Source organism: Coptis chinensis, chromosome 8 (genome assembly GCF_015680905.1).
Source record: "Coptis chinensis isolate HL-2020 chromosome 8, ASM1568090v1, whole genome shotgun sequence".
NCBI classification, from domain to species: Eukaryota; Viridiplantae; Streptophyta; class Magnoliopsida; order Ranunculales; family Ranunculaceae; genus Coptis; species Coptis chinensis.
The window spans coordinates 94,761,326-94,833,414 of NC_141463.1; the positions used below are offsets into that span (position 1 = coordinate 94,761,326).

General features: G+C 36.6%; 3 protein-coding genes across 18 annotated transcripts; all 3 read right to left on the reverse strand.

Annotated features, from left to right (window-relative positions):
• Window positions 1–2,101: 2,101 nt before the first annotated feature.
• LOC147484649 (uncharacterized) lies at window positions 2,102–46,220 on the reverse strand. 15 transcript variants are annotated; one of them, XR_015204309.1, is made up of 15 exons: window positions 45,423–45,508; window positions 45,248–45,368; window positions 44,180–44,752; window positions 43,284–43,334; window positions 42,975–43,200; window positions 42,722–42,864; window positions 40,945–41,001; window positions 40,773–40,864; window positions 40,525–40,610; window positions 40,320–40,441; window positions 39,936–40,227; window positions 39,782–39,833; window positions 38,345–39,678; window positions 30,951–31,076; window positions 2,102–2,784 (listed from the first exon to the last, which is right to left on the reverse strand). XR_015204309.1 is itself a non-coding variant. In XM_086577008.1 (7 exons), coding segments are annotated over exons 1-5 (336 nt in total). In that variant the 5' UTR covers window positions 41,194–41,629; the 3' UTR covers window positions 39,173–39,678; window positions 39,782–39,833; window positions 39,936–40,225. The 15 variants fall into 15 exon arrangements, 2 of the variants coding, with proteins under 2 accessions (XP_086433134.1, XP_086433135.1); XR_015204307.1 differs by lacking the exons at window positions 40,320–40,441; window positions 40,525–40,610; window positions 45,423–45,508 and adding an exon at window positions 45,587–46,220 and having other exon boundaries at window positions 44,180–44,373; window positions 44,465–44,752; XR_015204306.1 differs by lacking the exons at window positions 40,320–40,441; window positions 40,525–40,610 and having other exon boundaries at window positions 44,180–44,373; window positions 44,465–44,752.
• A 9,531-nt stretch (window positions 46,221–55,751) lies between these two features.
• On the reverse strand, window positions 55,752–71,638 carry LOC147484650 (rhomboid-like protein 20). Of its 2 annotated transcripts, XM_086577004.1 has the most exons (9): window positions 71,425–71,638; window positions 71,236–71,336; window positions 70,933–71,073; window positions 70,682–70,748; window positions 69,120–69,271; window positions 68,901–69,002; window position 68,535; window positions 68,132–68,256; window positions 66,783–67,399 (listed from the first exon to the last, which is right to left on the reverse strand). In XM_086577004.1, exons 1-9 carry the CDS (start codon window positions 71,447–71,449, stop codon window positions 67,226–67,228), a joined length of 888 nt encoding a protein of 295 aa, XP_086433130.1. In that variant the 5' UTR covers window positions 71,450–71,638; the 3' UTR covers window positions 66,783–67,225. The 2 variants fall into 2 exon arrangements, with proteins under 2 accessions (XP_086433128.1, XP_086433130.1); XM_086577002.1 differs by lacking the exons at window positions 66,783–67,399; window positions 68,132–68,256; window position 68,535 and adding exons at window positions 55,752–56,067; window positions 56,799–56,924.
• LOC147484651 (uncharacterized) lies at window positions 60,550–65,523 on the reverse strand. The gene is given in 4 exon segments (XM_086577001.1): window positions 60,550–60,705; window positions 61,885–62,316; window positions 62,873–65,069; window positions 65,071–65,523. Coding segments are annotated over 3 exon segments (2,961 nt in total). The 5' UTR covers window positions 65,449–65,523; the 3' UTR covers window positions 60,550–60,705; window positions 61,885–61,930.
• Window positions 71,639–72,089: the final 451 nt, after the last annotated feature.

Sequence of the window (72,089 nt, forward strand, 5' to 3'; positions counted from 1 at the left end):
GGGAGTCCTCAATCGCCTTAATAAATTGGTTGAAATATGTCGTGGCTGGATTGATTTGGGCGATTTTCGGGGACATCATCGATTGGTTCGGAATCTTTTCGCTATTGCTTTGCAAGCGATTGGAATACAATCTGCGGTTTGCTCGGATCTTGGGATTCTTGATGGAATAGATGAAGCGAGTATCATTGTTGTCTATCTATACTTGCTTCTCTTCATTTATTTGCTTCTACAAGTCAGCGTTATGCTCCTTTTCCCTTCTAAGTTTGTTCTGTGAGCATCGAGTCATTTTTCATCACGTGTCCTTATCATTTGGATCGCAACCATATTTGCATCGCATCACGGATGCGTATCACGGATGCATCTGTCGAATTAGTATCATTGGGAGGAGAAGATCTTTGGAGCCCTGTGACCTTGGAAATTTAGATCTTTTGTCTTGGTACAAGAAGCAACAAAGGTGGAGAACTGTTGGTTTGATGCAACTTGATCGACCACGAACCCGGCATTTGGTTGATTGTTTCCCTCGATGGTTGTGCTCTTTGCCGCTTGTTCGCTAGAGATCTTGTTATAGTAGCCATTAACAAAGATTGAGAGAGATCGTGGAAAGAGAGAGCGTTAGCAAGAACATGAGACGGCCAATTATGTTTGGGTAGGAATTCACCCGGACACACTATTGAATCTGCAAGGGGAGATGTTGTATAAAGAATGAGGCTGTGCCTATGTATCGAATATGTATCGAATCAAGTCTCTAAAAACCTAGTTCTTTGTTAAGTGAAGAGTCCTATTTATAGAAATAGAAAATAAGAGTCTGACAAAGACAAAGGACTTTTACTAGATAGGATTGGGTTAACTGAACATGTGACCGCTTCGGTGTGGCTGGGCGTCCGATGTCTCTACTTCATACGTGAGCCGTCCAAGTGGCTAACTAGAACTGTGAGCCGTCCAGGTGGCTAAGTGGACATGTGAGCCATCCAAGTGGCTAAGTGGACATGTGAGCCGTCCAGGTAGCCGAGGATCGGTCACTTAGACTTAATATAAAGACTAAGTCCCTAATGAGTTCGTTAGCCAGGGTACGAATGTGGAGGTACGTACAATAAGTATCTTTATTTGTGTTTCTTTTTTGAGTAATAGTAAATGATTTTCTTCATTTCTTGTAGTATAGGTGTGTATTACTATATATATTACGAAAAAAAACCACCTAGCGCCTAGTCCGTCTAGGCACTGCCTAGAAGGTCTAGGCTCTAGGCGCTCTCTCACCGCCCGAGCGTTTTTTAGAACACTGGTTGGATAGGCACAACTAGAGGTCCAGAGCTCTTGTATTCTTTTTTTTCTTTTTTCGATGATAGCTCTTGTATTTTTCTTTTCATCGTTAATATATTCTTTCTTGTAGTTAGGATCTACAAGCATGTTATCCTTCTGAATGTATTTAAAGTACTATAGTTCTCAAGTGTTTGTTTCTAAAGATTGTGTGATTGGTGAACTTTCACCGATACTTGATTAGTTAGAAACTTAGAACTGATACTCATATATACAGCAATAGAAAACAATAGCTGGTGTGTGAACAAATTCTCAGAGACAGATTGAAGGATTGGCAACAGACTACAATCATCATATCCAAAACTTCGTAAGAAAGTAGATTATAGACGTACCTGGAGAAATATAAATATAGCCAAAACTTCATTATTGGAACTTGCAGAATGAGAATTCAAGAAAAGATTATACGTACACAGCAACTAGAGTGGGAGTTCAGAGATCCTCCTGCAATCAGTAGCGGACCCACATTATTCCCAGGATAAAATTCGGGCATATTTTCAAATAGTAATTAGAGTGGGAGTTCAAATCAGCAACTAGAGTGGGAGTTCAAATACTAATTGTGGATTTTGGTGGTCCTAATTCCTAAACAATTGGAAGGCTATAAACGGAGAGTCTAAATTTGGACTTACTGTTACATAGTTCCATTACCTACAAATAAAACAGCAGCAAAGACCACGCTTTCTACAAATTCTAAGTAGAACATTTGATGTTACAGACTTAAGAGTATATGGTAATCGTCAACACTGCAGAGTGCCAAAAGCTGTTACTGATAAAAGTTAACAGATGAAGATTTTTGGTGTTATGGCAGAATGATAAATGAAAGCATCTAGACTGAAAAAAAATATGTCCTCATGAAAGAATTTGAATTTATACCAATTGACAATGGCTAATACAGGCCATGTTACAAACATGACTAAAAGAAAATAAAGAACCACATCGTTCAAATCTCTATACAAAATCAAATCTCTTCCAGTTGAAGAAATGACCGCCAAACTGATTACATAATTTCACCCTAAGCTCGGTAAATCATTAGTGTATGCCAAATGATGATCTAGCACCATGCATATATGCAGCGAAACAGCCAAACCAAAAAAGATACCCTTGACAGTTGCTGAGTAGATCAACACAGGTCGGAAGTGGATGACTATGCTTGTTTGATGGTTATTATCCCGGCAAACAGGATTCAGTTAGCATTGCGGATTTGAAAAACCATTTTTCTTTTTTATCCCCCTATTGACCAGGGTTTGAATTAGTGAGATTGTGCTTCAAGAAGGATGTTTGTAGCCACATTGACGTCGTTTCTGGCCTGTACAAGTGCCTGTCTTGCTGAGTTCCTGTCAAATCCCATTGAAACCAGTGTCCCGATGGAATTGTGAGATGGCTCCATGGTAGAAGCAAGAGGAGCAACGTCCCGATGGATTTGTCAGATGGCTCCACGGTAGAAGCAAGAGGAGCAACGGAAGGATAATTTCCCTGAACCAAGAAAATTAGTTAGTGAATCAGAAGGAGAGAATAAGAGATGAAGAAGTACAAAAAGAATGGAACCATTGCAATAACCAATTATTGTTTTCATAACAAACAAGGATCGATTACATAATTTAGGCAATCCAAAAGCGAAAACCACATTGCCCATCATCTATTATAAATATTGCATAAAACTATACTGCAGAAAGCCATTGACAAAGACTAGGAACATCATTTAAGTCAACACAAACACTGTTGCGCACAAACGCGGAAGCTAATAATAACAAGAAGATCAACTACAAAGGTGTGATCTTTCTTCTAAGACAAAGTTCCAACAAATACTCAAGCAACAACCCAAGCACCACACAAGCATAAACAAGTATAAACTAGTGTAGAGAATATGTAAAGAACTCTCACACATAAAACGAGGATATATCGTGGTTCGGCAAAGTGCCTATGTCCACACGGCGATTTCAATGATTTACTAGATGAAACAAGATAGAGGATTACAAAGATTACAAAGGGGAGCTCTCACTTTTTCACTAAGAATCAACTCTCACACTCACAAAGAATGTTCTCTCTCAAATCTCTCTTTTTAGTTCTAGGTTAAGTTCTCTAAACTTTCTCACAAAGAAAAATTGGTTTTAGTCGAAATCCAAACTCATCTTCTTTTATAGTGGTCAAAAATTTCAGTGTAAAATCAAAATCTCGATTTACTGGAGAAATTTCGAAACCGGTTGTGTAGAGGCAAGAGCGCGTGCGCCCCTTGGGCAAGGCATATTGGAGCACACACGCCCCCTTTTCTTGACCAACTTCCAATACTATTGTTTCGCGAAAAGAGGGAAAAAAAAATAACTTCTTTTCTTAGGCAAGGGTGTGTGCGCCGCTTGGGCAAGGCATATTGGAGCGCGCGAGCCCTCTATTCTTCACACGAACAATATTAAAATGGCCAAAATAACATTCTCCACTGAAGTTTTAACACATAAAATTGAGCCGAACACAAGATCCACAATGAATCACTAGTCTTCAAACCACATCGCGAGCTCGTCGTCAATCGCCCCGAAGGGCCATGCCCACAAAGGGCACTTATCAAACATGTAGGATTTGGAGTAAGTACAAACAATGTTGGAACTTAACTCCGGTGACAACCTTAGTCAACATATTAGGAGGGTTGTCTTTGGTGCCTACTTTCTCAAGTGATACATCACCATCCTCAGACATCTCGTACAAAGTGATAACGGACATCGATATGATTCGTTCGAGCATGGTGAACCTGGTTCTTTGCCAAATGAATAGCACTCTGACTATCACAATACAAAACAACACTGTCCTGCTCAAAACCCATATCATCTAGAAGACCTCGAAGCCATAAGGCCTCTTTCACTGCCTCTGCCACTGCCATATACTCTACTTCTGTAGTAGATAGAGTCACTGTAGCATGTAGCATAGACCTCCAACTAACCGGTACATCATGCATCATAAACACATAACTAGTAGTCGATCTTCGTCTGTCTAGATCACTTGCATAATCTGAGTCTACATAACCACTGACATGAGAGGTATCTCCACCATAAACTAATCCCACATCGAAAGTACCCTTCAAGTACCCCAATACCCATTCCACTGCCTCCCAATGCTGCTTCCCAGGATTTGTCATATACCTACTCACAACACTGACAGCTTGTGAAATGTTCGGGCATGTGCACACTATAGCATACATCAAACTGCCTACCACACTAGCATAAGGAACTCGAGCCATATGCTCTTGCTCCTCTACTGAGCTAGGAGAGAACCTAGCTGAAAGCCTAAAATGCCTAGCCAAAGGAGTATAAACCGACTTTGCATTCTCCGTACTGAATCTAGAAATCACTTTCTGAAGGTATTTCTTCTGAGATACAACTAGCCTTCGCTTCTTTCTATTTCTTTCAACCTCTATGCCCAATATCTTCTTGGCTTCACCCAAGTCCTTCATCTAAAACTCTGAGCTAAGTTGAGGTTTCAACTTTTCTATCTCCACCATGCTTTTAGAAGCAATAAACATGTCATCTACATAAAGTAAGAGATAAACAAAGTCATCACCACGAAGTCTACGAAAGTAAACACAACAATTATACTTACTTCGGGTATATTTCTGCTTCACCAGGAACGTGTCAAAGCGTTTATACCATTGCCTTGGCGATTACTTTAAACCATACAATAACCTGTTTAGCTTGCACACATGATCATCTTTTTCAGCAACAACAAAACCTTCCGGTTGTTTCATATAGATCTCTTCCTCTAAGTTGCCATGCAAGAACGCAGTTTTCACATCAAGTTGCTCCAACTCTAAGTCGAAGTGAGCTACCAAACTCAATAACACACGGATAGAAGTATGCTTGACCACTGGCTTGACCACCGGTGAGAAAGCTTTATTATAATTAACTCCTTCCTTTTGTGAGAAACTCTTTGCTACCACTCTTGCTTTGAACCCGGTGTCACCCGACTTCGGGGAAAGACCTCTCTTTTCTTTTGAGCGTCCATTTGCTACCGATAGCCGGCTTGCCTTTAGGCAACAAAACCAGGTCCCATGTGTGATTCTTATCAAGAGATTCAATCTCTTCTTGTATAGCTACCAACCAATTGTTGTAATGGGCATCTCTAACAACTTTTTGAAGCTATCGACTCATCACCTTCAATATTCGGTCGCATATGCTACTAGATCCATCAGACTGATGTTTCACTGGCTTATCGTGCCCATACTTGTACTAGCCAGATAAAGTTGTGGATGCTCATGCTCTTCTTCCAGTTGTTGTGTGGTTCCATGATCTTGGACATCATCATGAACCAACCAATATATCGTCTGCTACATCAAACAATTCAAGCTCAGTATCGTGAGTTTCTATAGAATCATCACTCTGTCCAGCTTTCTCCAGCTTGCTAAAAGATAGCACCGAAGTCTCGTCAAAAGTAACATCTCTACTGACCAGGAACTTTTTGTCTTCAAGACACCACAACCTATATCCCTTTACCCCATTTGCGAAACCCAAGAATATTTTCTTCTTAGCTCTAGGATCAAGCTTGCCCTCACATGGTAGTAAGCTGTAGATCCAAACACTCGCAAAATACTGTAATTAGCAGGTTTCCTCGACCACACCTTATAAAGTGTCTTGCAATTTATTGTCGGAACCGGTGACCTATTATACAAATAACACGCCATGGACACTGCATCTACCCAATACTTGTTGCCATGTCTAGCATTAAATAACAGACATCTCGCTCTTTCAAACAATGTTCTATTCATCCTCTCTGCTATCCCATTCTGCTGAAGCGTGCTCCTGACTGTCCAGTGTCTAGCAATACCATGTTGCGCACAAAACTCTTGGAAAGAACTGTTGGTATACTCAGTACCATTGTCAGACCTCAAAGTCTTCACCTTCCTTTCTGTGCAATTCTCAACCCTTGCATTTCACTTCTTAAATATCTCAAGGACTTCATCTTTGGTTTTCATCATATACACCCACACATAACGAGTATGATCATCAATGAATGAGACATAATAAACGGTTGTCTCCTTTATAAGCCACTCTGGAGGGTCCCCAAACATCCGTATGCACATAATCAAGGATGCCCATTGTCGTGTGCTTGCTTGAACTGAACTTGACTCTGCACTGCTTCCCATAGACGCAATGCACACAGAACCCCATCCTTGGCTTCTTCAAGAGCCCTCGCTTGCACAACTCAGACAAACCCCGTTCACTCATATGCCCTAAACGCATATGCCACATCTTAGTGCACTCGGAATCATCACTACATATACCAACTGTTACATTGTCTATTACCGTACTACTCATCAAAGTATACAAGGTTCTATATAGGGTGTGCATAAAACCAGCCAAACCGACAAAACCGACCATACCGAACTGAACCGGTCGGTTTCGAGTCGGTTATGTTTATTAGTCGGTTCGGTTCGGGTCAGTAAATGTGAAAACCAATAGGGTCGGTTCGGTCGTTGGTTTAGTCCCAAACCTGACCCAAACTGACCCACCCTATATAATATATACTAAAATATACATATTTAATTGATTTAATTTGAAAATATGTGAAAACCGGTTGGTTCGGGTCGGTTAATATTGGTTAAACCGTAACCCAATTGTTAATATCGGTTAATATCGGTTAAGCGTCCACACTGCGATTTCAACAATTTACTAGATGAAACAAGATAGAGGATTACAAAGATTACAAAGGGGAGCTCTCACTTTTTCACTAAGAATCAACTCTCACACTCACAAAGAATGTTCTCTCTCAAATCTCTCTTTTTAGTTCTAGGTTAAGTTCTCTAAACATTCTCACAAAAAAAAATTGGTTTTAGTCTAAATCCAAACTCATCTTCTTTTATAGTGGTCCAAAATTTGAGTGTAAAATCAAAATCTCGATTCTTGGAGAAATTTGAAACCGGTTTGTGTAGAGGCAAAGAGCGATGCCCTTTAGCAAAAGGCATATTAGACACACGCCCCCCTTTTCTTGACCAACTTCAATCTTGTTGTTTTAGCAAAAAGAGGAAAAAAAAACTAACTTCTTTTCTTAGGCAAGGGCGTGTGCGCCGCTTGGGCAAGGCATATTGGAGCGCGCGAGCCCTCTATTCTTCACACGAACAATATTAAAATGGCCAAAATAACATTCTCCACTGAAGTTTTAACACATAAAATCGAGCCGAACACAAGATCCAAAATGAATCACTAGTCTTCAAACCACATCGCGAACTCGCTGTCAATCGCCCTTAAGGGCCATGCCCACAAAGGGCACTCATCAAACATGTAGGATTTGGAGTAAGTACAAACAATGTTGGAACTTAACTCCGGTGACAACCTTAGTCAACATATCAGGAGGGTTGTCTTTGGTGCCTACTTTCTCAAGTGATACATCACCATCCTCAGACATCTCGTACAAAGTGATAACGGACATCGATATGATTCGTTCGAGCATGGTGAACCTGGTTCTTTGCCAAATGAATAGCACTCTGAGTATCACAATACAAAACAACACTGTCCTGCTCAAAACCCATATCATCTAGAAGACCTCGAAGCCATAAGGCCTCTTTCACTGCCTTTGCCATTGCCATATACTCTACCTCTGTAGTAGATAGAGCCACTGTAGCATGTAGCATAGACCTCCAACTAACCGGTACATCATGCATCATAAACACATAACTAGTAGTCGATCTTCGTCTGTCTATATCACTTGCATAATCTGAGTCTACATAACCACTGACATGAGAGGTATCTCCACCATAAACTAATCCCACATCGAAGGTACCCTTCAAGTACCTCAATACCCATTTCACTGCCTCCCAATGCTGCTTCCCAGGATTTGTCGTATACCTACTCACAACACTGATAGCTTGTGAAATGTTCGGGCATGTGCACACCATAGCATACATCAAACTACCTACCACACTAGCATAAGGAACTCGAGCCATATGCTCTTGCTCCTCTACCGAGCTAGGAGAGAACCTAGCTGAAAGCCTAAAATGCCTAGCCAAAGGAGTATAAACTGACTTTGCATTCTCCGTATTGAATCTAGAAATCATTTTTTGAAGGTATTTCTTCTGAGATACAACTAGCCTTCGCTTCTTTCTATTTCTTTCAACCTCCATGCCCAATATTTTCTTGGCTTCACCCAAGTCCTTCATCTAAAACTCTGAGCTAAGTTGAGGTTTCAACTTTTCTATCTCCACCATGCTTTTAGAAGCAATAAACATGTCATCTACATAAAGTAAGAGATAAACAAAGTCATCACCACGAAGTCTACGAAAGTAAACACAACAATTATACTTACTTTGGGTATATTTTTGCTTCATCATGAACGTGTCAAAGTGTTTGTACCATTGCCTTGGCAATTACTTTAAACTATACAATGACCTGGTTGGCTTGCACACATGATCATCTTTTTAAGCAACAACAAAACCTTCCGGTTGTTTCATATAGATCTCTTCCTCTAAGTCGCCATGCAAGAACGCAGTTTTCACATCAAGTTGCTCCAACTCTAAGTCGAAGTGAGCTACCAAACTCAATAACACACGGATAGAAGTATGCTTGACCACCGGTGAGAAAGCTTTATTATAATTAACTCCTTCCTTTTGTGAGAAACCCTTTGCTACCACTCTTGCTTTGAATCCGGTGTCACCCGACTCAGGAAAGACCTCTTTCTTTTTGAACATCCATTTGCTACCGATAGCCCGCTTGCCTTTAGGCAACAAAACCAGGTCCCATGTGTGATTCTTATCAAGAGATTCAATCTCTTCTTGTATAGCTACCAACCAATTGTTGTAATGGGCATCTCTAACAACTTTTTTGAAGCTATCTGACTCATCACCTTCAATATTCAGTGCATATGCTACTAGATCCATCAGACTGATGTTTCACTGGCTTATCGTGCCCATACTTGTACTAGCCAGATAAAGTTGTGGATGCTCATGCTCTTCTTCCAGTTGTTGTGTGGCTCCATGATCTTGGACATCATCATGAACCAACCAATATATCGTCTGCTGCATCAAACAATTCAAGCTCAGTATCGTGAGTTTCTATAGAATCATCACTCTGTCCAGCTTTCTCCAGCTTGCTAAAAGATAGCACCGAAGTCTCGTCAAAAGTAATCTATACTGACCAGGAACTTTTTGTCTTCAAGACACCACAACCTATATCCCTTTACCCCATTTGCGAAACCCAAGAATATTTCCTTCTTAGCTATAGGATCAAGCTTGCCCTCACATGGTAGTAAGCTGTAGATCCAAACACTCGCAAAATACTGTAATCAACAGGTTTCCCCGACCACACCTTATAAAGTGTCTTGCAATTTATTGTCGGAATCGGTGACCTATTATACAAATAACACGCCATGGACACTGCATCTACCCAATACTCGTTGCCATGTCTAGCATTAAATAACAGACATCTCGCTCTTTCAAACAATGTTCTATTCATCCTCTCTGCCATCCCATTATGCTGAAACGTGCTCCTGACTGTCCAGTGTCTAGCAATATCATGTTGCGCACAAAACTCTTGGAAAGGACCGTTAGTATACTCAGTACCATTGTCAGACCTCAAAGTCTTCACCTTCCTTTCTGTGCGATTCTCAACCCTTGCTTTTCACTTCTTAAATATCTCAAGGACTTCATCTTTGGTTTTCATCATATACAACCACACATAACGAGTATGATCATCAATGAATGAGACATAATAACGGTTGCCTCCTTTAGAAGCCACTCTGGAGGGTCCCCAAACATCCGTATGCACATAATCAAGGATGCCCATTGTCGTGTGCTTGCTTGAACTGAACTTGATTTTTACCTTTGCTTCCCATAGGCCTTGCAATGCACACAACCCCATCCTTGGCTTCTTCAAGAGCCGAGCCCAGCCAACGCCACAACTTCGGACAAACCCGTTCACTCATATGCCCTAAACGCATATGCCACATCTTAGTGCACTCGGAATCATCACTACATATACCAACTGTTACATTGTCTATTACCGTACTACTCATCAAAGTATACAAAGTTCCATATAGGGTGTGCATAAAACCGGCCAAACCGACAAAATCGACCGAACAGAACTGAACCGGTCGGTTTCGGGTTGGTTATGTTTATTAGTCGGTTCGGTTTGGGTCAGTAAATGTGAAAACCAATAGGGTCGGTTCGGTCGTCGGTTTAGTCCCAAACCCGACCCGAACTGACCCACCTTATATAATATATACTAAAATATACATATTTAATTGATTTAATTTGAAAATATGTGAAAACCGGTTGGTTCGGGTCGGTTAATATCGGTTAAACCGTAACCCAATTGGTTCGGTTCGGATATCGATTCAGCTAAAAATTAGTTTGGTTTGGTTCCAGAAAAACATAAACCGATAGGGTCGGTTCGGTGTTCGGTTTAGTCCCAAACCCAACCCGAACCGACCCGTGCACACCCATAATTCCATGCCTTTGGCCCTTCATAACAAGTAAAGAGTTACTAACAATCTTTAGGACTCCATCTTCTTCCACAAACTTGTGGCCTTTGGAATCCAAGGTACCAAGAGAAATAAATTTTTTCTTTAGCTCGGGAACATGTCTCACATCATCTAGAGTCCTCACAATACCATCATGCATCTTGACCCGTATAGTTCCAATCCCAACCGTCTTACACGCATGGTTATTACCCATCAAAACGGAACCGTCATCAATACTTTCATAAGAAGTAAACCACTTTTTATTAGGGCACATATGGTAGGAGCACCCGGAGTCAAGAATCCACCTTTCGGCCATATAGTCTTATGTAGACACACAAAGACTCACATCTTCCACTTCAGAGCCTGAAGCATAACTTGCCTCAACTTGAGCCTTACCTTTCTACTTACCATCTTTCTTGTCACTTTTCTTCGGGTGAGGACAATTACTTGCGTAATGTCCATTATCATTGCAATTGTAGCACTTTACATGTTTCAATGACTTCTTTGACTTTGACCTAGACCTTTCATTACTTGTAGATGCATTTTCATGCGACCTTCCTCTTGCCACTAACCCTTGTGCATTATCAATACTATTCTCTACTCGTGTCTTCTTCATCAACTCATAAGAAAGAAGTACACTTTGAACTTCATCAAGATCAACATCTTCTCTGTTCATAAAGGTAGTCATTAAATGCTCATAGCTTTCAGGCAAAGAGAATATTAAACATACCGCTTGATCCTGCTCATCCATCTTCATGCCAACATTTAAATAATCCGAAAAGTGTCGCCGGAACTCTCTAACGTGCTCTTGCATCGTTGAACCATCCACCATTATATACCTATAAAGACGCTTCTTAAGGTACATCTTGTTTGTCATAATCTTGGTCATATACATTGACTTTAACTTGAGCCACATATTAGCCGTGGTATTTTCTGCCATCACATTATACATAACCTCATTCGCAAGACACAACCGGATTGATGAGCATGCTTGGAGATCGAAATTTTCCCAATCATCATCGGTCATCGTCACCGACTTAGCTTTAATCTCTTTCAAAGCCTTATGTAAACCTTGTTGGATAAGGATGTCCTTAACTTAGACTTGCCAAATCCCAAAGTTGTTCTTCCCATTAAACTTCTCTATTAGCTTCAAACCTTGCATTTGACATCTTGGGAGTCATTTCCACAAGTCACACAAAGCAACTCACAAGAAAAAATTCACTTGAGAATTTTATCAAATACCTTGCCTTCCCAAAATTTGAGCACTATGATTTTTACCCAAAACTCAAAATCCTATGTCATAAATCTCGCTCCGATACCAATTGTTGTGTACAAATGTGGAAGCTAACAACAACAAGAAGATCAACCACAAAGGTGTGATCTTTCTTCTAAGACAAAGTTCCAACAAATACCCAAGCAATAACCCAATCACCACACAAGCATAAACAAGTATAAACTAATGTAGAGAATATGTAAAAAACAGTTACACACAAGACGAGGATATATCGTGGTTCGGCAAAGTACCCATGTTCACACATCGATTTTAATGATTTACTAGATGAAACAAGTTAGAGGATTACAAAGATTACAAAGGGGAGCTCTCACTTTTTCACTAAGAATCAACTCTCACACTCACAAAGAATGTTCTCTCTCAAATCTCTCTTTTTAGTTCTAGGTTAAGTTCTCTAAACTTTCTCACAAAGACAAATTGGTTTTAGTCGAAATCCAAACTCATCTTCTTTTATAGTGGTCCAAAATTTCAGTGTAAAATCAAAATCTCGATTTACTAGAGAAATTTCAGAACTGGTTCTGTAAAGGCAAGAGCGCGTGCGCCCCTTGGGCAAGGCATATTGGAGCCTGTGCGCCCTCCTTCTTGACCAACTTCCAGTACTATTGTTTCGCGAAAAGAGAAAAAAGAAACTAACTTCTTTTCTTAGGCAAGAGCGTGTGCACCCCTTGAGCAAGGCATATTGGAGCGCGCGTGCCCTCTCTTCTTCACACGAACAATACTAAAACGGCCAAAACAACAAGCACAACGCACAAGACCGGGCAAAGTGGAGTCCAAAACAAGTGAGAATAAAAATGTCCTTTTGGTAAGGCACTAACTGGGGAACCATCCAACAGAGCAAAAGAAAATTTCTGACCGCCACAATATCAAACCGTCCCAGAAATTTGAACTCATATCAAAATGCAGTAGAACATGGGCACTATGAAAGTGAAATTCTTGCAGTGGGATGATGGTTGTAAGACCCCTATGTTATATTTACATCATTTTCGTAACAATATTTTAGTGTCTGTATTTGATTGTATTTTTCTAGTCAACGTGCTAGTATGTGGGTTTGACTTTTGATAGGAAGAGAAAGGAGAGAATACCAAATAGTAATTTAGGAAACTAGTATTTGAATTTTGAATGTTGGGTATAGAATATCTTTAATTTTCGGAAAGTTTTAAATAAGAAGGAAACAAGATAGTAACATAAGGAACTTAATAGATATAGTACTTTTAATAGAAAATAACATTCCATAGTTTTGATATAAGAATATTTAGTAAAATAGGAAGTTGAGCTAAATATATGGTGTCTCTTGAGAAAGGCGGTTTTCTCAAAAAACACAAAAGACACTCAAGTAAAAGCGAAGAAGAACGGGATTTTTTGCGAGCTATTTGGGATTGGTCTCAGCGTTATCGTGATTCGATATTTCTTTTTGCCGATAACACGGAGGTGAGTAGTTAGTTTTCATTTTTCTCGTATATACACACAGATAACCTTACTGTAGAAACACGTTTCGTTCATTTTTTCATGCCTGCTCATTTCTGTTCAACAATGGTTCTTCTCCGGAAGGTTTAAACTTATTAGATTTGTTATTTGTTAGGACTGTTGAAACCTTTAGGTGGTTGTAAAGGGAGGCGCGAGCCCCCAAACCTCCTCCCCTAAATATTCATTACTGCGATACTGAGGGATTGGATTTTATTTGTAATTTTCGTTGTTGTGAACTGTTTTGGTTGTGTTGCGGGTTGTTGGTTTAATGAATGGTGGTAGTGGGGAGTTTGTGGGGGATTGAAAGCTTCAAAGAAACGTTAATGGCAGTCGGATCCATGATCGGAGAGGTGGTTTTCGAATTGAGAATTTGGGATTTCTTGGTGTAGTAAAGTTGTGGGGTTTTTCACCCTTAACAATTTCGGTTGGTTATTTTTGGGTGGTGTGTGAAGGATTTTTGGGTGGCTGGAAGCTAGCGGCTGGTGCTGCGAAGGGGATGACCGTGAGAATGATCTAGTGCTCCCGGTCGGTGTGTAACTTTTTAGACTTGTGACTAATTAAGTTGGGCCGGACCATATCAGTTTTTGGTTTTGGGCCGGTTTAAAAGGTTTGTGTGGGCTAGCCCTTAGAAGGTTAAGTGGATCGGATAGTATACTTCCTATTCTTGCATCTGTTGAGTTTAGATAGCCAGATTAGTTTATGGGCTGGGTTAAGGCTTAAGTTATTGAACTGGGTCAGTTTAGCCCAGACGATTAGGACCAGAGTTTGAACTCTTTTTAAATATGGGTTTGGGTGAGGACCGGTTGGGATGACCACCGGTTAGGACCATTGACTGTTGACCCGTTGACTGTTGACTTTTTCCAAAAATGTTATAGATTGAATTTTATGAACCAATCCGACGATAGGATGTTGGTGACACTTATATAAACTTGTTTGTCAGTATCTAATATAGATTTGACGTTGATCTTGTGTGAATATTGACACGTGAAGAGAGGGAAATTTTAAAATGCATAGATGTATACATTTGAATAAATCACGTAACGAAAATTCTATAACCTAGCTACCACAACTCATGTGATTTGCCCTGTGTAGGGCGTGTGCAATTTGATTGGCCTTTCTGGCGTTTCAGTGAATCTGAATGGCCCTTCTGGCGTAGCCGAATAGTGGCTTGACTATCTCGTTCGCAAACTTTAGAACGAGACGCGCGTTATTTTTATGCCGAATAGTGGCATTACTCACATATTGGCTTCCGTGTAAGAGTTACCCAGTATGCGATATCCCACTTAGGGTAGTTACGCACGGAGTGGTCCAATATGTGAGAGAAGGCATGTGGATGTACATGTTCGGCGTTGGGTAGCGATTGTATAGCCAGGAAAACTAGGTAAAACATAAAGACGACGTGTTATTAAGGACACTTGATAAATGTTACTGATATGATATTTTTCCTTCGGTGTGGTTAGTGATTTAAGACTTTCAAGTTAAGTTTCAATTTATGCTATGATTATTACAAATTGCTTTGTAGGAGAGTGGGTTAAACTAATTATTCTTGCAGAGAGGACCCACTCTGCGATAGAGTATGCATAAAGATAAGTACTAGGATACCATCCGTTTGATTTACTCTTAGTTAGAAGCTAAGGTGCCTTTATGAAGGAACTGACTACCTTAAGCTAAAAGGCCTCGATTGGAGAAACTACACGCCATATAAAGAATGAAATTTTATGTATATCTAAATGGTTTTCTAAGGCTACTCATACCAAAGATTATTTATAATTTTGACCCGATTTGCATGTTTGCTAATCGGTGTGTTCTTATATGAACATAGTCGATAAACAGGGCGGGGTTAGCGGATGTTCGAGAAGGTGGCGTGCTGCTCGTGATTGATGTTAGCATTTATTTTTAATAAGATGTCGTTTCATTTTCCTCAGAGATGTAGTGGAATTTGTTGGGGACATATGTTTAATTTATTTTTCCGAATTATTAAGTGAAGAAGTTTGTAACTTAATTTTGATCACAAGTTTTCATAATGATGAGTGAATTGTTTTGTGTATTTTATTGTTTAGTTTTTCCGCATGGGTTATTATTCATTAGGGTTATGAAATAGATTGGATTTTGAGGTTGTTGTCACATCTCGGATATCGAGGAGTCGGATATCATTTATATTATCTGATTTATCGAAATTCGGGGTGTGATAATGGCCATTAGATGTGATATGCTATCTAATATAAGTCAGTAATCTAAGCACCAAAATTTAAACATCAATGTAGCAAATAAAGATCTGTGATAGCCTAAAGTTATAATAAGATTCATCAACATTTAAAGTGGAGCCAATGTCAGACATAAATTTGGATAAGGACTTCGCATGGTAATAATATTAGCATACATGATGTAAGAATATAGTTATGTGCAATAAAACAAAGTTAACATCCATAAGTTCTTCAGAAGTCACAAACAACAATAAAAATCATTTACTAACAGTACTTGCCTCCACTTCACGGTCAGTATAAGATGGTATGTTTCCAATTACATTCCCGCCTGAAGGGATGAACCTCCCAAAGTGGGCCAAGACAATCACGAAAAGAATGAATTGACAAACTCCGGGAACTGCAAAAGTTATTCAATAAACAAATTACATTGTCAAGAAAGACCATGATGCGAAAGGTTTAGGACATGTATATATCGCAGTAACAAAGAAAGCCACAACACTGCTCCATGTATGGCTAATAGAATGCATATGGCACCCTAGGAGCTGTATGACATTTGGTCTTTGGGAATTATTTGTTCAAGTGAAATGAAAAGGAACTGATTTTGCAATAAGAACCAGTCAATCAATCAGCTATTAAAACATACAGTTGTTCCAATTTCATATCAGACAATCCGTACACTTCATAATATAAAGATTTTACTGAGATTTGTGTGCCTAAAAAGAAAAAGAAGCTCCACAAAACGATCTATAACTATCTATAATACTATTTTTTCTGGAGTCATGTTTTCTTCATTCCTAATAACTAAAAATTTACAATTAGTTGCATTATCAAAATATTGTATCTGAGTACATCTTGACTCAATAGATTATAGATCTTCTGTATAAAATAGTCTGAATGACTGAAATTGTTGCTCCATTCAATGAAGAGCTACTAAGCTGGCTAGTGGCTACTAGCTACTCAGACGGATTTGGGTCGGGCCTGGCCCAAGTCCGAAATACAGTTGTCAATAATAATGAATTTCTCAAAAATGTTTTTGCTGACATGGAAATTGAACTTTGATCTCATTTGTGGCAACATCAAACTTATCCACCAAGCTACAAAGGCCATTTGTTCTGAACATGTTGAACTTAAAATAATACAATCAAGCTTGAAAACTAATAAAAACAACAACTATAAGTATCAAAATATCAGGTCAGGCTACTATCGGACCGGACATAGCTTTGTCTAGAATTGGCCCATTAAGGCTATAGGGCCTAATTTTAAGTCTAAGTCCTTATACTATCGGTTCAGATCCAATTGGGCTTCGGGCCTAGCCCAGCCCATTGACAACCCTAATTGAAAACAATATTTTGAGTTTTGAATTGATCTATTTCAGAAAAATGTTTCCTAGAATTGAAGCACACCCTAAAACTGTCAAATATACACAAAACTTCAAATAAAAACATATCTTAGAGGTCTCGTGACTGAATTGTTTAGCTCCACAGTTGTCACAAATTCTAGGTTCAAGACAACATGTAAGGCTCGAAGTTTTGATCTAGAACAAAACCCCTTGCACAACTATAAAACTTCGGTGTTTATCCTTGATGGTCTTGTGGATGGAAAAGTTGTTGACATTATATGCGTGATGGATCATTTACTCCCTCGAAAGCAACATATTGTTAGATTGAGTAAAGATGCATAATCTATTTAAACTTTTAGTCTTAAGTATCAATTTGTTATGAGCAGAAATCAAAAGAAATTTTGGGTGAAACAAAAGGAAGCCAATCCAAGAGATGAATGTAGAAGATACTAAAAAGTGTTTGACACACATGCTATGTAACTGTTTTTCTCAATTATTAAAAACTTTGAGGAAATAAAAAGATGCTATCCTACGAAATTGTAGCTACTCCTATTATATTAAGCTGAAACAAATGATAGTGGTGAAAAAATTACTTATATTGTCTTCAAATTTCACAATTAGAGCAAACTAATTCCAGAAAATCGTCGTCGAGAGAAGAACAACTCATTTTATTAACATTTCACAACTCAACCTCAAAGGATGAGAATGTAGATTATGATATGTATAGAAATGACAACAACAAAATCGACTTGGAGCGGTATAAGCTGAAACAAAAGAGCATCACCATCGTTGTTACAAAGTGGCATATATATGCAAATGTCATTTTGCACAAAGTGATATAAATATCCAACTGTCATCTGTAGATTTAGGTTGAACATAAAGTTGTACACTTTGTGAGAACATTAGGCGAGAACCGGAGATATTGGACATTTTTTAATAATAATATGACGTATATCGGTTATGAAATCAACTGCACATGGAGCCGTATTCGATTGTCAGCATCCAAGGGAACAATGACTTGATATTGAAAAAAAAAAATGGCTTTGACGTTGGACCTAAGCCCGAGATTTTGAGGGCCTTCTGACTTCAGATTGTCATTGTCAACTGCAATAATTTACTTTGACTTACTAAAGAAATCGTACATTTGGATTTCAGATACTAGAGCAACTATGAATAAGAAAGATGTGCATACCAATAAAAACATTCTAAGTGTATGAACAATATATGTTTACGTAAAAAGAAGTTGGAGGATAACGCAACAATTAACCTTAAAGGTGGTAAACTGACATGGAAAAATAGATAGCTTCATCCCATCTCAATGCATAAAATCTTATAGTTCATGAGAATAACGCTGATGCCGTTTTTTGTGAAAAAAATTTGGCAGGCAGTCCTTTATCGAGACATACAGGTACAATAAGTTAAGTGTACTTAAAAAAGAAATTGATCGAATAGTTCATTAAACAGTTGGTTACCAATGTTAACGTTTTATATAGATTACCATTGTAAAATATATTATCATATGCATACATAGTTAAAAACTTCTCCATGCTAAATGTACGTGATAATAAATAACCAAAATTATAATAAAAAAGTGTCCATGAAAATGGCAGTAAATGTCACCTAAGTTTACGTGATGGTAAGGAACATAAAGAATTCTGGCATTCTTGCTTCTGTTTCTAGCTCATGTTCGTGGGAACAGGCTGTTGATGGGACTCTGATTAAAAAAAAAATGTAAGTTAAAATGGCCAACCAAACGGAGGCAAAGAATAAAGTTTCAAACGAACCTTAATTAACGTAAGGAGATAACTGTTGTTGATTGATCTGCCTTTGATAAAGATTTCTCTATGATTAATACTACAATTTTGTCTTTGTTGTTCATTTTTAGGAACATTTCTTCTACGCCCGTTTTCGCGATGCCGTTGTGAAAGATTTGGGTTCTGTAACCCAAGAATAAAGAGCGTACCTCTGACATTGCGACTGTAGAGTGTCTAAATCAAAAGGAATGTGGATAAATTTGTTTGTCAGAATAGAATAAGAGAGTAGAGAAAGAGAAGTGATGGAGATTCGTTGCCCAGAGAAGAAGACCAAACATTTTTTTTTTTTTGGGTACCGTTAGTTTTCTGTCGTGGGTTAAGTGCTCGAAACGGTGTACCGTTTGGGGTTTTAATTCTGTGAGATCTATTTACCTATTTACGCTTTGGGCGGTGAGCAAAAAGAAACTGGTTGTCTAACTTTCCGGTACCCTTTGGCATTATATATAAGATAAGCATTGCAAAGAATCCAGTGTTCATTGTGATCTGAAGTCGAGCAAAGTTCTTGTGGTAGATGGCATGACTGCTCGTGTATGTGACTTTGGCTTAGCGAAATTTATTTCCAAGAGCAACAACATTTCCACCAACAATGAGATAATCAATCGGCATAAGAGGGACTATTGGCTACATTGCCCCATGTACGACTTTATTGTCATAATCTTTCTCCGATCCACATGCTAATTTCGCAAGATTGATGTAAGTTCCAACTAGCTAGGCCTTAATTTATGCATAACACAATTAAAATTAACCACCCTATATACAAATAAATATCGTATGCTTAACAACTCAATGAATGAACTACAGAGTATGGGATGGGAGTGGAGTGGATATTTCTACAGAGGGGGATGTGTATAGTTATGGTGTACTTTTGCTAGAGATGTTCGCAGGAAAGAGACCAACCGATGACATGTTCAATGATGGACTCAGCCTTCATGTGTTTTGAAGAAGCTCATAAAGAAGACGTCAAATCATCTAATTGGATTAAAGAATGTTTAAGTTCAGTTATGAGAATCGGAGTAGCGTGTTCAGAGGAACTAATGATTGATCGAAAGGACATTCAAGATGTTCGATCTCAAGGGAGATGTATTCAGATAAAAGATGTTTTTCTTTCAGGTTTGAGGTAATGAACGGAGGTGAAAGTGTTAAACTCTGCTCATTATCATGAAATTCATATAAAGCAAAAGTATGTTAGAAGATCTAGCGCGCTAGCTTGTTTGTGTATGTCTTTTTAAGGATCCGTCTTCATCTTAGTTAAAGCCATACATTCAGTGAGACGAAATTCCATTAAATAGTTATGTTCTGGTGAAGTTGTCCAAGAGTATAGGCTGATTACCAATTTAATCCAGTCAGTCAACAATAAAAAAAAAAAAAAAAAAAAAAGTTAAAACGAATAGAAATCCTCTCACCTAAGAAGAAGAAAAAAATGACGAATAACTATGCATATTCCTTTCCAGTGAAAAAGAAAAAGAAAACTTGAAGCCGCATAATGAAAATTTTGTCATTGTATTTCTTTTCTAGAGCAAAGGTGAATAGGTGATAATAACTTATAAAATTTTAATAGAGCAAATTATAAAATTATGAATTCAATAAAATAAAAGGTTTAAGACCTTAATTTTAATAGAGCAAATTGGCACTCGATATAAATTACTCACGCAGAAAATTACAAAACTTCGTTTGGCTGAGGGACCAGTAGGCTCCATGCACGGCAGTGTTCATCATGACACATGCATTTGTTATACACCTGATCGAACATGCATTCAGTCAATTGATTCTGATTTTGAAGTACACACTGATTGTTGTTAACATGTTAAACGCCGGAGATGAGCATAGAGGAGTTTACAAACAAAAATGCAAAACAAGCCCAACACGGACATGTAGCATATGTCATATGATAACCACTTGTTGTTTTTCAAATGAGAATCCTTGAAACATCGAACATACAGTGGTTTTGGCTGTGTTACTGTGTATATGAAGTTCTGAACTTCGACTGATTTGTTGGCTTATGAGTCAAGGTCTCCATTTCAATGGCAAAGATCAGATATATTTGGCAAAGATTGGATCCAGTAAAAGAAACATGAATTTGAATATTGCGCCACACACACACTTAAAACTCCCACAAACTAAGTTTTCTGAAACTGCAACTGGCATCAGTCAGCAAGTGGTCTTTTACAAAAAAAAAAACGAACAAAAAAAAAATCCGTTACATTGAAGTTTTCTCATGCATTGGTGAATTATTTACCTGCCGTGTAGAATAATTTGCCCAGGGTCTTATTCAATATGATGTCGAGTAAAACTACTGGTTCACTTATGCAATTCGTATGGCTTGCATGCTTAATCAAATTCCAGTTTCTTATATTCCTACATGGAATTCAAAAGTTATTGCAATGCGCTCGTCGCCTACTTTGCATAAATATTTAAATAAATTTGCACATATAGAATTTCTAACAATTCCTCAAATTTTCTCTTTACCTTTCGGGTTCTTATTTCGGCTACCTTGGGAAGGAGAGAAAGACTTGTAAGGCTTTCATATTCATTAATTTGTAAAATATGTGATTTTACTTTTCAGTCAATTACGTTCTCCATGAACCCTAGTACCAAGAAATGTATCTATGATAGTGTGCAATTTTTTACTGACATCTCTAATATCCATCCTCTGTACCGGTGATTCAACGGAACATGCAATCCCAATTCTGACTATTGCAGTAATGCACTCTAACAGTTTTGCTCTTCTATGGCTACCAATTCTCATACTATTAGCATCTCCTAAAGTGTCATCTCCTTCAGATAGAAGTATTGGATCTACAATCTTTATAAATTGATCTTGCAAACCATTGCTAGCATAGTTATGGAGGCTTAAACCATCTTTAAACATCTGGAATTCGGTTGGTCTCTTTCCCCGTGAACATTTCCAACACCATAATTCCATAACTATACACATCACCTTGTGTGGATCCATCAGCTCCCATACCATATTCTGCAGTATATACATCAATCACTAGTTTCCATAAAACCATTTAAATGTAACAAAAATATATATTAAGAGTCAGTAAAAAGAAAAAGAATATAATATTAATACTGTAATGCTTTACATATATCTATTAATATACTACATAGAGATTGAAAAGCTCCTCACAATCGTCAGTTAAGATATTGATAGAAGTAAACAAACTAACTTAATTACCACCACAACTATAATTCTTTCATCCTCAGTCTTTTGAATTTTAACTCCAAGAACATAGACTGAAAAGAAATTAGATCAAATTAATCGTTTTATTATTATCTCTAACAACTATTTATTCCCACCAACATTCATTTTTCCTCTTTTAAGATATCTACATAAGTATGTTATAAGCTCCGAAGGTGAAAACATCCAACAATCCAAGGCCCGACCTCTTTTAGCTCTTGTAATTGAGATCTTAATGGTGTCGAACTTAACACGGGGAATAAATTAAGAAGAGACAAGGATTTGAGTTTCACTAAAATGTTGCAGCACAGAAAGATTATAACTAATGTTGAATACCAGATAATGATTTTCATGCACTTATGAATTGGAAAAAAGGACTAAAATCAACATATGTCGATCTTTAAATTCCTACCTGGAGCAGCATAGCCAATAGATCCCTTTACCCTTGTTGAGGTACTTTGATTATCATGCAAGTTCTCTAGTGATCCCGAAAGAAGTTTTGCCAAACCAAAATCACCAACATGAGCTACCATATCATTATCGAGAAGCACATTGCTTGGCTTTAGATCACGATGAATAACCAAAACATGGCACTCGTGATGAAGATAGATAAGCGCGGAAGCGACATCAATGACGACATTGAGTCTTTGAAGTAGGTTCAAATTCAATTCTTCATCTTGTTCACTAATCTCTTGATGCAACCACTTCTCTAAACTTCCATTTGGCATAAACTCAAAGACTAGTGCTTTAAATTCATTTCCTTCGTAATCCACGCTAGAGCAAGAAGTTAGAATCTTAGCAAGATTTCGATGGCGGATATTACGCAATGATTCACACTCTGTCACGAAACTCCTTAAAGCTCCTCTCAATTGAAGTTTGAACACCTTAACAGCAACAACGGTTTCATATTGGTTGAGCATTCCCTTATACACACTACCAAAAGCACCTGAACCAACAAAATTAGCCGGAGAAAATCCACCCGGTCGCTTGAGAAAGATCTCCATAACAGACCTAAGATGTTGGTCACCGAATGATTGTGAAGAAGCCGCTTTTAAGTTTACTTTTTTCTTCTCAAGTAAAATATTAGAGAACTTGATGCCAAAAGAATGAAGAGCGACCACACCGATCAAAAGCGCTATTTTGGAAGGATTGGACATTCCTTGCCTTTTTTCATCTTGCTTTCCTGATTTCTTTATTCGGCATGGTGGCAATTGCAGTTCATATATACCCCCACAGAGATCAGAATTTCCAGCTACTGAAAAATTGCTTGCAATTCTAAAGATTCCGTTCACTGGTACCTCACCTTCGAGTTTATTGAAGGATAGATTCAACCTCTGGAGATACGGAAAGTCCTCCAAATATTTTGGAATTTCACCAGACAAGTTGTTTCTTGATAGATATAACATTATCATGACATTCTTTAAAGAACTCAAAGATTGAGGAATTGTCCCTTTAAACAAATTTTCGTCCAAAGAAAGATATTCCAAACTCAAACACCCACCAAGAGTACTAGGCAATAAACCAAATAACTTATTTCCAGACGCATCCAGATGAACAAGATTTTTTAGTTTTCCTACAACTAAAGGTAGGGAACCAGTTAAGGAGTTCATAGAGAAGGATAATTTCCCTGAACCAAGAAAATTAGTTAGTGAATCAGAAGGAGAGAATAAGAGATGAAGAAGTACAAAAAGAATGGAACCATTGCAATAACCAATTATTGTTGTCATAACAAACAAGGATCGATTACATAATTTAGGCAATCCAAAAGCGAAAACCACATTGCCCATCATCTATTATAGGTATTGCATAAAACTATACTGCAGAAAGCCATTGACAAAGACCAGGAACCTCATTTAAGTCAACACAAACACTATTGCGCACAAACGCGGAAGCTAACAACAACAACAAGATCAACCACAAAGGTGTGATCTTTCTTCTAAGACAAAGTTCCAACAAATACTCAAGCAACAACCCAATCACCACACAAGCATAAACAAGTATAAACTAGTGTAGAGAATATGTAAATAACACTCACACATAAAACGAAACTATATCGTGGTTCGGCAAAGTGCCTATGTCCACATGGCGATTTCAATGATTTACTAGATGAAACAAGATAGAGGATTACAAAAAGGAGCTCTCACTTTTTCACTAAGAATCAACTCTCATACTCACAAGGAATGTTCTCTCTAAAATCTCTCTTTTTAGTTCTAGGTTAAGTTCTCTCAAGTTTCTCACAAAGAAAAATTGGTTTTAGTCGAAATCCAAACTTATCTTCTTTTATAGTGGTCCAAAATTTCAGTGTAAAATCAAAATCTCGATTTACTGGAGAAATTTCAGAACCGATTGTGTTGAAGCAAGAGTGTGTGCGCCCCTTGGGCAAGGCATATTGGAGCACGTGTGCCTCCTTTTCTTGACCAACTTCCAATACTTATTAAAATGGCCAAAACAACATTCTCCACTTCGGTGAGGTTTTAGCACATAAAACCGTGCCGAACACTAGATCCACCAAGAATCACTAGTCTTCAAACTACATCGTGAACTCGCCGTCAATCGCCCCGGAAGGGCATGCCCACAAAGGGCACTCATCAAACATGTAGGATTTGGAGTAACAAAGGGCACTCATCAAACATGTAGGATTTGAAGTAAGTCCAAACAATGTTGGAACTTAACTCCGGTGACAACCTTAGTCAACATATCAGCAGGGTTGTCTTTGGTGCCACTTTCTCAAGTACTACATCACCATCCTCAACGATATCTCGTACAAAGTGATGAGGGACATCAATATGCTTCGTCCAAGCATGGTGAACCTGGTTCTTTGCCAAATGAATAACACTCTGACTATCATAATACAAAACAACACTGTCCTGCTCAAAACCCATATCATCTAGAAGACCTTGAAGCCATAAGACCTCTTTCACTGCCACTGCCATATACTCTACCTCTGTAGTAGATAGAGCCATTATAGCCTGTAGCATAGACCTCCAACTAACCGGTGCACCATGCATCATAAACACATAACCAGTAGTTGATCTTCGTCTGTCTAGATCACTTGCATAATCTGAGTCAACATAACCACTGACATGAGAGGTATCTCCACCATAAACTAATCCCACATCGAAAGTACCCTTTCAAGTACCTCAATACCCATTTCACTGCCTCCAAATGCTGCTTCCCAGGATTTGTCATATACCTATTCACAACACTGACAACTTGTGAAATGTCCGGGCGTGTGCACACCATGGCATACATCAAACTGCCTACTACACTAGCATAGGAAACTCGAGCCATATGCTCTTGCTCCTCCATCGAGCTAGGAGAGAACCTAGCTAAAAGCCTAAAATGTCCAGCCAAAGGAGTAGAAACCGACTTTGCATTCTCCATACTGAATCTAGAAATCACTTTTTGAAGGTATTTCTTCTGAGATTCAACTAGCCTTCACTTCTTTCTATATCTTTCAATCTCCATTCCCAATATCTTCTTGGCTTCACCCAAGTCTTTAATCTAAAACTCAGAGCTAAGTTGAGATTTCAACTTGTCTATTTCCACCATGCTTTTAAAAACAATAAGCATATCATCCACATAAAGTAAGAAATAAACAAAGTCATCACCACGAAGTCTATGAAAGTAAACACAACAATCATACTTACTTCAGGTATATTTCTATTTCATCATGAACGTGTCAAAGTGCTTGTACCATTGCCTTGGCGATTGCTTTAAACCATACAATGACCTGTTTAGCTTGCACATATGATAATCTTTTTTAGCAACAACAAAACCTTCTAGTTGTCTCATATAGATCTCGTCCTTTAAGTCGCCATGCAAGAAGGCGGTTTTCACATCAAATTGCTCCAACTCCAAGTCAAAATGAGCTACCAAACTCAATAACACATGGATAGAAGTATGCTTGACCACCGGTGAGAAAGCCTTATTATAATAAACTCCTTCCTTTTTGTGAGAAACCATTTGTTACCACTCTTGCTTTGAACCCGTTGTCACCCGACTTCGGAAAGACCTCTTTCTTTCTAAACATCCATTTGTTACCGATAGCCCGCTTGCCCTTAGGCAACAAAACCAGGTCCCATGTTTGATTCTTATCAAGGGATTTCATCTCTTCTTGCATAGCTACCAACCAATTGTTGTAATGGGCATCTCTAACAACTTCTTTGAAACTATCTGGCTCATTACCTTCAATATTCAATGCATATGCTACTAGATCCACCTGATCATAATGTTTCACTGGCTTATCATGCCCATACTTGTGCTAGCCAAATAAAGTTGTGGATGCTCATGCTCTTCTTCCGGTTGTTGTGTGGTTTCATGATCTTGGACATCATCACGAACCAATCAATATATTGTCTGCTACATCAGACAATTCAAACTCCGTAGCCTGAGGTTCTATAGAATCACCACTCTGTTCAGCTTTCTCCGGCTTGCTAAAAGATAGCACCGAAGCCTCGTCAAAAGTAACATCTCTGTTGACTAGGAACTTATTGTTTTCAGGACACCACAATCTATATCCCTTACCCCATTAGCGAAACCCAAGAATATTTCTTCTTAGCTCTAGGATCAAGCTTGCTTTCCCTCACATAGTAGTAAGTTGTAGATCCAGACACTCGCAAAATACTGTAATCAGCAGGTTTCCCTGACCACACCTCATAAGGTGTCTTGCAATTTATTGCCGGAACCGGTGACCTATTATACAAGTAACACGTCATGGACGCTGCATTTGCCCAATACTCTTTGCCAAGTCTAGCATTAGATAACAGACATCTCGCTCTTTCAAACAATGTTCTATTCATCCTCTCTGCCATCACATTCTGCTGAAGCGTGCCCCTAACTGTTCAGTGTCTAGCAATACCATGTTGCGCACAAAACTCTTGGAAAGGGTTGTTAGTATACTCAGTACCATTGTCAGACCTCAAAGTCTTCACTTTCCTTTCTGTACGATTCTCAATTTTTGCTTTCCACTTCTTAAATATCTTAAAGACTTTATCTTTGGTTTTCATCATATACACCCACACATAACGAGTATGATCATCAATGAATGAGACATAATAACGGTTACCTCCTTTAGAAGCCACTCTGGAGAGTCCCCAAACATCCGTATGCACATAATCAAGGATGCCCGTTGTCGTGTGTTTGCTTGAACTGAACTTGACTCTGCACTGCTTCCCATAGACACAATGCTCATAGAACCCCATACTTGGCTTCTTCAAGTCCTTCAAGAACCCTCGCTTGCACAACTCAGACAAACCCCGTTCACTCATATGCCCTAAACGCATATGTCACATCTTAGTGCACTCAGAATCATCACTACATGTACCAACTGCTACATTGCATGTCACCGTACTACCCATTAAAGTATACAAGATTCTATGGAGGGGTGTGCATAAAACAAGCCAAACCGAAAAAACCGAACCGAACCAGTCGGTTTCGGGTCAGTTATATTTATTAGTCGGTTCAGTTCAGGTTAGTATATGTGAAAACCGATAGGGTTGGTTCGATTGTCGGTTTAGTCCCAAACCCGACCCGACCCACCATATATTATATATACTAAAATATACATATTTAATTGATTTAATTTTAAAATGTGTGAAAATCAGTTGGTTCGGGTCGGTTAATATCGGTTAAACTGTAACCCAATTGGTTCGGTTCGGATATCAGTTCAGTTGAAAATTAGTTCGGTTTGGTTAGTATAACCCAGCCAGTTCTGCTCGATTCTAGAAAAATATAAACCGATAGGGACGGTTCGGTGGTCGGTTTAGTCCCAAACCCGATCTGAACCAACCTATGCACACCCCTAGTTCCATGGCTTTGGCCTTTCTAAAGAGTCACTAACAATCTTTAGGACTCCACCTTCTCCCACAAACTTGTGGCCTTTGGAATCCAAAGTACCAAGAGAAATAAGGTTTTTCTTTAGCTCGGGAACATGTCTCACATCATTTAGAGTCCTCATAATACCGTCATGCATCTTGACCTGTATAGTTCCAATCCCAACTGTCTTACACACATAGTCATTACCCATCAAAACGAAACCACCATCAATGCTCTCATAAGAAGTAAACCACTTTTTATTATGGCACATATGGTAGGAACACTCGGAGTCAAGAATCCACATTTCGGCCGTATAGTCTTGTGTGGACACACAAAGACTCACATCTTCCACTTCAGAGCCCGAACCATAACTTACCTCAACTTGAGCCTTACCTTTCTACTTACCATCTTTCTTGTCACTTTTCTTCGGGTGAGGACAATTACTTGCGTAATGTCCATTTTCATTACAATTGTAACACTTTATATGTTTCAACGACTTCTTTGACTTGGACTTAGACCTCTCATTGCTTGTAGATGTCTTTTCATGCGACCTTCCTCTTGCCACTAACCCTTGTGCATCATCAATATTATTCTCTACTCGTGTCTTCTTCATCAACTCATAAGAAAGAAGTACACTTTGAACTTCATCAAGATCAACATCTTCTCTGTTTATAAAGGTAGTCATTAAATGCTCATAGCTTTTGGGCAAAGAGAATATTAAACATGTCACTTGATTCTCGTCATGCCAACATTCAAATAATCCGAGAAGCGTCGACGGAACTCACTAACGTGCTCTTGTATCGTTGAACCATCCACCATTATATACCTATAAAGACGCTTCTTAAAGTACATTTTGTTCGTTATGCTCTTGGTCATATACATTAACTTTAACTTGAGCCAAATACCAGCAGTGGTATTTTCTGCCATCACATTATACATGACCTCATTCGTAAGACACAACCGGATTGATGAGCATGCTTGAAGATCGAAATTTTCCCAATCATCATCGGTCATCATCACCGACTTAGTTTTAATATCTTTCAAAGTCTTATGTAAACCTTGTTGGATAAGGATGTCCTTAACTTGGACTTGCGAAATCCCAAAATTGTTTTTCCCATTAAACTTCTCTACTAGCTTCAAACCTTGCATTTGACACCTTGGGAGCCATTTCCACAAGTCACACAAACCAACTCACAAGAAAAAATTCACTTGAGAATTTTATCAAACACCTTGCCTTCCCAAATTTTGAGCACTATGGTTTTTACTCAAAACTCAAAACTCAAAATCCTAGGTCGTAAACCTCGCTCCGATACCAATTGTTGTGCACAAATGCGGAAACTAACAACAATGTAAAAGTTGTATTTTGGATAACCTTACAATTGTAGGCTGATCAAGGGGGGATGGAGTGTATTGATTGGGTTTGACCGAGTTCGTATGAGCGAATTGCCTACGTATCATGTTCTCTCTGCTTGGGGGAGACTTGAATTAGGTTAGACGTAGTTCCTCATCCTTTTTTTATAGGCAAGATGCCCACGCCTCCTGTTCTCCCGCGTCAGGTCAAGTTCTGGTCATCATTCCACTCTCGAGCCATGATGGCGAGTTATGAGCTTTCACGAAGTGCGTGACTGAAGCTGCGGTCTTGAAAGTAATAGTTAAGATATATGTTACTGACCGTTGTGGAGTGGGGTTAGCGAGAGATGTGGAGGTCGCTTATGGGCTAGATCGTTCATGCGTATCGAGTCACTACGAAGCAAGCTCGCATGACGAGCACCTGAGACCGGTTGGAGATCGTTTGGTTAGGCAGATCGTTCGCCTTAGCTGAGTCCCTATGAAGCGAGCTCTGAGGAGGAGGATTAGAGGTCGGTTGGTAGTTATGTTTATGCTGGACACGTGCTTGATATTCATTGGATGTGAATATTACTCCCTCACAAACAACAACAAGATCAACCACAAAGGTGTGATCTTTCTTCTAAGACAAAGTTCTAACAAATACCTAAGCAATAACCCAATCACCACACAAGCATAAACAAGTATAAACTAGTGTAGAGAATATGTAAAGAACACACACACAAGACGAGGGAGGATATATCGTGGTTCGGCAAAGTGCCTACGTCCACACAGCGATTTTAATGATTTACTAGATGAAACAAGATAGAGGATTACAAGGGGGAGCTCTCACTTTTTCACTAAGAATCAACTTTCACACTCACAAAGAAAGTTCTCTCTCAAATCTCGCTTTTTAGTTCTAGGTTAAGTTCTCTCAACTTTCTCACAAAGAAAAATTGGTTTTAGTCGAAATCCAAACTCATCTTCTTTTATAGTGGTTCAAAATTTCAGTGTAAAATCAAAATCTCGATTTACTAAAGAAATTTCGAAACTGGTTGTGTAGAGGCAAGAGCGCGTGTGCCCTTTGGGCAAGGCATATAAGAGCGCGCAAGTCCTCTTCTTGACCAGCTTCCAGTACTGTTGCTTTGCGGAAAAAAAAAAAAAAAAAAAAAACTAACTTCTTTTCTTAGGCAAGGGAGCGTGCACCCCTTGGGCAAGGCATATTGGAGCGTGCGCGCCCTCTCTTCTTCACACGAACAATACTAAAACGGCCAAAACAACAAACACAGCGCACGAGACCGGGCAAAGTGGAGTCAAAGACAAGTGAGAATAAAAATGTCCTTCCGGTAAGGCACTAGCTGGGGAACCATCCAATACAGCAAAAGAAAATGTCTGACGGCCACAATATCAAAGCGTCCCAGAAATTTGAGCTCATATCAAAATGCAGTGGAACATATGAAAGTGAAATTCTTGCAGTGGGATGATGGCCATTAGATGTGATATGCTATCTACTATAAGTCAGTAATCTAAGCACCAAAATTTAAACATCAATGCAGCAAATAAAGATCTGTGACAGCCTAAAGTTAGAATAAGATTCATCAACATTTAAAGTGGAGCCAATGTCAGACATAAATTTGGATAAGGACTTCGCATGGTAATAATATTAACATACATGATGTAAGAATATAGTTATGTGCAATAAAACAAAGTTAACATCCATAAGTTCTTCAGAAGTGACAAACAACAATAAAAATCATTTACTAACAGTACTTGCCTCCACTTCACGGCCAATATAAGATGGTATGTTTCCAATTACATTCCCGCCTGATGTTGGAAGGGGATGAACCTCCCAAAGTTGCCAAGACAATCACGAAAAGAACGAACTGACAAACTCCAGGAACTGCAAAAGTTATTCAATAAACAAATTACATTGTCAAGAAAGACCACAATGCGGAAGGTTTAGGACATATATATATCGCAGTAACAAAGAAAGCCACAACACTGCTCCAAGTATGGCTAATAGAATGCATATGGCACCCTAGGAGCTGTATGACATTTGGTCTTTGGGAATTATTTGTTCAAGTGAAATGAAAAGGATCTGATTTTGCAATAAGAACCCGTTAATCAATTAGCTATTAAACATACCGTTGTTCCAATTTCATATCAGACAATCCGTACACTTCATAATCTAAAGATTTTACTGAGATTTGTGTGCCTAAAAAGAAAAAGAAGCTCCACAAAACGATCTATAACTATCTATAATACCGTTTTTTCTGGAGTCATGTTTTCTTCATTCCTGATAACTAAAAAATTACAATTAGCTTCATTATCAAAATATTGTATCTGAGTACATCTTGACTCAATAGATTATAGATCTTCTGTATAAAATTGTCTGAATGACTGAAATTATTGCTCCATTCAATGAAGAGCTACTAAGTTGGCTACGAGCTACTCAGCCGGACCTGGGTCGGGCCTGGCCCAAGTCCGAAATACAGTTGTCAATAATAATGAATTTCTCAAAAATGTTTTTGCTGGTCATGGGAATTGAACCTTGATCTCATTTGTGGCATCACCAAACTTATCCACCAAGCTACAAAGGCCATTTGTTCTAAACGTGTTGAACTTAAAATAATACAATCAAGCTTGAAAACTAATAAAAACAACAACTACAAATATCAAAATATCAGGTCGGGCAACTATCAGACCGGACATAGCTTTGTCCAGAATTGGCCCATTAAGGCTATCTACTATCTATATACTAAAGCAGAGACCTCTAATTGAGGATTTTCTCTTTCCTATGTGGCACTCTAATATGAGAGAGTTAGTTTTTTTTCTCTCCTATGTGGCACTATAATACGAAAGATAGTCTTTTCTAATAAATTTTACAATCTCACATACATAGAACCTCTTAGGAGAGTTTGAGTGTATTTCTAATTATTATATTTGGAGAGTTTGAGTGTATTTCCAATTCTTACATATTTGATCAAATAAAAAAAATTGCTAAAAATAGGTGATTTGTAAAAGGTAATTTCCTATTATGAATCAAACACTTTTAGTGTTCCAATTCTTATATATTTGATCAAATAAAAAAATAGGTAATTTGTAAAATTCCTTATTACAAATCATACAATTTTAGTGTCTATGATAAAACACCGACTTATTTCGAATATATTCTTAACACGGCCTCAAAACATAGTTAAAAAACAATTATACAAAAAATAACATCACAAAATATATAATAGAAAATGAAAAAAAAAATAACGGCAAAGCAATAATGACAAATATTTTTAAAAATTGCTAAAAAATAGGTGATTTGTAAAAGTAATTTTCTATTACTTAATCAAACACTTTTAGTGTTCCAATTCTTATATATTTGATCAAATAAAAAAATTGCTAAAAAATATGTAATTTGTATAAACTAATTCCTTACTACAAATCATACAATTTTAGTGTCTATGATAAAACACCTAACTTATTTGAATATATCCTTAACATGGCCTCAAAACATAGTTAAAACAATTATACAAAAAATAACATCAAAATATAAAATATATAATAAAAAAAAAAAAAAAAAAAAAAAAAAAAAAAAAGCAATAATGACAAATATTTTAAAATATATATAATAATCGAATGAAACTAACAAAAAAAACAATTAATGGGGAACCTAAAACTGGATGCAAATGTATCGAACTAACCTCAAATAGTATTTAACGGAAAATCGAAACTGGATGCAAATGCAAACATTAAACTAATCTTAAAAAAGTAATTAATAGAAAATTGGAATATATATGGATACAAATCGTATTAAACTAACCTCAAAGAATAATTAACGGAAAATCAAAACTTGGATGCAAATACATCAAACTAACATAAAAAAATAATTGTCGGCAAATCGGAAACTGGATGCAAATGCATTGAGCTAACCCTCAAAGATTAAATTAATAGAAAATCAGAAACTGGATGCAATTGCATTGAATTAACATCAAAGAAAAATTAATTATTAATTGGAAACATGATGCAAATGCGTGGAACTAATATTAAAAAATAATTAATGGGAAATCGGAAACCGGATGGAACTGCACTGAACTAATCTCAAAAAATAAACTGGATGCAAATGCATTGAACTAACCTCAAGAAATAATTAATGGTAAATAGGAAACTGGATGCAAATTCATTGAACTAATCTCAAACAATAATTAATGAGAAATCGGAAACTAGATGCAAATGTAACTTTATCAAATAATAAACGAGAAATCAGAAACTAGATGCAAATGCATTAAACTAATCTCACAGAATAATTAATGGGAAATCAGAAACTGGATGCAAATGTATTGAACTGACCTCAAAGAATAATTAATGTGGAATTGGAAATTAGATGCAAATGTATTGAACTAATCAAAAGAATAATTAACAAGAAATCGAAACTGGATGCAAACCGCATTGAACCGATCTCAAAAAATAAATAACGGAATTGAAATTGGATGCAATCAGTATTGAACTAACCTCAAAATATAAATAATCGAAAATCGAAACCGGATGCAAATACATTAAACTAACCTCAAAACATAGTTGGGTTATATATTGTGGGAATGTCTCGGTAAGTATAATTTTGCATTTAAAATGATGTTTATCTTATCTCTTCCCCGCAGATGATTGGGAACTCTTTGCTATTCAAGTAGCTACAATATATATGAACTTCACCTTATTAGGCAATCTCACAAAACTTCAATCAAACTTCTATTATTAAACAACAAAATGAAGTTGAAGGGTTTTATTAAAGGTACATGAGTTTTTTTTTTAATGGAGAATAAGGTTTTCACGTTATAAGAAATTTGGTTGAGTGATCAATATAATATTAATATATAAAAGTTTTGTATATTTACAAATATTTTTCAAAATAATTAATATAACAACACCCATTCGTAGATAATCTTTGAAGATTCTACATAGTAAGTCATGCATAATTTAAAGAATAATTAATGGGAAATCGAACTGGTAATCTTCAATGATCACACATAGTAAATCAAACATAATTGACTTTTTTTATGTCATGTTTGCAAGGACACTGAGATGGATCGATAGAAGTTGGTATTATACACCACATTGGATAATTAAAAGGAAATCGAATTGGAAATTGGATTCAAATGCATAACCGAGCTCAAAGAGTAATTAACGGAAAATTGGAAACTTTATGCAAATGCAATAAACTAAACTAAAAAGTAATTAACTAGAAATTGAAAACTGGGTGCAATTGCATTAAACTAACGCCGATAATAACTAAAGGGAAATTAGAAATTGTATACAAATCCTTGAAAAATATTTAATGGGAAATCGGAAACGGTATGCAAATACATCAAACAAACCTCGATAATAATTAATAGGCCGAGAAATCGAAACCGAATGCAAATACATTGAACTAAACTCAAAAAATAATTAACATAAAATAAAAACCGAATGCAACCGCATTAAACTAACCTCATAGAATAATTGGTGGGAATCGCAGTGCCGACTAGCAAAGTCGGTAAAACCTTTGGGTGATGATACCAAAGGTGCGGGGGCTCGAACCCCGCCAAAGATCAAAGAGTTGAATCTCATTTAGGGCTTACCAATAAAAAAAAAAAAAAAAATGGTGGGAAATTGGAAACTAAATGCAAATGCATTGAAATAATCTCAAAAATAATTAATTGAAATCGTAAATCGATATAATTGCATCGGACTAACTTCAAAGCATAAATAATCGAGACTAGATGCATATGTATTGAACTAACCTTAAAGAGTTATTAACGGAAATCGAAAACTAGATCCAAATGCAATGAACTAATCTCAAAGACTAATTAACTAAACATTGAAAAATGGATGAAACTACAATCGAACTAACCTAAATGAATAATTATCGGAAATTATAAATGTGATGTAACCGCATTGAACTAACCTCAAAAAAATAATTAATGGGAAATCGAAAAACTTGATACAAATGTATTGAACTAACCTCAAAGAACAATTAACATAAATTCGAAATTGGATGCAACCGCATTGAACTAACCTCAAAGAATAATTAACAAAACCAAAAACTAGATGCAATTGCATTAAACTAAAATAAGATATTAACTAATGGGAAATCAGAAATTGGATGCAAATGCATTGAAATATCCAAAAAATAGTTAACTAAAAATCGAAAGTCGAATGTAAATCAAGATCAAGACGACCTAAAAGCATAAATGTCGATTTTTTTTAGCCTTCTCACATGAGTAATTACGAGTAATTAGAAACCCAAAATGAAAGTGAGTTTAAAAACAGACTCTTACATGTATGCAAACTATATAGAAATTGTAAACTATCGAACTAACCTAGAAAAAATTAACAGAAATCAGAAATTGATGCGAAATGAACTAACCTCAAAGAGTAATGTATTGAACTAACCGGATGCAAATTTAATAAACTAATCTCAAATACTAATTAACTAAACATAAAAACTGGATGCAACTCAGATCAATTAACCTTAATGAATAAGTAACGGATATCATAAAATGGATGCAATTGCACTGAACTAACCTTAAATAATAATTGATGGGAAATCGGAAACTTGATGCAACTGCATTGAACTAACCTCAAAGAATAATTAATGAGAATTTGGAAACTTGATGCAACGTACTACATTAAACTAACCTCAAAGAATAATTAATGAAAAATCATAAACTTGATACAAATGCATTCAACTAATAACCCTAAAATATATTTGCATTATATGTAGGGGGAATAAATGTCTCGACAAATATAGTTTTGCATTTTAAGTAATGTTTATCATACTTCTTTATTGTGATTGGGAATGCCTTGCTATTCAAGTAGCTTAAATATTATCTTCACCAAATTGGACATTCTCAAAAACTTCAATCAAACTTCTATTGTTAAAACTAACAATGAAAAGAAGTCGATGAGTTTTATCAAAGTTTGATGCTTCTTTTTATAGAGAATGGTGCAAGAAATTTAATTGAGTAATTAATATAATTTTCATATCTTATAGCTATGCATAGTTGCTAATATTTTTTAGAATAATTTAATATAACGGCACCCGTTCGTAGGACACGTTCATGTGATAAATCTTTTCAAGTGAGAGTGGTGTATTCTTTGAGGATATGGAAACAATCAATCTATTTTAGTGATTTGTACACATTAGTATGTAAGTAATTTGGCGGTGATGATTTACCATTAAATCACCATAAATCTAATAAAACTATTATACAAGCTAGATCGAAGTTTAAGATAATTCTATTTGAAAATTACGGATTAATATCCTAAACCACAAAGTGAAGAGGCTATCTCAATTTGATCCCTTAGTTTCCAAGTACTTATACACCATAATCATTGCTTTCGGCTATCTCAATTTGATCCCTTAGTTTCCAAGTACTTATGCACCATAATTTTGCTCATTAACATATTTCGGTTTATTTTCAATAAAAAATATATTTTGATTCAAAATTTGTCGTAAATCACCATAAATCTAAAAACACTATTATACAAGCTAGATCGAAGTTTAAGATAATTTTATTTGAAAATTATGGATTAATATCCTAAACCATAAAGTGAAGATGCTATCTCAATTTGATCTCTTAATTTCTAAGTACTTATGCACCATAATCGCTGCTCATTAACATATTTCGATTTATTTTCAATAAAAATATATTCTGATTCGAAAATTTGTGTGAGACATTTTATAAAGCCTTTTCAGCACACAAAATATTTAATAGATCCCGAGCGTATGCCCGGGTCCAAAATCTAGTATGGCCTAATTTTAAGTCTAAGTCCCTATACTATCGGTATGGATCCAATTGGGCTTCGGGCCTAGCCCAGCCCATTGACAACCCTAATTGGAAACAATATTTTGAGTTTTGAATTGATGTATTTCAGAAAAATGTTTCCTAGAATTGAAGCACACCCTAAAACTGTCAAATATACACAAAACTTCAAATAAAAACATATCTTAGAGGTCTCGTGGACTGAATTGTTTAGCTCCACGGTTGTCACAAATTCTAGGTTGGGGCAACATGTAAGGCTCGAAGTTTTGATCTAGAACAAAACCCTTGCACGCAGCTATAAAACTCAGTGCTTATCCTTGATGGTCTTGTGGATGGAAAAGTTGTTGACATTATATGCGTGTTGATGGATCTGTTACTCCCTCGAAAGCAACATATTGTTAGATTGAGTAAAGATGCATAATCTATTTAAACTTTTAGTCTTAAGTATCAATTTGTTATGAGCAGTCAAAATTTTGGTGAAACAAAAAGGAAGCCAATCCAAGAGATGAATGTAGAAGATACTAAAAAGTGTTTGACACACATGCTATGTAACTGTTTTTCTCAATTATTAAAAACTTTAAGGAAATAAAAAGATGCTATCCTACAGAAATTGTAGCTACTCCTATTATATTAACTGAAACAAATGATAATGGTGAAAAAATTACTTATATTGTCTTCAAATTTCACAATTAGAGCAAACTAATTCCAGAAAATGCGTCAGAGAAGAACAACTCATTTTATTAACATTTCACAACTCAACCTCAAAGGACAGAATGTAGATTATGATATGTATAGAAATGACAACAACAAAATCGACTTGGAACGGTATAACTGAAACAAAAGAGCATCACCATCGTTGTTACAAAGTGGCATATATATGCAAATGTCATTTGCACAAAGTGATATAAATATCCAACTGTCATCTGCAGATTTAGGCTGAACATAAAGTTGTACACTTTGTGAGAACATTAGGCAGAACCAGAGATATTGGACATTTTTTTAATAATAATATGACGTATATCAGTTATGAAATCAACTGCACATGGAGCCGTATTCAATTGTCAGCATCCAAGGGAACAATGACTTGATATTGAAAAAAAAAATTGCTTTGACGTTGGACCTAAGCCCGAGATTTTGAGGGCTTTTTGACTTCAGATTGTCATTGTCAACTGCAATAATTTACTCTGACTTACTAAAGAAATCGTACATTTGGATTTCAGAGCCTAGAGCAACTATGAATAAGAAAGATGTGCATACCAATAAAAACATTCTAAGTGTATGAACAATATATGTTTACGTAAAAAGAAGTTGAAGGATAACGCAACAATTAACCTTAAGAAACCAATTTAATTCAACCCAAGAATAAAGAACATACCTCTGACATTGCCACTGTAGAGTGTCTAACTCAAAAGGAATGTGGATAAATTTGTCAGAATAAGAGAGTTGAGAAAGAGAAGTGATGGAGATTCGTTGCCCAGAGAAGAAGACCAAACATTTTTTTTTTTTGGGTACCGTTAGTTTTCTGTCGTGGGTTAAGTGCTCGAAACGGTGTGCCGTTTGGGGTTTTAATTCTGTGAGATCTATTTACCTATTTGCCCTTTGTGGGGTGAGCAAAAAGAAACTGGTTGTCTAACTTTCCGGTACCCTTTGGCATTATATATAAGATAAGCATTGCAAAGAATCCAGTGTTCATTGTGATATGAAGTCGAGCAAAGTTGTTGTGGTAGATGGCATGACTGCTCGTGTATGTGACTTTGGCTTAGCGAAATTTATTTCCAAAGAGCAACAACATTTCCACCAACAATGAGAGAATCAATCGGCATAAGAGGGACTATTTGGCTACATTGCCCCATGTACGACTTTCAATTTATTGTCATAATCTTTCTCCGATCCACATGCTAAATTCGCAAGATTGATGTAAGTTCCAATTAGCTAGGCCTTAATTTATGCATAACACAATTAAAATTAACCACCCTTTATACAAACTAGCAAAAAGCACGTGTTATACACGTGGATGACAAATTTAATGTATTAAAAAGAATATGTATGATAACTTGTTTACAAAGTGACAACTAAAATAATCTAACAAAATATGTCATCTGGTACTATAGACTGAACCATGGAAAGAATGTGAGAAAAAAAATTGCAATCATTTATTATAGATTTGAGTCAAAGACCATACTCAACATAGCAAACATAGGAATTGAAGAATAATTGTTTCCTCTAAATTTGAATCAGAAAGATACATTAATTACCCCCACAATTGTCATAAGAGAATTAGAAAAACTAATAACTAAAAACTTCTACTAAATAAAAAATCCTTAAGGAGTAGCCTTGAGATCCTAAACTGCAATTGTATAACTCTAAAGGACCTGCAAATCAGACAAAGGTTGGATTATAATCCATCTTTTTGCGGTATTCTATTATTTTAATATTTGTTTTTGCTGATTTTCTAAGCCATGGATTAAATCCCCAAGTAACACACAATAAACTCATATATTGATTGACCAGGGGACAATGACAGAATTGTTTTTGCTGATTTTCTCTAAGCCATGGATTAAATCCCTAAATAACACACAATAAGCTCAAGAAGGACCAGGCGATGATGACAGAGAGTTCGAATATTTCCTGCTGCAATCACTCTAAGAATACGTTGCAGATCAATGAAAAAGGTTGTTGCATTAGCCACAGGGGAAAGTTTTTCTATCGCTGAAAGAAAAGAGGTAAAAAACAACATAAGAAATTCTGAAGATGATAAGAAAGGATGTAAGAAAATCCTGAAGCACAATAAACTGTGGAGTTGACATCTTACAATCTTTGTTTGCATAAACTGGAACAACTCCATCTTCCATCCAAAAATAATGCTGTGAACGAAAAGGAAAAGGATAATATTTAAGTGGAAATAAATAAAGGACAGTTAAATTTGAAAAGAAATTAAATAATTGACGCATCCCCACAGCAATTACCAAGTCAAGCTTTCAGTCTTTACTTACTAAGCAGAAGAGGGGAGTATTGAAGAAATGGAAATACAAAATCACCAGCTGTAGTAGCATTCAAGTTTCAAAAGTATAAACTCATGTCAGTTTTTGGCCTCAGAGGAGTATGAAAATGGATTTGGACCAGGCTTTGGTGTGCTCGGATCAGTTATGATTTCTTTGTCCCAAGGAGCAACCTCTTCCCTGAACACATAATTTTCTCGCAATCGAAGACAATCTTGTAGAACCAAATAAACCTCCACTTCATCGGGAGATGGTACCTCTGTCAATGATGAAGAAACAAAGGAACAGTTAAAAATGACGCAATGCATATATATGTCAGAAGCTTATGAAGTAACACTTAAAAATCCTTACAAGTATATAGATTAAAATGTACAGAGGACGCATAAGGTCCTGGTCCTTTAATGCCTTCCAGTCGTTTGGTCACACGGTCACACCAAGTATAGTCGTGTATAACATCTTGACAAACACTGATACTGAAAAAGTCTACTTCACTGATACTGAAAGAATCTCGCAGTAATAAGAAAATACTTATTGACATTTTTAGCCTTCTGTTTACCAATATCTTAGTTTATGATATGAAATACAGATCCACCTAATCGAAGCTTCGATTAAATTGCTTTCACACATTTGGGCGCAATGTAACTGAAAGAATGTAGTACATACACAAAATTAGGCGTGACCTACATGGCTACATGTGGGAGGGATAATTATGACCAGTGTCTAGAATTTCCTCATTTTATGATATAAGTATTCACTTTATTATGTTCACACAGCAAAGCCTAATGTATTTGACTACAGTGTTACCTGGAACCACAATCCTCCTCAAAGTCATGATCCTGACCTTGGTCAAAAATAGGATAAGCAGGCTTCTCGCTTAACTCCAAAAGCAGAATGCCCTAAAGGATTAAAAGCCTAAAAAATTTAGTGTCAAATAGAGCTGAGGAACAGGAACACAGAACACTGTAAATTGACATACATGTCCTCCTGGAAATACTTTTGGGTATGTTGGGATTGAAAAGTTGAGACAATCGACCTATTTCCCAAAAATAAGACAAAATAGGAGATGAGATACGAACGGACAAATTTATTCAATCGATAATGCGATATGCATGGAATAATTTGTCTCATTGAGGAATAAGCTAGGGTGGTATTAGTCACAAAATAATTATAGGGGTTTTAGATTTACCATAATTGCTTCCACTTTCTGATGGAAGTGACGTTGCATCAATACAACCCAATTCTTGATTGCCTAAGTTTCGGGCTTGTTGCCTTATAGGAGTCAGGCGTCTTCGCTGTGAATGTTGACTTGCTGCGAAGCATTTGGCTGGAAATATTCCTAGCTTGGCGGGCGACGGGTCAACCTATGAGGGGTTAGACTGTTGGAGTCCAACAATTCATCAGCAGGATTCAATCGAGGCGAGTGCCATGCCACACACATCGTTTCTCTCGAGAAGCAAGTTGTTCATTTATTTGGTTTTGGACTCGTCGATAATAATTCCTTCCGATACGCTCCCTTCGGTGGGCTATCTATACTGAAGTCAAATTTCTTTGCCTCACTCTTTCTCTAATTCTCTTAGCCTGTTGTTGTTGTTGGTGGTGCACACTATTATCACTAACAGAAAGCACATTTGGAGGGCCTCCGTCCCAGCCATTTTCAAACGCTGGCAAATGGAAAATAACTTGGTTGCATATGAAGTCGCAGTCTATAAAGCAATAAGACAGTAAGCACTAAACAACACCATTTAAAGACTACTTTATATAAAATAAAAAAAAAGCTAAAGTTCGACACACCACGCATTACATGACTACTTGTAAGAAATGAACGTTAACACATCGCTTTACCAAGGAGTTCTTAGGAAATACATCTAACAACAAAGAGGATGGAGGGCTCCCTCGTAAGCATAAGTTGATATGGTTCTGATGTGCCGTGTGGTGGGCGGGTTTTAGTACATTGCATCACGAAGGGTTAGAGAAATGGAGCAAGTAAATTTTTTCTGGGTCTTTGTGAGGAAGAAAACAAAACTAAGAAAAAAAAAAGAGATTGAGAGATAGAAGAAATCAGAGAAGATCAGAAAGATAAAGAGAGCAGACTGGGAAATAGCGTCATTGGGCAACGTTTCATTTAGTGTAAAATCACTACAAAAGGAGTCAATGAAGACACATCAATTGGGGCACTGAATCAAGGAACAGACTATTCAGTTTTTAGGGCTTTTCTAGTGCTTCCCATGAAGGAAAAGGACTGAACAGCAAGGAAAAGGACTGCAAATCCCAAAACTACACACATATAAAAGCCTGCTGAAAACAGCACCCATTGATTTACCACACATAATTAACTATGAGAGAGATATACAAAATCTCCTCTAACATTGTTATCAACGCCGATGAGGACCATTGGTTAGCTATTTAACATAATAGGCATCAAAATAAATATAACATGATCACCACACGACACAAGCCCATATTAGTTAAAAATAACATTTCTTCTTGGCTGAACAAAAAAGTTCACAACGTTGTGCGCAGTTGACTATGGGATGAATTAAAAACATGCATAACTTTTGTGCGGATGACTATGAGGGGAACAATGACAGTTGACCATAAGCAATAATTTTACACAAATTACTAATGTACACTGCATTTAGGGAATTTTTAACATAAATAAGGAATGGCTGGCTTCTGCACAGTCCGAAATCGAACATAGATTGATTGCATTAGGTAATTAAAATCACTAAACTTGCAAAGAAAAGAGGACACACCTGCCAATCCAGCAAATCTATGACAACATTCTTAGCTTCTTCATCCTCAGGTTTAAACTGATTCAACTCTTCAGGCCACTCTTGGTTTTCACTGTCAAAAATCCCTCCCTCTTCAATAAAAAGAGGAGATATCACTGCAATGGCTGCAAAACCAATAAATTAATAAGGAATGGCTTCTGCACAGTCCCAAATCGAACATAGATTGATTGCATTAGAATGATTGGTAAACAGGGCTGTGAGCATATTTCATTACATTAACAGCCGCCATGACGAAACCCCAACTTCGAAACCAATCCAATTCACAGATATACTTCACACCAAAATCTCAATTCTCCCTAAAAGTCCCAACCTCAAGTACTTGCAAATATCACCGTTTCCCTCTGCAGCACCAAGACGAAGAGCCGATTCGCCTTTTGAATTCTTAATACTGGCAACTGTTGCCGCTATTCCCTTTCAAACATCAAGTTCCGCAGCCAAATCTACTCCAAAAAAAAATTGGTTATAAGATAATACCATAAGTCGAGAAACACAAATGTAGAGAAGTTAAGAGTGAAGCTGTTACTCTTGAGACGCCTCAGATTTCCATTGGAAGCAGCTTCAAGTAAGAGTTGAGCTTTTGTAGTTGTACCAAACAAATGAAAAAATAGAGAAATCAGAAAGCAAAAAGGAGGAGAAGTATGAATTAAACTTTAAGAGTAGAAGAAAATATGATTTTTTTTCATTTGGTTATTTTTTACTGTTTGCAAAAGAAAATGGGAGAGAGTAAAGTGGACTGCATAGATGAGGGCCTGCAAATCCAACTGGTCACACGTGTAAAAGCACAAAAACTGGAATAAAAAATGCTTCAGAAGCCCATTTAATTATAACCATTACAGTATGATACTTTAACCTTTCCCTCCCTCAAAATAAACATATTAAAGAGGTCTGTGGCCCTGCTTCCAAGATCAGCGATTTTGTTTCTTATGCATACTGAATTTTGCTTACTCATAATAGAAATCTGTAAAAAGAGGGTGGTCTTAAGACATAGGTTTCTTTCAGAAAACTATTTTCCATTTCTTAGTTTTCTTTGTACATAGTCATACCAGAAAATTTTATTTGAAAGTTAAAATAAAAAAGGCTCCACAAAAAGAAGCTTGATTGAATGTAGATACCTTGTAATATTTTTGACATTCACCAAGGCCACTCAAAAACAAAAATCAAGCAGAATGAATTAGAGTTGAGTTTATATAAAAAAAAGGCAGAGAAATAGAATAAGGACCAACTTCCTACAAATATCAGTTATCGGGACAATGAAAAAAAGACTCAACATGGTATATTGTTAGTCCTATCTATATAAAACAGGTGTGGTAAGCTACCAAGCTTACGACTGAAGAAATCAGTGGTCATGCAAGCAGAAACACAGAGACCTAAGTGCATTTGCACAAACCACACACACAGGTTTCAAGTTATGAACAAAACCTTGACAGTGCCTGTTGAAATTGTCGATGTCCTCTTTGAGTGCCATATAACCATATAGTTGACACTTCCCACCAGGGTAGAAGAGTACATGATTGGTCTCCCATGTGTGTCTGTCAGTTCCTTGATTAGCAAAATGTTTGTGCAAACGCTCTGCCTCCAGATAGCCCATTGCAGCGGTCTCAAACAGAAGGAGACTCAAAAACAGAATTGAAGAATGAAAGAAACAGGATATCATGAACAAATAAAATTTGGAAAAAGAAATCGAAAAAGAATTAAAAATCTTACCTGTTGATTTGAAGACGTGGCCTAAAAATTGAAGAAGCATAAACACTAATAATTACGTCACGAATCTGAAACACAATCTACTAAATCAAAAAGATAAACCATTTTTTTTTTCACCTCGATTGAATGGCTGAAAATTCATTGTAATAAGAGAACTCAAATTGAAGAGAGAGAGGGCATAACTTAGCATTATATCTGATAATTGTCTCCTTTAATTTATGGTTCGTTCTTTATCAGAACACAAAGTCCTGCTGTGATCCCAAGTCTCTTTTGTAAATCTCCACTGTACACCTGTTAGAGAAAATGAACGCTTATAAGACAGACATATTTAGAAATGGTCTAACAACGCCAAGTATAACCTCAACACTCCCCAACGAAAATACGCTTATTTTAACGATTCAGTGTGACTGCCTACAGACTTAAGTGTGCATAATATGTTCAATGGCTTCACTTAATATTCTAAAAGTTTAATGCAATTTCCTAATATCTCACTGAACACATGCAACTTTTAATTTAGGCAATCTTAGACAATGTGATTCCAATAAATTCATTAAATGGGTCAAAACTGGACTTTTTGTGCTAATTATCCAGTTAACAGATTGAAGTGGAATCTGGGCAGGATTATAGACTATGGATTATATTTACTTTTATTGATCTTTGGGTTTGTATGGTGTAGATCACTTGACAAACTGAAGCATAGCTATGAACCTGTATTGATTTTGTTGATTAAGGATTCTTGATGACCGTGTGGAAATTACTAAAATTGATTCAAGATTGAAAACTCACCTTGTTGCTAAAGGGGCAAAATCACCAAGAGAATTAACCTCTTTCTTGCTCAATCTAAGATATGCTGGACTTCCCCTGTCTCTTTCATTGATCTCATACACATTCAATTCTTGCAACTTAGCTGAAGAAAAAAAAACAAAACATATTAGTTTACCAAAACACATAAATCATTCACTTGGCCTTGCAGAATCAGAAATGGCAGCAGCAGTTTTAGTTTTCTTTCTTATTCCAAAAGAAAGACTTAGTAGTGAAGTTCTTAGTACTAAGAGTACATAAACTTTGAGGGGCAGTTGGAAATTGAAAGTTTTTGCTTGTATGTAGGATACATGTAGGATTTACCTGAACCTGTAGCTGCCATGGTTCCCTCACAACACCCATGAAAAGTTGGTAATTATAACCATGAGTTGCAGAATCTTAAAGGATAAAGCTTCTCCATGGTACTCGTAATGGTCCAACACACGTTGAGTGGTAAACTCCACATCAGATGCAAGAAACACACTACTTCACATAAGATTTATCAAACATCTACCTATTCTAGTGCATTTCCTGCCACTGCCTTAAAAATAATTATTCCAAGTAAAAGAACTTCCTGAATAATGCAGATCAGTGAGCCCAGTTACCCCCCACACAACTTAAGAATTCTGCAGTGTCTCTAGGGTGCAAAGGCTCAAACCAAATCTTTCATCAGGTGACAAAACACAGTTGAAATCCCGACATACACACCAAGGAGTAGATATGTTACCATGTGTTAGAATACGATTATTCTATAAAGTACTTCTAGCACTCCCAGAGTTATAAGCATAAACTATAGTGAGAAAGAATGAGTTTAAAACAAAGAATGAGTTTATGAAGAAAGGAGGGGAAGTTGAAAGAACTAAATTTTTTGGGTTAAGCATAAAACAAAGAATGAGTTCATGAAGAAAGGAGGGGAAGTTGAAAGAACTAAATTTTTTGGGCTGTTTTTAAGACCCGGTATTAATGGTTTTTAAGTGGGTATTAATGGTAAGACTACCCGCGTACATTTCAATATAAGCGTGGATTTTGTTTTCGACCTGAATTTACATAAAACTCCTTTGTGAGTGTGTTGTAACTGAAGGGTATAAATAGAAATAAAAATTTAAATGATGAAATAGTCCTTTTTAAAGACATTGAATAATTTTTCTTTATATTTAATTAGGGGTATTTGGTGGTAGTAAAAATGCTGGTCTAATTTAAAAGGCCAGGTTAATTATGATGTACTTTACTAATAGAGATAAATATCGTATGCTTAACAACTCAATGAATGAACTACAGAGTATGGGATGGGATGGGAGTGGAGTGGATATTTCTACACAGGGGGATGTGTATAGTTATGGTGTACTTTTGCTAGAGATGTTCACAGGAAAGAGACCAACCGATGACATGTTCAATGATGGACTCAGCCTTCATGTGTTTTGAAGAAGCTCATAAAGAAGACGTCAAATCATATAATTGGATTAAAGAATGTTTAAGTTCAGTTATGAGAATCGGAGTAGCGTGTTCAGAGGAACTAATGATTGATCGAAAGGACATTCAAGATGTTCGATCTCAAGGGAGATGTATTCAGATAAAAGATGTTTTTCTTTCAGGTTTGAGGTAATGAACGGAGGTGAAAGTGTTAAACTCTGCTCATTATCATGAAATTCATATAAAGCAAAAGTATGTTAGAAGATCTAGCGCGCTAGCTTGTTTGTGTATGTCTTTTTAAGGATCCGTCTTTATCTTAGTTAAAGCCATGCATTCAGTGAGACGAAATTCCATTAAATAGTTATGTTCTGGTGAAGTTAATTGTCCAAGAGTATAGGCTGATTACCAATTTAATCCAGTCAGTCATAAAAAAAAAAAAAAAAAAGTTAAAACGAATAGAAATCCTCTCACCTAAGAAGAAGAAAAAAATGACGAATAACTATGCATATTCCTTTCCAGTGAAAAAGAAAAAGAAAACTTGAACCCGCATAATGAAAATTTTGTCATTATATTTCTTTTCTAGAGCAAAGGTGAATAGGTGATAATAACTTATAAAATTTTAATAGAGCAAATTATAAAATTAATTTTAATAGAGCAAATTGGCACTCGATATAAATTACTCACGCAGAAAATTACAAAACTTCGTTTGGCTGAGGGACCAGTAGGCTCCATGCACGGCAGTGTTCATCATGACACATGCATTTGTTATACACCTGATCGAACATGCATTCAGTCAATTGATTCTGATTTTGAAGTACACACTGATTGTTGTTAACATGTTAAACGCCGGAGATGAGCATAGAGGAGTTTACAAACAAAAATGCAAAACAAGCCCAACAGGGACATGCTAATTAGCATATGTCATATGATAACCACTTGCTGTTTTTCAAATGAAAATCCACTGTTTGAAACATCGAACATACAGTGGTTTTGGCTGTGTTACTGTGTATATGAAGTTCTGAACTTCGACTGATTTGTTGGCTTATGAGTCAAGGTCTCCATTTCAATGGCAAAGATCAGATATATTTGGCAAAGATTGGATCCAGTAAAAGAAACATGAATTTGAATATTGCGCCACACACACACTTAAAACTCCCACAAACTAAGTTTTCTGAAACTGCAACTGGCATCAGTCAGCAAGTGGCCTTTTACAAAAAAAAAAACGAACAAAAAAAAAATCCGTTACATTGAAGTTTTCTCATGCATTGGTGAATTATTTACCTGCCGTGTAGAATAATTTGCTAGCCAGGGTCTTATTCAATATGATGTCGAGTAAAACTACTGGTTCACTTATGCAATTCGTATGGCTTGCATGCTTAATCAAATTCCAGTTTCTTATATTCCTACATGGAATTCAAAAGTTATTGCAATGCGCTCGTCGCCTACTTTGCATAAATATTTAAATAAATTTGCACATATAGAATTTCTAACAATTCCTCAAATTTTCTCTTTACCTTTCGGGTTCTTATTTCGGCTACCTTGGGAAGGAGAGAAAGACTTGTAAGGCTTTCATATTCATTAATTTGTAAAATATGTGATTTTACTTTTCAATTAAGCCATCGTTGGAGTCAATTACGTTCTCCATGAACCCTAGTACCAAGAAATGTATCTCGATAGTGTGCAATTTTTCGACATCTCTAATATCCATCCCTCGTACGGTGATTCAACGGAACATGCAATCCCAATTGACTATTGCAAGTAATGCACTCTAGCAGTTTTGCTCTTCTATGGCTACCAATTCTCATGCTATTAGCATCTCCTAAAGTGTCATCTCCTTCCGGATAGAAGTATTGGATCTACAATCTTTATAAATTGATCTTGCAAACCATTGCTAGCATAGTTATGGAGGCTTAAACCATCTTTAAACATCTCGTCCGGTTGGTCTCTTTCCTGTGAACATTTCCAACACCATAATTCCATAACTATACACATCACCTTGTGTGGATCCATCAGCTCCCATACCATATTCTGCAGTATATACATCAATCACTAGTTTCCATAAAACCATTTAAATGTAACAAAAATATATATTAAGAGTCAGCAAAAAGAAAAAGAATATAATATTAATACTGTAATGCTTTACATATATCTATTAATATACTACATAGAGATTGAAAAGCTCCTTACAATCGTCAGTTAAGATATTGATAGAAGTAAACAAACTCACTTAACTACCACCACAACTATAATTCTTTCATCCTCAGTCTTTTGAATTTTAACTCCACTAACATAGACTGAAAAGAAATTAGATCAAATTAATCGTTTTATTATTATCTCTAACAACTATTTATTCCCACCAACATTCATTTTTCCTCTTTTAAGATATCTACATAAGTATGTTATAAGCTCCGAAGGTGAAAACATCCAACAATCCAAGGCCCGACCTCTTTTAGCCTTGTAATTGAGATCTTAATGGTGTCAAACTTAACACGGGGAATAAAGAAGAGACAAGGATTTGAGTTTCACTAAAATGTTGCAGCACAGAAAGATTATAACTAATGTTGAATACCAGATAATGATTTTCATGCACTTATGAATTGGAAAAAAGGACTAAAATCAACATATGTCGATCTTTAAATTCCTACCTGGAGCAGCATAGCCAATAGATCCCTTTACCCTTGTTGAGGTACTTTGATTATCATGCAAGTTCTCTAGTGATCCCGAAAGAAGCTTTGCCAAACCAAAATCACCAACATGAGCTACCATATCATTATCGAGAAGCACATTGCTTGTTATTTTAGATCACGATGAATAACCAAAACATGGCACTTTCGTGATGAAGATAGATAAAGCTGAGGCGACATCAATGGCGACATTGAGTCTTTGAAGTAGGTTCAAATTCAATTCTTCATCTTGTTCACTAATCTCTTGATGCAACCACTTCTCTAAACTTCCATTTGGCATAAACTCAAAGACTAGTGCTTTAAATTCATTTCCTTCGTAATCCACGCTAGAGCAAGAAGTTAGAATCTTAGCAAGATTTCGATGGCGGATATTACGCAATGATTCACACTCTGCCACGAAACTCCTTAAAGCTCCTCTCAATTGAAGTTTGAACACCTTAACAGCAACAACGGTTTCATATTGGTTGAGCATTCCCTTATACACACTACCAAAAGCACCTGAACCAACAAAATTAGCTGGAGAAAATCCACCAGTCGCTTGAGAAAGATCTCCATAAGAGACCCTAAGATGTTGGTCACCGAATGATTGTGAAGAAGCCGTTTTAAGTTTACTTTTTCTTCTCAAGTAAAATATTAGAGAACTTGATGCCAAAAGAATGAAGACGACCACACTGATCAAAACTGCTATTTTGGAAGGATTGGACATTCCTTGCCTTTTTTCATCTTGCTTTCCTGATTTCTTTATTCGGCATGGCGGCAATTGCAGTTCATATATACCCCCACAGAGATCAGAATTTCCAGCTACTGAAAAATTGCTTGCAATTCTAAAGATTCCGTTCACTGGTACCTCACCTTCGAGTTTATTGAAGGATAGATTCAACCTCTGGAGATACGGAAAGTCCTCCAAATATTTTGGAATTTCGCCAGACAAGTTGTTTCTTGATAGATATAATGTTATCATGACATTCTTTAAAGAACTCAAAGATTGAGGAATTGTCCCTTTAAACAAATTTTCGTCCAAAGAAAGATATTCCAAACTCAAACACCCACCAAGAGTACTAGGCAATAAACCAAATAACTTATTTCCAGACGCATCCAGATGAACAAGATTTTTTAGTTTTCCTACTACTAAAGGTAGGGAACCAGTTAAGGAGTTCATAGAGAAGGAAAGACGAAGCAGAGTGGAAATATTAAAGATCTCTTTTGGTAGGGTACCATTTAGGTTGTTTTGTTGGAGATCCAGTATTTGCAATTGGCTAAGAGCACCAAGACATGAAGGAATGTTTCCTTCCAGTCTGTTTTGATGTAAAAGCAATTCACTCAAATTAGTATTGTTTGCTAAAGAAGATGGGATCGGTCCAGACAATCTGTTTTCATACAGATGTAACACCTGTAAACTACGAAGTTTTCCAATAGAAGATGGAATACTACCGTAAAATTTATTAGAATAGAGAATTAATGCAAACAAATTGACTAGGTTTCCAATCCCTTCTGGGATAATTCCATATATTTGATTGTTTTCTAGATACAACTCCTCCATTTGGTTGGAGAGATTGGTAATAGAGTTCGGGAAAACACCTCCAAAATTGTTTCGGTCAAAAACCAATGTATTTAGATTACTGGAGTTGGTCAAATAAGTGATAAAACTCAAATCATGAGCTGATCCTGTTCCTAGATGATTGCCTCCAAAATTTATCTTTTTAATCGTTTGAGGGAATTGAAAATCCTTAGGAACTGGTCCTTTGAAATTGTTTTCTGCAATATCAATTGTTTGAAGTTTAGAAGCATTATCTAATGAAACTGGGAGTAGTCCAGAAAGTTGATTTCCACCACCAAAGAAACCAACGAGATTAGGAAGAGTGATGCCCAAGTCTAGTGGAAGACTACCACTAAATTGGTTAACAGCAATTCCTAATTCATTCAGGGATGAGATGTTGAAAATTGTTGAAGGGACCTCACCAGACAGTCTATTAACTGAAACACTGAAATATGTTAACCTTGACAGTCTACCAAAGCTGGCTGGAATACTTCCAACCAATTTATTTTCTTGTAAAAGGAAGGTTTGAAGGGAAGAAAGATTACCTAAAGAAGGGGGTAGCTCTCCTGTCAGATTACTTCTTTGAATAATCAAGAATGCAAGCTTTGACAATGAGCCGAGCTTTGCCGGAATATTCCCTGACAATTTGTTCCGACTTAAATCAATGAACCTGAGTTCAGTACATTGGGTTAGATTGACTGGAATTTCTCCTTCCAAACTGTTACTGCGCAGACTGATTAGTTGAAGACGAAACAACCGACCAATTTCTTGTGGGATCTCACCGTAGAGTTTATTGTGCTCTAGGTTGATGACCCTTAGGAAACTGAGGTTTCCAATATGAGGTGATATCGATCCAACCAAACTCTGGCGGGAAAGATTCAAACTTATGACTCTTTGATGACGCTTGCCGCATGTAATGCCTTGCCACTGACAGAAATGAAAAGAGTGGTTCCACGAGCTTAAGCCTTCAATCCCATCTCTGATGGAGATTAAAGACTGAATATCGGTCTCATTTCCCGAGGTGGCCATAGAAGGATTTGTTTGTGACAATTGGTTAAAAAGTAGGAAGATGATGTAAAAGTTAAGTAATGTAAATGCCTTCGAAATCATCATTGCGAATTGTAGAGTTTAATTATTTTAATTATGTATGTGGTGTAGCAATATATAGGAGCATTGCTGCGACGCGTACTTGGTTGATTTACAAATGTGAATCCTCTGTTTCGGTCTTCAAATTTTGTGTTGCCTGTAGAATAATATTGTCGTGTAGAATAATTTGGTAATCAGGGTCTTTTTCAAACTAATGTCGAGTAGAATTACTGATGAATCGTTTTCTTTCTTTTCATTTTACTGATGGAGTACAGAGTCGGTGCAGATGGATATCATAGATATGGCCTTGCTATATGAAGGAACTAGCTATTGAGAGAATGGGCATATTGTATCGTCCATTAAAATATGGTGTATTACAGTTTACATTGACTTGAATATTAGAATATGCTTTTACAGAATCAAAAAAGTATGTTAACACAAAACAGGTTGGGGCTTGCCACTCTTAAGTCTTAACCCAACCAAAAAAATAACCCACCAAAAATCAAAGTCTTTCGATTGACGTAAGAGTCAAGATTGCATTTTTTTTTTCTTAAGAGTTGTGGAATTGTGGAGTAAACCATCAACATCAATGATTCAGCGTGCTTTGTCCTTGAAACTCTTAGTTCTCATGATGCATGGTTACTTCTTAAGGTCCTGCCGTGTAGGATATTTTGCCAGTCTCACATTGAGCTGTTTCACCCCAGATTACTCTTATCCAAGGCCGAAAAAATCAACCGATATATCGATAATATATAATATATATCGGTTTTTTTACGATATATCATTGACTTTGACCAATATTTGACCAACTCTCGGCAACCAACATCTTGGAAATGAAACATTTGATGTTGATATGTCAGATAACATTTTAAAAGGATGCATAACTTCAACAGTTTTATGCAATCCAAATTTGCAAGTGTTAAACCTCTCTTATAACCAGTTTACAGGTACCATACCAAATAAAGAGATTGCGCTGTCCTCGGGTTTAAGTTTCGTTTAGCACATAATTCAGTAAATGGTCCCATACCATTAGAAATCAGTAATTTGAAGAAACTTCAGACATTAGATGTCACTTAGCAAAAAAAATAAAAATAAAAATTCAGACATTAGATGTCTCCGATAACAAATTGATCGGAGAAATTCCTGACACCCTTGCAAGTTTTTTGAGTTTGGAATACCTTTACTTCCAAGGTAATTTCTTTCTTCAAGGACCCCTGGGTTTTGGATGTTTTCCCTCTTCACTTAGTTCTTTGATAAGAAGCCTCCAGGTTTTGGATGTTTCACACAACAACATGACTGGAAATATTCCAAGAGGTCTAGAGGATCTTTTTACGAAGCGTAAACCTATCTTTCAATAACCTTGAGGTAAACCTATCTTTCAATAACCTTGAGGTGTGGACGAAACACAATGCCAGTGCAATATCAGTCGTTGGAAACGACAAGCTTTGTGGGGGCATTCCAAAGCTTAGGTTACACAAATGCAACACCCCTAAGTCTACCAAAAAGAAGTTCCTCTAGCTTTAAAGGTGGCACTTGGGGTACTTGTACCGTTGCTACTAGTGGTGGCATTGCTCATTGTAATCATTTTGATGAAAAAGCCTAATGCAAAACCTCCTAAAGAACAATGTCGTGCAGGAGATCTTAGAAGGGTCTCCTACAATGAGCTTCAAAAGGCAATGGATGGCTTTTCCTCAACAAATTTGATTCGTATGGGAAGTAGTGGAACTGTCTACAAAGGGATTCTCCAGCAAGATGAAGGTCTTATTGCCGTGAAGGTACTTGACCTCATGGAACGTAGAGCTTCCAAGAGTTTCGTCACTGAATGCATGTGAAGCCTGGAAAGAAATTCGACATCGAAATCTACTCAAGATCTTAACTGTTTGCTCTAGTGTGAATTTTAGCAGTAATGATTTTAAGGCTATTGTCTACGAATTCATGCTCAATGGAAGTCTAGAAAGCTGGTTGCACCAAATTTCAGATGGACAAGATCTACAAAAAGGTTTGAGCTTCTACCAAAGATTGAACATAGCAATCAATGTCGCATCTGCTTTGGATTACCAACATAATCAATGCAAAGGACCTATAAATCATGATCCGAAGTCGAGCAATGTACTGCTCAGCAATGACATGACTGCCGTTGTTGCTGACTTTGGCTTAGCAAAATTTCTCTCCAAGGCAACTACCACATCCAACAAAAACGAAAGTAGCTCAGTTGCTATAAGAGGAACTATTGGGTACATTCCTCCAGGTACTTCCACTCAATTATCATTCTCTTTTACAGAGGTTAAATTCATAATATGGTTGCATGCAATTTGTAATTTAAAAGAATGAATATAGCTTAAAATACGTTCAACAAATAAATACTGGGCCACTATCACAGGCTTAATGAGTCTATCAATGGATTGCAGAGTATGGCATGGCCGCAGCGGTGTCTACACAAGGGGATGTTTACAGTTATGGTGTACTTGTGCTAGAAATATTCACCGGAAAGAGACCTACAGATGACATGTTCAAGGATGGACTCACCCTTCATGTGCTCTGTAAAAAGGCTTTACGTCACCGGGTGTTGGACATCGCAGATATGCACATGCTATCCAATGAAAATCATATTGAAGATGGCATTCCTAGAAATCAAATCAAAGAATGCCTGAGTGCCTTAATTAGAATCGGAGTAAAATGTTCAGAGGAACTAATTACTGAGAGAATGGAGACTCAAGATGTTCTCAAAGAGCTGCGTTTGGTTGAAAAAGTTTTTCTTTCAGGTTAGAAGTGAAGTAAAAATGAAATTCTGCTTATTGTATTCATAGTTTAGGTTCTACAAGCATGTTATCCTTCTGAATGTATTCTTAAGTGTTTGTTTCTAAAGATTGTGTGATTGGTGAACTTTCACCGATACTTGATTAGTTAGAACTGATACTCATATATACAGCAATAGAAAACAATAGCTAGTATGTGAACAAATTCTCAGAGACAAATTTAACAGATTGAAGGATTGGCAATAGACTACAATCATCATATCCAAAACTTCGTAAGAAAGTAGATTATAGACGTACCTGGAGAAATATAGCCAAAACTTCATTAATGGAACTTGCAGAATGAGAATTCAAGAAAAGATTATACGTCAACTAAAGATGGAGTTCAGAGATCCTCCTGCAATCAGTGGCGGACCCACATTATTACCAGGATAAAATTGGGGCTTATTTATGTTACGACTTCAAAATTCAAATAGTAATTGTTGATTTTGGTGGTCCTAATTCCTAAACAATTGGAAGGCTATAAATGGCGAATCAACATTTGGCACTTACTGTTACATAGTTCCATTACCTACAAATAAAACAGCAGCAAAGACCACGCTTTTCTACAAATTCTAAGTAGAACATTTGATGTTACAGACTTGAGAGCATATGGTAAGCGTCAACACTGCAGAGTGTCAAAAGCTGTTACTGATATAAGTTAAACAGATGAAGATTTTCGGTGTTATGGCAAAATGATAAATGTTAGACTGAAAAAAAAACATGTCCTCATATTCTCTTACTAGGAGTTCATGAATTTGAATTTATAGCAATTGACAAACATGACAAAAACAAAATAAAGAACCACATTGTTCAAATCTCTATACAAAATCAAATCTCTTCAAGATGAAGAAATGACCACCAAACTGATTACATAATTTCACCCTAAGCTCGGAAAATCATTAGTATGCTTGAAATGATGATCTAGCACCATGCATATATGCAGCTTAAACAGCCAAACCAAAAAGATACACTGGACAGTTGCTGAGTAGATCAACATGGGTCAGAAGTGGATGACTATGCTTGTTTGATGGTTATTATCCAGGCAAACAGGATTCAGTTAGCATTGCGAATTTGAAAACCCATTTTTCTTTTTTTATCCCCTATTGACCAGGGTTTGAATTAGTGAGATTGTGCTTCAAGAAGGATGTTTGTAGCCACATTGACGTCGTTTCTGGCCTGTACAAGTGCCTGTCTTGCCGAGTTCCTGTCAAATCCCATTGAAACCAGTGTCCCGATGGAATTGTCAGATGGCTCCACGGTAGAAGCAAGAGGAGCAACGGAAGGATAATTTCCCTGAACCAAGAAAATTAGTTAGTGAGTCAGAAGGAGAGAATAAGACATGAGGAAGTACAAAAAGAATGGAACCATTGCAATAACCAATTATTGTTTTCATAACAAACAAGGATCGATTACATAATTTAGGCAATCCAAAAGTGAAAACCACATTGCCCATAATCTATTATAGGTATTGCATAAAGCTATACTGCAGAAAGCCATTGACAAAGACCAGGAACATCATTAAGTCCGCACAAACACAGCGCACAAGACCGGGCAAAGTGGAGTCCAAGACAAGTGAGAATAAAAAGGTCCTTCCGGTAAGGCACTAACTGGGGAACCATCCAACAGAGCAAAAGAAAATGTCTGACGGCCACAATATCAAAGCGTCCCAGAAATTTGAACTCATATCAAAATGCAGTGGAACATATGAAAGTGAAATTCTTGCAGTGGGATGATGGACCATTAGATGTGATATGTTATCTACTATAAGTCAGTAATCTAAGCACCAAAATTTAAACATCAATGCAGCAAATGAAGATCTGTGACAGCCTAAAGTTAGAATAAGATTCATCAACATTTAAAGTGGAGCCAATGTCAGACATAAATTTGGATAAGGACTTCGCATGGTAATAATATTAACATACATGATGTAAGAATATAGTTCTGTGCAATAAAACAAAGCTAACATCCATAAGTTCTTCAGAAGTGACAAACAGCAATAAAAATCATTTACTAACAGTACTTGCCTCCACTTCATGGCCGGTATAAGATGGTGTGTTTCCAATTACATTCCCGCCTGATGCTGGAGGGGATGAACCCCCCAAAGTGGGCCAAGACAGTCGTGAAAAGAATGAACTGACAAACTCCGGGAACTGCAAAAATTATTCAATAAACAAATTACATTGTCAAGAAAGACCATGATGTGAAAGGTTTAGGACATGTATATATTGCAGTAACAAAGAAAGCCACAACACTGCTCCAAGTATGGCTAATAGAATGCATATGGCACCCTGGGAGCTGTATGACATTTGGTCATTGGGAATTATTTGTTCAAGTGAAATGAAAAGGAACTGATTTTGCAATCAGAACCCGTTAATCATTTAGCTATTAAACATACAATTGTTCCAATTTCATATCAGACAGTCCGTACTCTTCACAATCTAAAGATTTTACTGAGATCTGTGTGCCTAAAAAGAAAAAAGGAGCACCACAAGACGATCTATAACTATTTATAGTACCATTTTTCTGGAGTCATGTTTTCTTCATTCCTGATAATTAAAAAATTACAATTAGCTGCACTTTTAAAATATTGTATCCGAGTATAGCTTGATTCAATAGATCTTCTGTATAAAATAGTCTGAATGACTGAAATTGTTGCTCCATTCAATGAAGAGCTACTAAGCTGGCTACTAGTGAAATCTAAGTAATTGTTCTACTGCCATATAAGAACATGCCCAGCTAAATTATCTAAAGAAGGTTAAGAACAATTGGAAAACTAAAAACTAACCTTGATGCGACATATGCCTAAAATATTCGAACGATAGAGAAGAACAGCAAGAACACCACATATGCCTGGCAGAATAGATCTTTTCCACAACGAGAAAAGGAGCTGTGAGGTGACAGTAAAAGTACAGTTAGCATTTAGTTGAGAAAAAAACTATTTCACGTTGAGCCAGCCTAGAAATTGATAAAAAGGAAAAAACCATGAAATAGTTAAAGAACCAACTTACCTGAAGACCTGCTAAATATACAAACGACTTGTTAGAGAAGTTAATTCCAAAAATGCAAAATCGTGTCGAAACACGGATGCCAAAGTAGAATGGTACAAATGAAGAAAATATAAGACCATAAAGCCCAGATGCCAACATGTTCAAGGAAGGATCTGCAAAATCAAAGAAATTAAACTTCACCGTAATTTATTGCTTTACAATCCTTTTAATAAAGAAATCCATCAAAAAATTAAGTGCTCAGAAAAAGGACTGGTGAACTCTTCATACACTATGGTCCAACAAACTAAAACTTCTCGTCAATCTGAATATCAAATCTATGCAACTGCAAATGCAAATTAAACCAGATATGAACAACGCACAGATTGGAGCAGTATGTTTTCAACATCAAAAAAACATGAGGTCATCCAAATCTGCAGCAGTGCAGATCAAACTAGCCTCTTTCTAGATAATTATTATGTCTAATGCCAAACATAAGAGTGAGAGTGTGAGACAAACAAAAACATAAAGAGTAGAAAAGGATAACCGATCAGGTGGCTACACAAAAGATTTGTGGATGTTTTGGCTGGGGAAACAATAATGAGGTTGTAGGTCAAAGGTTTTCAGTCCTAGACCATTGTTATAAGGATCGTTTGTTTCTCACCCCACCCCCCAAACTAGCAAAGTTGGTAAAACCTTTGGGTGATGATACCAGATATTTGCCAGCACCAAAGAGTTACTGATCTCATATAAAACAGGCTTGCCAATCAAAAAATAAAATAAAATAAACATGACTCAGAAGCAATAATTAGTCTCAAGTTCTTACATCTTTGTATAGAGAAAATTGTCATGGTTCTACGGCTTGTCCATTTTCGTTCAACATTATTAAAATTATTTGGGGCTAGAGATGTTGATAAACATACATAGGCACTTAGCCACTCAATGGGTGTAAATGAAATAGTTTTCTCGAACATAAGTTTTGATTAAATAGTTTACCTATAAAATTAACCTGTAATGATATTCATGATCTTACTATTTAGGTAATATCAAATCCACGTCTAATGCCCAAGGGAGTAAAAACTTTAATAAAAACTACTTTTCATCATCTTACTACTACCGTGAACCAGAGCTATATTGGTTGAATACCACTATGAAAGTATCTATTGAAATAATTTTGCATGAGACGTAACAATTAATCAATTAAGCCTGCGGTAAAACAAGAACTATACTAACAACTAAAAAACAAGAGAAATGAAATGGAAAAGTTTTAGTTCTCACTCTTCCCCAAAATTACAACCATGTTCCCTGCCAACTGGGCATCCCGATTTATTGATGATGAGCAACACAGTGTAACCAGTGGTGCCTCGTGACCTTGTATGTTATTTAGGAGGAGAATTCTGGTTTCTCCTCCCTGGTCGAGAAACTGTTCTCAAAATGAACACGCAAGACAATAAAAGCTACAGGGTGGCATATAGCTCTTACTGCAACACAGTAGAAGCAAATATGTGCACGTAACATTTGAAGAGGAAACTTATCACTAACATATGGGGAAATTGAATTCAGTATTTCGAATCAGAAAAATAAGTTCTCCTACCGCTCTTTGACAATGGCAGAGACTTCTAATCTCACCGCACATCTCCAGGTGACCAACAACACCATACCACCACCCTGTGAAGCATACAAGTAATACAACACAAACAACTAACTCAATAAATTTGTTTTATTCTAGTTTTAAGGATAAACTTGGTATAGAATGTAGAGGTAGAAAATTAGAGAAAGTAGATTAAATATTGAAAACTTAATGTAATCTTGTACAGCTTCGAATCAATAAATTTCAAGAAAGCGTAGAATTCAGACGTCGTGAACACACCATAAGGAAGTTCTTTGTTTCCTCTCCACTGAATCTCAACATGGTCACCCGGATGTCATTAGTCTAAACAATCCAAGGCATGAATATTATGAGGGGGAATGTCTATTGGTGGTGCTCTTATCCTATCCCAGTGCACACATTCCTCTATCACTGGTGCTGTGAATAATGAGATGGATACCTGAAAACAGAGCAAACATCCAATGAACAAAATAAGTTCCAGAAGGTACGTACACCCACTCAAATGAGCTAAAGATTCACTGAAAAGTGTCAATAGTGCTAGTGCTAGCATTTTGGTCATTTTCTATCCATCATTCTATAGCTTGAAACAATTAGATGTTTTGAGGCTTTAAATTTTAAAATTGATGTTGAATTAGAATAATAACAACATGAGATCAACTGTAGTGAAAACGAAAATGTAGGATAAACTTTGATACCTTGCTTGAAAGGTGTCTGAAGCAATCATAGCGAAGTTCCGCATCATAACATGACAACATATACTGAACATGCCCATTCTGAAATGAAAAGTAGGAAAGAAGAATCTAAATTTCAGTCATTTTAAAACTATAACCGTCAGACGTTGAAACTCATAAACCATTCATTACAAATCAAGAGTCAAGCATTATATTGTGATAAGTGAATCAAAACTAATATTGTCGTTCGACTGAAAGTATGAAACATAATGCTGATCTTTAAAAATTAAAATAAGAAAGAAACAAAAAAAATATGCTCATTGTTGATAAGTTCCAATCGAACACGTTTAACTAAGAAATAGTTAGGATTAAGTATTCATGATAACTACCTCTCAGTTATAGACCTGAGCTGGGAACCAGAGCTTGCCACGCTCAAGACAAAGATACCAAGATATGATAGAATCCATAGGCAATGAAGTTGAGCATACAAAAGAGAGAGACCTGAGCCAACTTTTCTTCTTCTTTTGATAAAATTCCTTCCTCATACTATATTTACATTTCCATTCTCGATAAGTAGCCTGCCCGATCACTCCAACCCCTTTTTTTTTCATGTGCCTCTCCCATAGGTAATCGCTCCACCATCCATCTCTCAACGGTTTACAAACTTCTGCCACTTTACACAAATCAATTGGCTAGAGTTTCTCTAAAATTCCAAGGCCGATTAAGGCAAATCCAATAAATAAGTCTCAATTATGTCCTCTACATTCTCAACTTTTGTTTTAAGATACTTCTTCTTAATGGACACCATTGAAGAAATTTCAAATGAACAACAGGTAAGACAACTTTTTGTCAACAATGATAGTAGCAAAGACACTAGTCATTCCAAAAAGAAATGTACAACAGTCTCGTCTCACTCACCATGGTGGAAGAGGTTTGAAAGAAAGTGGTTGGAAGGGAGGATAAAGGAAAAACGTTATATTGGGAATAAAAGCATTACATAAGTGAATTTATCAACCACGTAGAATTGAAACTCGCATAAAAATGAAAGAACTCAAAAACAAAATATTGCCTGATTAATCCCACTAATTGTTTATCAATAGGCTTAACTGGAGAACAGCTAACTGTTTGAAAGAAACGATGGAACAAACACATTGAATTGAAACTCTTTTTTTAAATAGGCCCAAGGAAGAATGAAAGCAAGAGATTAAGATCTATATTGGGTCTTTGACCAATTTACAGTAATCAAAATTTAGATTGAATGACACATTTTTTTGACAAACTCACCAAAATCTATGATCAACACAAGAAATTTTTACAAATGTTTCAAAACATAACAAAAAAATCTTTACAGGTACAACTAGAAACAAATATGACAGAAAAATATTGTGGGATGAAACCTGAGCCACCCTGCATATTTGGTTGCATATACACGGTGAGAACTTCACTTGCAAATAGAGGAATACGGGTATTGGGGGGCCATTGGAGGGAGATTTTCATGGTTTTATTGGGATAAGGGACCATTTGAGTTGACCTTAACAAAGTTTGCAAGTGTGTACAATAACCAAATTGATACAAAATAACCAATAACTTTCACCTCATAAAAGTAGAGCATATGGCTGCTATCCTAGGAATCATGTACTGGTTGGTAGCATCCTCTAACACATGTATGAAGAATCTGCCTTCAATTTCCTTTTTACTCAATTTATTAATGTTTCTAAACAGTGTTCTATATATCCCATAAGAACATAAATGAAGGAAAAAGTAAAAAGCAAAACACAAAACACAAATTTCTTCTACTCTCTCTATCTCTTTCATACTCATTTATTTGTAAAAGATGTGATTTTACCTTTCATTTAAACCGTCGTTGGAGTCAGATATGTTCTCCGTGAATCCTAGTACCAAGAAATGCATGCGTCTCTGATAGCGTGTAATTTTCTATTGACATCTCTAATATCCATTCTTTCTGATGGTGATTCCATAGAACATGCAACCCCAATTCTGACTAATGCATTCATGCACTCTAGTAGTTTTGTTCTTCTGTGGCTGCCAATTCTCATGCTATAAGTATCTCCTAAAGTGTCATCTCCATCAAATAGAAGTATTGGATCTACAATCCTTATAATTTGATCTTGCAAACCATTGCTAGCATACTTATGGAGGCTTAAACCGTCTTTAAACATCTCATCGGTTGGTCTCTTTCCTATGGACATTTCCAACACCAGAATTCCATAACTATACACATCACCCTGTGTGGATGCATCAGCTCCCATACCATATTCTGCAACATATACATCAATTGCTAGTTTCCATTAAACATTTAAATGTAAAATATATATACATATTAAGAGCCATTGGCCCGACAAAAAGAAATTGAAAAAAAAAAAAAAAAATAATTTTAATAGTCATATCATAATAAATGTCCATGAATCGCCGGTTAAGATATTGATAGAAGTAAACAAACTAGCTTAATTACCACCACAGCCACGATTCTTTCATCCTCGATCTTTTCAATTTTAACTCAACTAGCATGGGATGAAAAAATTTAAATCAAGTTGATGGCTTTTATTTTATCTAACAATTCCTTTTTCCTCTTTTAATAACTATGATATAAGCTCCAACTATCCAAGGCCCTCATGTACCTATATCAGCTCGTGTAACTGGAGTGTTAATGGCGTTGAACTTAACACGGGAAGAAAAGAGGCAAAAGGATTTGAGGCCGGTCAGTATAATGTGGTTGCACATAAAGATTTCAACTAATGCAGTATACGCGATATTGATTTCATGCATTTATGAATTGGAAAAATAATTTAAATCAACATTATTGAAATTACCACCTGGAGCAACATAGCCAATAGATCCCTTTACCCAAGTTGAGGCACTTTGATTATCATGCAAGTTCTCTATTGATCCCGAAAGAAGCTTTGCCAAACCAAAATCACCAACATGAGCTACCATATCATTATCAAGAAGCACATTGCTTGGCTTTAGATCACGATGAATAACCAAAACGTGGCACTCGTGATGAAGATAGCTAAGCGCAGAAGCAACATCAATGGCGACATTTAGTCTTTGAAGTAGGTTCAAATTCAATTCTTCATCTTGTTCACTAATCTCTTGATGCAACCACTTCTCTAAACTTCCATTTTGCATGAACTCAAAGACTAGTGCTTTAAATTCATTTCCTTCATAATCCACGCTAGAGCAAGAAGTTAGAATCTTAACAAGATTTCGATGGTGGATATAACGCAATGATTCACACTCTGCCATGAAACTCTTTAAAGCTCCTCTCAATTGAAGTTTCAACACCTTAACAGCAACAACAGTTTCATATTGGTTGAGCATTCCCTTATACACACTGCCAAAACCACCTGAACCAACAAATTTAGTTGGAGAAAATCCACCAGTCGCTTGAGAAAGATCTCCATAAGAGACCTTAACATGTTGATGACTGAATAATTGCGAAGAAGCCGTTTTAGGTTTACTTTTTCTTCTCAAGTAAAATATTAGAGAACATGATGCCAAAAGAATGAACACGGCCACACTGATCATAACGGCTATTTTGGAAAGATAGGACCTTCCGTGCTTAAATCGGCATGGCGGCAATTGCAGTTCACGTATACCCCCGCAGAGATCGGAATTTCCAACAACAGAAAAATTGCCTGCAATTTTAAAAATTCCTTTCACTGGTACCTCACCTTCAAATTTATTGAAGGATAGATTCAATAGCTGGAGATACAGAAAGTCCTCCCAATATTTTGGAATTTCACCTGACAAATTGTTGTTTGATAGATCTAACTCTTCGACATTCTTTAAAGAACTCAAAGATTGAGGAACTGTCCCTTCAAACAAATTATCGTCCAAGTACAACTTTTCCAGACTCAAACACTCACCAAGAGTATTAGGTATTAAACCAGACAACTTATTTCTAGACGCCTTGATTTCAACAAGATTTTTTAGTTTTCCTACTTCTAAAGGTAGGGAACCAGTTAAGGAGTTCATAGAGAAGTTAAGATAAAGCAAAGAGGAAAGGAAAAAGATCTCTTTAGGTAGGGTACCATTTAGGTTGTTTTGTTCCAGACTCAGTTTTTGCAAATGGCTAAGAGCACCAAGACCTGAAGGAATGTTTCCTTCCAGTCTGTTCCCTCCCAAATACAATTCACTCAATTTAGTATTGTTTGCGAGAGAAGATGGGATCGGTCCAGATAATTTGTTTTTGGACAGATATAACCCCTGTAAACTACCGAGTTTTCCAATAGAAAATGGAATACTACCGGAAAAGTTATTAGACTCGAGACTTAATGTAAACAAATTGACCAGATTCCCAATCCCTTCTGGGATAATTCCAGTTATTTTATTTTGTTCTAGATACAACTCCTCCATTTGGTGGGAAAGATTGGTAATAGAGTTCGGGAAAACACCTCCAAAATTGTTTTGGTCCAAGCCCAATATCTTTAGATTACTGGAGTTGGTCAAATAAGTGATAAAACTCAAATCATGAGCTTCTCCTGTTCCTAGATGATTGCGTCCAAGATTTATCAATTGGATGGTTTGAGGAAATTGAAAATCCTTAGGAACTTGTCCTTTGAATTTGTTTTCTGGAATATCAAAATCTTGGAGTTTGGAAGCATTAGCTATCGAAACTGGGAGTAGTCCAGAAAATTGATTTCCAGCCCCCCAGAAAACAGCGAGATTAGGAAGAGTGATGCCCATGTCTGGTGGAAGACTACCACTAAACTGGTTACCGGGAATTGCTAATAAATTCAGGGATGAGATGTTGAAAACTGTTGAAGGGACCTCACCAGACAGTCTATTACCTCCAACATTGAAAGATATTAAGCTTGACAGTCTACCAAAGCTGGCTGGAATACTTCCAACCAAATTATTTTCGCCTGTAGAGAAATTTTGAAGCGACGAAAGATTACCTAAAGAAGGTGGTAGCACTCCTGTTAGATTGGTTTTTCCAATACTCAAGACTTCAAGCTTTGACAATGAGCCAAGCTCTGCCGGAATATTCCCTGTAAATTTGTTCCAGACTTATATTAAGGAACCTGAGTTCAATACATTGGGTTAGATTGACTGGAATTTCTCCTTCGAAAGTGTTATCGAACAGAGTGAGTTCTTGAAGTCGAGACAATCGACCGGTTTCTTGTGGGATACCACCGTAGAGTTGATTGTGTTGCAGGTTGATGACTCTTAGGAAAGTGAGGTTTCCAATATGAGGCGATAACGATCCAGCCAAACTCTGGCTGGAAAGATTCAAACTTATGACTCTTTGATTACGCTTGCCGCATGTAACGCCTTGCCACTGACAGAAATGGAAAGATTGGTTCCACGAGCTTACCCCGCCTTGAATTCCATCTCTAATAGCGATTAGAGAGTGAAGATCAGTCTCATTTCCAGAGGTGGCCATAGAAGGTTTTGTTAGTGAGATCAATTGGTTAAAGAGTAGGAAGATGATGTAAAAGTTCTGTAAATGCCATCTTTGGGAATTGTATAAACTAAAAGGTATGTGGTGTAGTAATATATAGGAGCATTGTTTGTCAAGATCTCCATTAGTCTTGTGGTGTAGAATAATTTGGTAATCAGAGTCATTTTCAAGAACTCAAAACTGGTTTATCTGGATTTGGAGAACCGTGAAGATGATAACGGTGTTTTTGTAATTTTCTGGGACCATATATTGCCTGTTAAAATAGGAAGATGATGTAAATAAAGTAATGTAAATGCCGCTTTGAAATCATCTTTATGTAGAAACTAAGGTGTGGTGTAGAAATATTGCATTGCGAATTGAAGTGTCAAGATCTCCATTAATGTTGCCTTTCATCCGTTTCGGCCTTCAATTCCAAGATCTCCATTAATATTGGCGTGAAGAATAATTTGGTAATCTGGGTCTTTCTCAATCTAATTAATGTCGGGTAGAGGTTCACTAAATCTATGTACTGCTTAATCTTATTCCAGTTTCATATATCCAAATATGGAGGTTAAAAGTATTTTCTGATTAATCCTTTCCTTTCTTTTCATTTTTCTGATGGAGTACAGAGTTATTGGGAGGAACTTATTAATATAATGCTTGAGTTGCATGATGAGAACTAGAGTAGCTTGTTCTGCCACTCTTCTTTAACCCAAAAAAATCAAAAGCAAAATCAAAATCAAAATTTTTTCTGTAGTCATTTGGTTGACTTTAAGAGTCAAGAATGGTACTTTTTTCTGTCTTAACAGTTGTGGAATTGTGGAGGAAATCATCAACATCAACGTGCTGCAAAAATTCTAAGTAGAGCATTTGATGTTACAGACTTAAGAGCATAATGCTGCTACAAATTCAAAGTAGAACATTTGATGTTACAGACTTAATAGCATATGGTAAGCGTCAACACTGCAGAGTGCCAAAAGCTGTTACTGATATAAGTTAGGGCTGTCAAACAGATGAATCGAACCGATAAGATAAAGATTTTAATTGCCCGATAAGGTGTTAATAGGCATGTGTTTTATATTTAATATTATTAATATATATTAATTTCTGCAAAACATAGAAAATCTAGACTGAACAAAAGAAAAAAATGTCGGTGTATATGGCAGATTCTTGCCCAATAGGACTTAGACCGGGCTTGGACTCAAAATATTAAATATGATTCGGGCCTGGACCTAGGTGTGTCCTGTTTAGGTCCGGCCCGTTGACAGCCCTAATATAAGTTAAACAGATGAAGATTTTCGGTGTTATGGCAGAATGATAAATGAAAGCATCTAGACTGAACAAAAAAATATGTCCTCGTATTCTCTTACTAGGAGTACATGAATTTGAATTTATACCAATTGACAATGGCTACTAGTCTACTACAGGCTATGTTACAAACATGACTTAAAACAAAATAAAGAACCACATCGTTCAAATCTCTATACAAAATCAAATCTCTTCAAGATGAAGAAATGACCACCAAACTGATTACATAATTTCACCCTAAGCTCGGTAAATCATTAGTATGCGAAATGATGACCTAGCACCATGCATATATGCAGCGAAACAGCCAAACCAAAAAAGATACCCTGGACAGTTGCTGAGTAGATCAACATGGGTCAGAAGTGGATGACTATGCTTGTTTGATGGTTATTATCCCGGCAAACAGGATTCAGTTAGCATTGCGAATTTGAAAACCCACTTTTCTTTTTTATCCCCCTATTGACCAGGGTTTGAATTAGTGAGATTGTGCTTCAAGAAGGATGTTTGTAGCCACATTGACGTCGTTTCTGGCCTGCACAAGTGCCTGTCTTGCCGAGTTCCTATCAAATCCCATTGAAACCAGTGTCCCGATGGAATTGTCAGATGGCTCCACGGTAGAAGCAAGAGGAGCAACGGAAGGATAATTTCCCTGAACCAAGAAAATTAGTTAGTGAGTCAGAAGGAGAGAATAAGAGATGATGAAGTACAAAAAGAATGGAACCATTGCAATAACCAATTATTGTTTTCATAACAAACAAGGATCGATTACATAATTTAGGCAATCCAAAAGTGAAAACCACATTGCCCATAATCTATTATAGGTATTGCATAAAGCTATACTGCAGAAAGCCATTGACAAAGACCAGGAACATCATTTAAGTCGACACAAACACAGCGCACAAGACCGGGCAAAGTGGAGTCCAAGACAAGTGAGAATAAAAAGGTCCTTCCGGTAAGGCACTAACTGGGGAACCATCCAACAGAGCAAAAGAAAATGTCTGACGGCCACAATATCAAAGCGTCCCAGAAATTTGAACTCATATCAAAATGCAGTGGAACATATGAAAGTGAAATTCTTGCAGTGGGATGATGGAGCATTAGATGTGATATGTTATCTACTATAAGGCAGTAATCTAAGCACCAAAATTTAAACAACAATGCAGCAAATGAAGATCTGTGACAGCCTAAAGTTAGAATAAGATTCATCAACATTTAAAGTGGAGCCAATGTCAGACATAAATTTGGATAAGGACTTCGCATGGTAATAATATTAACATACATGATGTAAGAATATAGTTCTGTGCAATAAAACAAAGCTAACATCCATAAGTTCTTCAGAAGTGACAAACAGCAATAAAAATCATTTACTAACAGTACTTGCCTGCACTTCACGGCCGGTATAAGATGGTGTGTTTCCAATTACATTCCCGCCTGATGCTGGAGGGGATGAACCCCCCAAAGTGGGCCAAGACAGTCGTGAAAAGAATGAACTGACAAACCCGGGAACTGCAAAAATTATTCAATAAACAAATTACATTGTCAAGAAAGACCATGATGTGAAAGGTTTAGGACATGTATATATCGCAGTCACAAAGAAAGCCACAACACTGCTCCAAGTATGGCTAATAGAATGTATATGGCACCCTAGGAGCTGTATGACATTTGGTCTTTGGGAATTATTTGTTCAAGTGAAATGAAAAGGAACTGCTTTTGCAAAAAGAACCCATTAATCAATTAGCTATTAAACATACAGTTGTTTCAATTTCATATCAGACAGTCCGTACACTTCACAATCTAAAGATTTTACTGAGATCTGTGTGCCTAAAAGAAAAAGAAGCTCCACAAGACGATCTATAACTATCTATAGTACCATTTTTTCTGGAGTCATGTTTTCTTCATTCCTAATAACTAAAAAAATTACAATTAGCTGCATTATCAAAATATTGTATCTGAGTACAGCTTGACTCAATAGATCTTCTGTATAAAATAGTCTGAATGACTGAAATTGTTTCTCCATTCAATGAAGAGCTACTAAGCTGGCTACTAGCCTACTAGTGAAATCTAAGTAATCGTTCTACTGCCATATAAGAACATGCCCAGCTAAATTATCTAAAGAAGGTTAAGAACAATTGGAAAACTAAAAAACTAACCTTGATGCGACGTACGCCGAAAATATTCGAACGATAGAGAAGACCAGCAAGAACACCACATATGCCTGGCATAATAGATCTTTTCCACGACGAGAAAAGGAGCTGTGAGGTGACAGTAAAAGTACAGTTAGCATTTAGTTGAGAAAAAAACTATTTCACGTCGAGCCAGCCTAGAAATTGATAAAAAGGAAAAAACATGTAGTTATAGAACCAACTTACCTGAAGACCTGCTAAATATACAAACGACTTGTCAGAGAAGTTAATTCCAAAAATGCGAAACCGTGTCGAAATTGGGATGTCAAAGTAGAATGGTACAAATGAAGAAAATATAAGACCATAAGGTCCAGATGCCAGCATGTTCAAGGAAGGATCTGCAAAATCAAAGAAATTAAACTTCACCCTAATTTATTGCTTTACAATCCTTTTAATAAAGAAATCCATCAAAAAATTAAATGCTCAGAAAAAGGACCGGTGAACTCTTCAAACACTAGGGTCCAACAAACTAAAACTTCTCATCAAAATGAATCTCAAATCTATGCAGCTGCAAATGTAAATTAAACCAGACATGAACAACACACAGATTGGAGCAATATGTTTTCAACATAAAAAAAACATGAGATCATCCAAATCTGCAGCAGTGCAGATCAAACTAGCCCCTTTCTAGATAATCACTATGTCTAATGCCAAACACAAGAGTGAGACAAACAAAAACATAAAGAGTAGAAAAGGATAACCAATCAAATGGCTACACAAAAGATTTGTGGATGTTTTAGCTGGGGAAACAATAACGAGGTTGTAGGTCAAAGGTTTTCAGTCCTGGACCATTGTTATAAGGATCGTTTGTTTCTCAAAATGCCCCCCCCAACCAATATCCCTTTGCAGGTGCCAACTAGCAAAGTTGGTAAAACCTTTGGGTGATGATACCAGAGGTCTGGGGCCGAACCCCGCCAGCACCAAAGAGTTACTGATCTCATTTAAAACGGGCTTGCCAATCAAAAAGAAAATAAAATAAGTATGACTAGGAAGCAATGATTAGTCTCAAGCTCTCACATCTTTGTATAGAGAAAGTTCTACAGCTGTCCATTTTCGTCCAACATTATTAAAATTGTCTGGAGCATGAGATGTTGATAAACATGCATAAGCACTTAGCCCCTCAAAAGGCCTCAATGGGCGTAAATTAAATAGTTTTCTTGAACATAAGTTTTGGTTAAATAGTTTACCTATAAAATTAACCTGTAATGATATTCATGATCTTACTACTTATGGTAATATCAAATTCACGTCTACTGCCCAAGGAGTAAAAACTTTAATAAAAACTACTTTTCATCATCTTACTAGTACGAATTTGCTACTTATGCTGATTTAGATTTGTTAATGAATGTAAATGATTCCACAGTACTTGTGAAGTAAAATTTCGGTAAAATCTCACTTTTTAAATACATGTTGTACAAAGCGCTCACAATTTTCTAGTTTAATAAAATATTGTGAGCATATCAAAGCTTTCCTGTTAACAGACCAACGACAGAAGACTTCCAACAAATCATGTGAGACCCGACTATATTCAAAGAGAAGCAAGTATATCAAACCAATCTACTAAAGCACAACATGAAATACACATTCGCCCCTTGAATAAGCAATAATACAAAAGTACAGAAGCATAGAACAAGATAAAGACATCATAGAACCTTTAAGCTGGTAAAGAAAGTAAAAGCCAAATTCACATAAAATCAAAGTCGCATAAATCAGTAAGGCGATGAAAAAAAAAAGTAGAAAAAGTGCACCTTTAAAGAATGCCAAAGCAACAGCCTCAAACAATGATGAGACTACAATGGAGAACAAGATAAAGGCCTGCACAACAGAAATGATAGACATGTAGACTTTGAAACCACCACTTATACCATTAATATTTCAACAGTAGAAAAAACTTGCAAGGAACCATTATTTGCATAAAGGCTCAATGAATTTTCAACAGAGTGAACATTGCACAAAAATCGAGACAAACAAAAGGACCGTGTGGGGGTAGATAACTCACTGAGTATTTATTAGACCCAATTTGCCTCTCAAATACCCTGAAGTAGTAGAGTAAATAAAGTCCAAACATCAATTCCGGTGTCGATGAAAAGGCAAACACAGACGCAAATAACCTCCATACACGAAACCTCCCAAAGATGTCCTGTCAACAAAAAAATCAGTCCATAGGTAAACACAAGACTGCCACGTGGAGCAAAACAACACAAAACAACACAATGCACAGCTCAGTATAAACAACAACCAAGAATCAAAACAGTTTTTCCAATCTAATCAAAACCCAAATCTCTAAACACAAATAAAGTACCTGATATGATAACCCGAGTTTGGAAGAAGAACCTCGAACTCCAATTAAGATCGTAAGAAGAGCAGATGCAATAACAAACGCTCTCGTAACTGGTGCATTATCTGATGACAAAAAAATTGGACCATTAAAACAAAATTGTACAAGCAATTAATAAATAAAAGAAAAGGGTGTTTGTTAAAGAGGACGTACGGAAACCAGATGGTCCGCCGTTCATTTCTTCTTCTTGTTTGAAAACTCAGAGAAGAGGAGAAAGAGGGGAGAGAATTTTTTTTTTCTAAAAGAGAAACTTCGGCTTCGCTTCTGTAACAAGTATACGACTCAACTACAAGTATGATACTGTATTTCTTGACCGTTGGATTCTTTAATCGACCAGATCTCTAAGCATCAACTAACTAAAGTTTGGGCCTGATGGGCCGCAGTTTGGGCCTGTATAAATAAGTTAGAAAACATGATAGAAGTACTATGTTTGTAGATTGCAAAACAAATACTGGGAGACTTTGTATCATCAGGTGTTCGTTGTAATAAATAATTTTTATGAAATATGGAATGGAAATGATTGGACGTGAAATAATGAAAAATGGTATGTGCCCCAAATGGGGGCTAGGGAAAAGAAAGTAAAACCCCCAGAATAAAGGAATAATCAAGATTTTGTTTTGGGCAAAGTATGGAAAGGAATAATTGTATTGTTGAGTGGAGTGTATTAGTAGTAAGTTTATTTATCTATTTCCTTTCCTTTCCTTTCCACAAAAATTATGGGGGTTGTTTAAAAGACACAAAACCACTTTTTCCATTTGTTTCCATATGGAAAAGAAAATTTGAAAAGGTTTTGCTTTAAACAATGGAAACTTTAAAAG

Bases quoted from the DNA above. Each gene is read 5' to 3' on its own strand.
- LOC147484649 (XM_086577008.1), bottom strand. From the start codon at position 41,193: ATGCAACGTCACTTCCATCAGAAAGTGGAAGCAATTATG. The intron at 41,002-41,154 runs GTAAATCTAAAA...TTTGGGAAATAG, and splicing joins AGAAAGTGGAAGCAATTATG to GTCGATTGTCTCAACTTTTC. The intron at 40,865-40,944 runs GTATGTCAATTT...TTAATCCTTTAG, and splicing joins AAGTATTTCCAGGAGGACAT to GGCATTCTGCTTTTGGAGTT.
- LOC147484650 (XM_086577002.1), bottom strand. From the start codon at position 71,449: ATGAACGGCGGACCATCTGGTTTCC. The intron at 71,074-71,235 runs GTACTTTATTTG...TTTTGTTGACAG, and splicing joins AACTCGGGTTATCATATCAG to GACATCTTTGGGAGGTTTCG. The intron at 70,749-70,932 runs GTGAGTTATCTA...TCTGTTGTGCAG, and splicing joins TTGGGTCTAATAAATACTCA to GCCTTTATCTTGTTCTCCAT.